The sequence below is a fragment of the Symphalangus syndactylus genome, chromosome 6 (assembly GCF_028878055.3).
Source record: "Symphalangus syndactylus isolate Jambi chromosome 6, NHGRI_mSymSyn1-v2.1_pri, whole genome shotgun sequence".
Lineage (NCBI taxonomy): Eukaryota > Metazoa > Chordata > Mammalia > Primates > Hylobatidae > Symphalangus > Symphalangus syndactylus.
Window position 1 is genome coordinate 73,530,009 of NC_072428.2, and position 72,089 is coordinate 73,602,097.

The 72,089-nt window shown below is 39.9% G+C and overlaps 1 protein-coding gene and 2 pseudogenes across 2 annotated transcripts; 2 read left to right on the top strand and 1 right to left on the bottom strand.

Moving 5' to 3' along the window:
* Positions 1–2,160: 2,160 nt before the first annotated feature.
* On the top strand, positions 2,161–8,237 carry LOC129483973 (tripartite motif-containing protein 49D-like). 2 transcript variants are annotated; one of them, XM_055281383.1, is made up of 6 exons: positions 2,167–2,577; positions 2,863–2,958; positions 4,689–4,919; positions 5,626–5,648; positions 6,526–6,623; positions 7,738–8,237. In XM_055281383.1, exons 1-6 carry the CDS (start codon positions 2,167–2,169, stop codon positions 8,235–8,237), a joined length of 1,359 nt encoding a protein of 452 aa, XP_055137358.1. The 2 variants fall into 2 exon arrangements, with proteins under 2 accessions (XP_055137359.1, XP_055137358.1); XM_055281384.1 differs by lacking the exon at positions 4,689–4,919 and having other exon boundaries at positions 2,161–2,577.
* A 10,772-nt stretch (positions 8,238–19,009) lies between these two features.
* On the top strand, positions 19,010–22,879 carry LOC129485346 (cell adhesion molecule-related/down-regulated by oncogenes-like; annotated as a pseudogene).
* Positions 22,880–30,010: 7,131 nt separating this feature from the next.
* LOC129485347 (tripartite motif-containing protein 43-like) lies at positions 30,011–38,060 on the bottom strand (annotated as a pseudogene).
* Positions 38,061–72,089: the final 34,029 nt, after the last annotated feature.

Consider the following 72,089-nt stretch of genomic DNA (forward strand, 5'->3'; position numbering starts at 1 on the left):
AACTGTAAAAAATGAGAAAGCTCCCCAAAATATCCTAGTTTGGAAATCAAAACACAATTTTTTGACCAAATAAATATATAAGATATAATTTGATATGTGATGGTGGTTGCCATCTCGCTTGAGTCTTAGTATTATTAAACTATGAAAAATTCCTTAAAATGACTTAGATGACCTCTGGAGAATATTCACAATTCTAAGATTTTTCATTCCTTTCACTAAAATTCAGCAGTGTTATCAAAGAAAGGAGAGTAAAGTAAAGGACTTAAAATTGCCAAAGACCATAGTTTATGTATTAGTCACGGCTCTCCAGACAGGCAGAATCATAGGATGTATATGTTTACATGTAGAGATACATTCATGAGCCATTTCATCCAACCACAAACCACACATGGTGGTCACATAAGATTATAATACCAGTATGTTTACTGTACCTTTTCTGTATTTAAATATGTTTGCATACTAATTAATTACCACTGTGTTACAATTGCCTACAGTATACAGTACAGAACATGCTGTACAGTTTTGTAGTCTAGGAGCAGTAGGCTGTACTGTATAACCCAAGTGTGTAGCAGGCTATACCACCTAGGTTTGTATAAGTATATTCTATCATATCAAAACAATAAAACCTCCTGGCTAGGGGCAGTGGCTCATGCCTGTAATCCCAGCACTTTTGGAGGCCGTGGCAGGCAGATCACTTGAAGCCAGGATTTCAATTGCAGCCTGGCCAACGGGGAGAAATCTCATCTCTACTGGAAAAAAAAAAAATAAAGAAAAAATTTGCCGGGTGTACTGGCATGTTCCTGTAATCCCAGGTACTCAGGAGGCTAAGGCAGGAGACTCGCTTGACCCAGGAGGCGGAGGTTGCAGTGAGCCAAGATTGCACCACTGCACTCCAGCCTTGGTGACAGAGTGAGTCTCCATCTCAAAAAGTAAATAAATAAAACCTCCTTACACATTTCTCAGAACATGTATCTGTCCTCAAGCTACACATGATTCTACACCAGAGGGAATTCATCAGGATAATTCGTTTGCTTGATTATGGAGTCTGAGCAGTTCCAAATATAGGCTGTCTTTAAGCTGATGTCCTGAGGATACCGGTATCTTGACTGAGCTCAAGGCTGAAAGCCTCAGAACCAGCTTCAGGAGAAAGAAAGAGGAAATTGCCTTTTCTCTGGCCTTTTCCTTTTGTCTGAGCTACCAGCTGATTGAATGGTGCCCACTCACATTGAGGGATGATGGTCCCACTCGGCTCACCAACTCACGTGTCTCTCTCCTCTGGAAACAGCTTCACAGACTCACCCAGAAACAATGCTGCGCCAGTTCCCTAGATGTTGGTTAATCCAGTCAGACTGATACCTAAAATTCACCATCACACCATAGAAATATAATTAAACCTCTTTAAGTTTAACAAAAATCCTACTGTATGTTAGTTCAGAGTTTGGGTATCCCTAGGAGAAGTTAATTTAATCCACGAGAAAATAAAAAGGCCCAATATCTTTAATTATTTTTTCTCTTCTATTCAACCTAAATTGGTTTAATTGCTGTTTTTTATTTGTTTATTTGGTTGGTTGATTGGTTTTTCTATTTTCTTTTGGTTTTGGTTTTTTATTTTACTTTAATTTTATATTATTTTAAGTCCTGAGATAAATGTGCAGGACGTGCAGGCTTGTTACACAGGTAAACATGTGCCATGGTGGTTTGCTGCCCCACTGTTGTGTCTCTCTGTAAAAATATGTCATAGGATCCTCTAGCCATGTTCTCATATTTCCTTGGCCAAGGCAGTTTTTCCCACTGTTTCATACTCATTCAGCAGTTATATGAAAGAAGAGTAGGAACAACTACAATTTATTCTAGGCCACTTAGAATCAAACCCAATTTCCAGATCCATATTCAGAAAATGGGAAATTGAATAGATTAGTATTATGTTACAGACAGGAACTAGGAGTAGAAGGGGTTGTGGGTCATCTAGTCAGTAATATCTAGTATAAAGCCGGGAGACTCTCTCTGTGTGAGATTTTTATTTTTGTTACAGAAGAACTAGTTTGCTGTGCTTTAATGAACACTGTCAAGAGAAGAAACTAGAGCTATCACTTATCTCCACATGTTCAGAAGCTTTTCATCAACCCAGACCCCAAAATGACATGTTGCTCTTTCTTCTTCAGAAACATGAATTCAGGAATCTGGCAAGTCTTCCAGAGGGAAGTCACCTGCCCCATCTGCATGAACTACTTCATAGACCCGGTCACCATGGGCTGTGGGCACAGCTTTTGCAGGCCCTGTTTCTACCTCCACTGGGAAGACATCCCAATTCTTACTCAGTGCTTTGAATGCATAAAGTCAACACAGCAGAGAAACCTCAAAACTAACATTCGTTTGAAGAAGATGGCTTCCTTTGCTAGAAAAGCCAGTCTCTGGCTATTCCTGAGCTCTGAGGAGCAAATGTGTGGCACTCACAGGGAGACAAAGAAGATGTTCTGTGAAGTGGACAAGAGCCTGCTCTGTTCACTGTGCTCCAGCTCTCAGGAGCACCGGGATCACAGACACTGTCCCGTTGAGTGGGCTGCTGAGGAACACCGGGTAAGTGATGCCTCTGAAGATCTATTTCTATTAAGGACACATGAAATTCCTGTGGGCCTATTTTCTTGGAGATTGGGTAAAGCCAACTCTGAGTCCCTTTAAGCAACTCTCTTTTGGGCTTTCTTAGCTTCAAACCTCTGAGATTTGACGAAGAAGTAGGGAAATAGAAGAAATGCCATTTCCTAGGGACTTTCTTGTCTCTCATTCTGGGCCCCCTCCCTATGAAACGGTCTGCATGTTACTTTACTGTCTTCACAGGTGCTTCAATTTGTGGCTCTTTTGCAGGTGAAACTTTTACAGAAAATGCAGTCTTTATGGGGAAAAGCTCGTGAAAATCAGAGAAACCAGAACGTGGAAACCACCAGAATCAGCCACTGGAAGGTTAGTCCTGTACTACGCTACCTTCTCCAGGAACTTACGGTGGGCAAATGGGTGACTCTTAAAATAGGAACTTGATATCAAACCATAATGATTCTGAGAGTCCATTAAAAAAAAAAGAAAACATTGAGGAAAACTGCACTCATTTCTTATGTAGAATAGTATGACTGTTAGATGGGATTTCTAACAAAACCATTGATGTTACACAAAGCATGCTGGTTTGTTTTCATACAAACCTGTAGCTATACACCGACAGATACAAGAAACTGGGCCATCTCACAGCATTCTATATGGGCTGGTTGGATATGCTGGGCATAAGAGTTATTTGACAGTCATGGAAAGCTCAAGTGAACCTTCTGAGCCTGGGTCAGCATTAATCTGAATGCTGGTGGACAAGTAGTATTTGGAATTGCATGGAAAATTTGAGGCAGAAAGAGTGACAGGGGAAATCTAGGGCAACCATGAAATTAAGAATCTAAACTAGTCAATATTGAATAATCCACAACATATGATGAGAAAAGTGGTGAGAAATACAGATTTGTGTCTTGAGGGAGACATGCAAACATGCCCGAAATATGGGAACTAGTATCTAAATATAAGGAGAATTCTGAGGACTTCAGGCAGAGAAATATTAAAAATGATTTTCTCTTTGTGGATGTATACTCGGAGGGTATGATAGCTAATATTAGTGTGTTGAAAAGTATTTCATAAGAACCTAGTCTATGTTGAATATTAAATTAGAAAACCTGCTAGTATGGAAGAAAGAAAGCATCTTTGTCCTCACAAATCGTACAATCCAAATGAGAGAGGCAAAAATGGTCAACAAGCAAGTATGTGCAATACATGATGTGGTCGAATGTGGTAGACTCTTTGTTGGAGAATAATCAAGCAGGGAAGTAGAAAAGGACAATAGAGGCCAGAAACTGGAGATTAGTGTCTGAGTTTTAAATAGGGTGGTCAGAAAAGAGACTCACTGAAAAATTGAAATTGAACAAAGTTTTGAAGCAGAAGGGGAGCATGAACATGTGTATGGATATATATATGGACCATGAGTGTGTATATATGTATACGTATATGTATATGTGTGTGTGTGTGTGTGTGTGTAAAATTCTAGTTGGAGAGAACAGCATATGCAGTAATTTTGAGTTTGTGTATATTTGGAAGCCCGGGGAACCACAAAGAAGTCTATGTTTCAGATTGGGATGACTTAGAAAAAGAATGGAAGGAAATGAACTCAGGGAGACAAATATGGCCAAATCATAAATGCAGCCTTATTAGGATAGGTTTTGCTGGGCAAAATGCATTTAGCTGGACATGTTAGTCCAAGGTCATTTCACATATAATGAGTTTAAGCAACTTGTTGTGTATCTCAGAAATAGAAATAATTATTTCCTTTCTAGTAACTATAGCTCTATACTCCAACTCTTCAGCATGAACTGTTCTTACTTTTCCGTAAATATGGGTTGGAATAGAGAAATTCAAATTGTGTTTTGTTTTTATTTCCAACTATCTTAGAACACACATTATCTTGAATAAATGTAATGTAATTGGTCAGATACATCTGTTTTGATCTTTATGCAGAAAGAAAGGAAAGGAAAAAAATTTGTGGATTCTAAGAACTGGCAAGACTGATGTTTAAACTGTTGGGATTTCGAAAGACAAAGGGAACCAGTGAGATTTAATAGGAGATGGATAAATACAATTCTCTTTTGACTAACCCATTATCACTGCAGGAGTATGTGAAATTAAGGCTAGAAGCTATTAGAGCTGAGTATCAGAAGATGCCTGCATTTCATCATGAAGAAGAAAAACAGAATTTGGAGATGCTGAAAAAGAAGGGGAGAGATATTTTTCATCAACTTCATTTAAGTAAAGCCAAAATGGCTCATAGGAGGGAGATTTTAAGGGAAATGTATGAGGAGCTGAAGGAAATGTGCCATAAACCAGATGTGGAGCTACTTCAGGTACAAACTCACAATGTGGTTTCAGGTTTTTGACTATTCACATGTATAAGTATTTTCCTCGTGGCTGAAATCCATCTCCCTACCTTTATTTCCATGATGTGTTTCCAAAAACACATTCACATAACTAACGCTACTTTATTGGGAGAGTATAGCCCCGCCAAGGGATTCTACCAGGCCAAAGGTCAATCCTATTTATCCACCAGCCACAAAACTTTGTGGAATGGTCAAGGTAACAGCCCCAATAACTATTCCACAACTAGGTCAATAATACATTTTGGGTTGTCAAACATGCATAAAATTGTGAGTGATTCATTTCCATTTAGGTTAATTTGAGGACATGGCAAGATCAGAAGTTTTGGGAATCTAGGCTAATATTATTTTGGGATCCAATCATTTGGGTAATAGGTTCTGGGAAAGATGACTGATTAGGTTATTCGAGGTTACCATGGAGCACAGACTCTCTGGGCCTCTTCTCCCTTCGCTTCTTTAGAGAGTATCTTCAAGACTCAGACCTTCCCAGGACATTAATTAGTGGCAATATGACTGACTGGGTTTTTCATTACAGAAGAAATAGAAAATGCTTTGCAGAAGAGAAGATGGTAGGGAAATAATATCTTGAGGAACTGACTCCACATTTTACACTGAACTTAATGAAAGACGCATCTTGTGAACTGCACTAAATCTTTCTTTTTTTTTTTTTTTACAGGCTTTTGGAGACATATTATACAGGTGAGTGTGTACCTGGATTTTAGAGTATGTTCTTTCAGTTTCCACAAATATCAAAGCAGGCTCTACCAAAGTCATGGCATAAATGATTAAGATATTGATTGATACTACTTTATTCTTTTTTCGCGTCTACTTTCATTCCCACACCAGAAAAGACAAGACCACCAAGTAAATAAATACATACATAAATAAATAGTGAAAGAAAATTTAAAAAGAACATGTTTATTCCTGATTTTGTTTTATTGCTTAAAAGCCTGCATAGGTGAAAGATGAAGTTTTGTTTTGTGGATGGTGAGAAAGTCACCACAGGAAGCAGGAGAGAAGTGGGGGAAGTATTTTAGCAGTGACAAAGTTGATGATTTGTTGTTCATACCTATATACATATCAGTTAACAGTTCTGAAAAATAGATTGAAAAAACTGTGGAGTGTTAGAACTGTATGAGTCTCTAGGAAAGCTGGTTTCTAAAAGGCAGGTCTAGCTGCCTAGAACAAGTTTCACATTCTTTATCTTAAAAAGGAAGCAGCAGATGCAGCAGTCTCCCCAGAACCCCGCTATTTCAGACAAAGATGTCAGGGGAGTCTTCCAAGAAGTGGAACTCAGGATTTTGTTTCTGAATATTCTCAAGGCCATAAGGCTAAGGAACCTTACACATTTGGGGCAAAAAATGAGAAAGATCAGACTGAATTCTGACTCAGACTCTCCCACTATGCTTTAAAATATGGAAACTGTAAATAGGAATTAATTTCCAAAAGGAAGTAATTTTTGAATTATCAGATTTGTGGGTTCAAAGGATTCTCATGAAATGTCTTTTAAATGCAAATAGTGACTTTTATTTATTTTATGGCTGTAGATGTTGTAACTGCAGGTTTTTCTTTGCAGGAGTGAGTGCGTGCTGCTGCACATGCCCCAGCCTCTGAATCTAGAGCTCAGGGCGGGGCCCATCACTGGACTGAGGAACAGGCTCAACCAAATCCGAGGTAAGTCTCCACCCACAGGCAGCACTCCCACTATCTAAATATTATTATTGTTAGGATCACACAGGTAATATTTCACCCTTTATCAAATATTTTACTTCTTTATAGACGTAAGTGAACAATATAATCATGCAACCCTTTTGTATCTATGTCTGTATAGTCAGATTTATAGCATTAAGTTTGAAAGATAGTCAAAAACAAATATGTTATGGCCTCATATGTACTGAGTAATGTAATGGGAGAAAGGAGCAGTGTAGCAAATTTAAAAAAGGAGTAGATGGAACAATGCTCAGAATGAAGGTGAGTTATTTAATGCTAAATACAAAATTTTACATTTCTTTAGTGTATTCATTTGAACAGCTAAGAACTGTTCTTTTGGGGAATATAGTATACTGGAGATTCTTGGGGTTTTAAATTTTTAAAATGGATATATATTATGTATTTCCAAGAAAATTAGTTAATGGGTAAAAATAAAAAGAAGAAATCATTTTGTGAATACAAGTAAAATTACATACAAAAAGAAGTTCAGTTTAATTGCAATATGAAAAGCTACATGTTAAGTCTAAAATCCAGCTTCAGCCCCAAGCTAGCATGGAGGGCCACAGAGAGACTGGTAAAAGATTTTGCAGAAATCTCCTTTAAATTATCACTTTTGACATGTACTTATGGATTTTTATCCAGTTATCTAGAGCAGTTCTTGAGTAACTGAAAATCTTCACTTTCTTTCCAAAATGATAGCACTAGTTTTTAAGAATAAGAGACATTTCTAAATAATGATCTTGATAACAGCATAGCACTTAGGGCATATAATGTGCAGATTTTGCTTTGAAAATTGGATTGAAAGAAGTTGGTCTTACATTTGGCTCTCAGTGTGTAAGTTTTCAAAACTCTTTTAATATCTGTGGTTAGCGTTTTGTTTGTCTTGTAGATAATATTAATCATCTCTACACTTTATTAGAAGTTACAAGCAAAAGTGTCCTTGTGACTTTACATTTCCTGGTAAATTAACTTCTTGATAGAACGCTTTTTGCGTATTTACACCTGTCTATGCATGTTTTCTTTCTTTCTTTCTTCGTACTTATTTATTTATTTATTTATTTATTTATTTATTTTGCAGTGGATATTACTCTGCATCATAATGAAGCCAACAGTCATATCTTTCGATGTGGACACTTGAGAAGCATTTGTATTGGATGTGACCATCAAAATGCCCCACATATCACTGCAACACCTACAAGTTTTCTTGCATGGGGTGCTCAGAGTTTCACCTCCGGCAAATACTACTGGGAGGCCCATGTGGGGGACTCTTGGAATTGGGCTTTTGGTGTCTGTAATAAGTATGGGCAAGGGAAGAATCAGAATGGCAATATATATGGAGAGGAGGGACTCTTTAGTCTTGGGTGTGTTAAGAACGACATTCAGTGCAGTCTCTTTACCACCTCCACAATTACACTGCAATATGTCTCAAGACCTACCAGCCACATAGGATTATTCCTGGATTGTGAAGCTAGAACTGTGAGCTTTGTTGATGTTAATCAAAGCTCCCCCATATACACCATCCCTAATTGCTCCTTCTCACCTCCTCTCAGGCCTGTCTTTTGCTGTATTCACCTCTGACCAGAGACAAATCAGAAATGTGTTCATCTGCTGTGGGAAACCCTTTATCCCAGAAAGCTTTCTTCCTTGTGCCTTATCAAACAGGACAAATAGGTTCTGTTCCATGTCTTGAATTGCATTCTAATGTTATTAAAACTCATTTATTGTGTTACTATTAAATGCGGTAAAAACACTAAAAGTATATGTATTGGTTGTTTATTAATTAATTTCTGAAAAATCATTATTCATGATCATGGCATAAAATATATTCTCTGTTTTCTCTTTTCTTCACTTCTGACTGCCACTGAGTGAAATAATAGATGACAGACATGTTTGAATGAAGTTACAATCTGCGGAAGACAGTGGGGATCTTTCGCTTCATGCAAAACTTGGAGTGAAGTCTCAATGATAACTGTGAAATGTTTCTCTTTCTCTTTATCTAACTATATCGCATTTATCCATCATGTTTCATTGTACTAATCTATCCCTTGAGTTAATATCACCTGACCTTCCATGCTGGGCTTCATTTTGGAATTCTCACCACATATATAAATAATCCCGCATTATTAGTGTGCTCTTCTACATTGAAATACACAAGGTGATCAGAACAATGCTGGATTAATTGAATTTTTTTAAAAAGTAACTAAATATTGACTCCTACCTCAAAACACACACAATCATTTCCAAATAGATTCAAGTCCTGAAGGTAAGGGGAACATGATACAATATTCTCATAAGCCTTTCTTAACCAGGACAAAAATTAACAATTAAAAAAATTATTTGCTTTATATTAATGATGACTTCTGTGTTTCAAAAAACATGATACCAGAATTGAAATGCAAACCATTAGTGGAGAAAGATATTCACTCGAACATATATAAAATAAAATACAACACATGTGCATGATGAATACTTAAAATGTATTTTAAGTATTTTTCCAGATTCTTCCAGATTGGCATAGAATAAACTTGGATGGCAGAGTCAATGATGATATTTGCTGTGGAAGTGGGAAACCATTTTTTGGAGGACAGTAGTAATGCTGTGAACTTATGCAAACAACCAAGTATTCAGTAGCAACTAAGATGTGTCTCCATAAGATTATTTTACAGATGCGTATCTGAAATCTGAAATTTGGGAGAACATTCTACTAGTGTTCTCTAGTGAGAAAATACAGCTGGAAGGAAGAAGGGAGGGAAGATGAAGGAGAGAAACAGAATGCATTTGAGAGAAAATGCTATTTAGACTAAAATAAAATACTTCAGATACCACGACAAAGTGGTTAAGGTGTGTCTTATGGAGCAGAAATGGCAGAAAATACCACAGTAAAGAGATCTACAGTTGGATTTTTAGTTCTGGCTTTTATTCTGTCAATGTTGTGGCTTCTAAACACATCAGTAATCTCCTTTGATCCATGTGCTAATTAACAACCCACACTCTGCCCCCTCTCCCAGATTCTTTCATTGTTTTAAACCCGATCTAATTCTAATCCAGCTAGTCACTGTAACAAACATAATCATCTAAGAATTTTAAAAATATTTTTGATGAACTAGTGAATATACCTCATTCTCAATAAAAATACTGTTTGAGAGGAAAAGTCGGTGGTATTTAAAACCATTTAAGTGCATCCACGCATGCAGAGATATACATATATATGTATTTATTTATGTATCTTAGTTAATTGCATCAATTAGAGTGGCTACCTGGATTAGGATTACATTGGGCTTTGCTGATGAAAGAATTCGGAATGTTGTTTGGTTACCCTGTAATGCCTATATGAATATATTAACCCTGTAATTTTATTACTGGAGAAATTCCCTTAGATGTAATCAAGGATGATTGTACAGGGATGTATATTGTTGCACTCTTTCCAATCATGAAAGAGAGAAAAACAAACACACTGTAATGTGGAAATTGTTTAGAAAACTAGAATGCATTTTACTAAACCCTGTAAAAACAAACACCATCTATATGTATCAATATGTTGATACTAACAGACTTTCTTTTGTCTCTTACGTGACTATCGTTCCTATTTTGCCCTAGTATTTCTATTAGGGACAGACATAGTATTTTATTATGGATGGATATAGAAACAAAAATAATTCCCTCTACAGAGGGTATAAAAATTATATATAATTATATATTATATATATAATGTAGTATATAATATAGGTAAATATTTATGTATTTATATTTTAAATAAAATATATTATATATTAAATATTATATTTTTATTTATATATTATATTATTATTTATATGATAAATATATACAAATATAATAATTATTAAATATAAACAATATTTATATTATATTTATCATATAAATAATATTTATATTATATTTATCACATAAATAATATTTTATATTTATATGTTATATAATATATTTTATATATAAGAAATTACATATATATAATATAGGGACTCGATTAGTTTCTGCTAGTGTGAAGACAAGTCATATCATATCTAGGGGCCATGATGATAGGAGCAGTCAGAGGATTTCTTGCATTGTGATGAGTGCATATATGTTAAACGAGCCACTTATCAGTAGAATTGATAGCAAGATAACGACTAGGGTTACTTCTTATGAAATTGTTTGGGCTACAACTTGTAATGCGCCAGTTAGTGCATAATTTGAATTTAATTGCTCATCCTGATCATAGAATGGAGTAGACGGCTAGGCTTGATATAGTTAGTAAAAATAGGAGGCCTATATTAAAATCAATTAGACCATCTGGTATAGGGAGGGGGGTTCACAATAGGAGAGCGATAGAAAGGGCCAGGGTTGGAGCAATAACATAAAGGGTAATAGTAGATGTTGAAGGCCATAGGGGTTCTTTGCTGAAAAATGTTATTGTGTCAGCGAATGGTTGAAGCAGTCCCTAAGGGCTTACAATGTTAGGCCCTTTGCGTAATTGTATGTAGCCTGAGTTTTCGTTAAGTGAGTGATTTAAAATCAATACCGATAATAATGATAATTATTAAATAGTTATATTAATGATAACAATAAAATTATTAACATTAATTATTTATAATGACTGATATTAACATTTAATAGTGATCTTATTAATTAGAAAACAATAATATTGGGTACCAATAATTAATATTAATAATATGAAAACTTTTTATTAGCAATTATTTCTCAATAATGATATTGGTAATTAATATTAATGTTAATAATAAAAAGTAATAATTAATAATAATATTACCCCTAATACCGCAGTGGGTGTACACCCACATATGATATTGTTCCTAATGTCCAGGGAGGGAGAGAGCATGGTATTACTTTCAATATGGCAGTAGGTGTACACCCATCCGGTGATATTGATCCGAATATCCAGGTGGTGGAGTATGACGTTACTCCCAATACAGCAGTGGGTGTACATCCACCCGGTGATATTGCTCCTAATATTCACGGAAGAAGAGAATGATATTACTCCCAGTATCGCAGGGAGTGTACACTCCTTCTGTGATATCTTTCCCAATATCCGGAGGGGGAGAGGGTGATATTACTCCCAATGTCGCAGGCTGTGCACACCCACACTGCGATATTGTTGCTAATAATATCCAGGAAGGGAGAGGATGATATGACTCCCCACACAGCAGCAGCTGAACACCCACCCTGGGATACTATTTCAAATATCCATGGAGGGTAGAGGGTGATATTACTCCCAATATCGCAGGGGGTGTACATCCATTCTGTGATGCTGTTTTTAATATTCAAAGGCAGAGAAGCTGATATTACTCCCAATATCACAGAAAGTGTACAAACCCGTGTGATATTGTTCCTACTTCTGGAAGAAGAGAAGATGGTATTACTCCCCATGTCGCAAGAGGTGTACACCCACTCTGTGATATTTTTCCTAATATGCAGGGCGGGAGAGGATAACATTATTGTTAATAGCGCAGGATGTGTACAGCCCCCTAGTGATATTGTCCTTAATATTCCGAGGCAGAGACGATATTACTCCCAATATCGCAGAAAGTGTACAACACCCCAGTGATATTGTTCCCATGGTCCAGGAGAGAAGAGGATGATATGACTTTCAGTATCACATGGGGTGGACACGCCCCCAGTGATACTGTTTTGAATTTCAACGTGGGAGAGGATGGTATTACTCCCAATATTGCAGGTGGTATAAATACTTCTTTGATATTGTTCCTAATATTCAGGAGTGGAGAGGATGTTATCACTCCCTACATTGCTGATGGTGTACACCCATCTGTGATATTGTTCATCATTTCTAGAGGGGAGGGGATGAGTGTACACCCACTCTGTGATATTTTTCCTAATGTGCAGGTTGGGGGGAGGATAACATTATTGCCAATATCACAGAGAGTGTACACCCGCCCTGTGACATTGCCCTTAATATTCAAAGCAGAGAGGATGCCATTACTCCCAATATTGCAGAAAGCCTACACCTCCCATTAATATTGGTCCCATGATCCAGGAGAAAAGAGGATGATATTACTTTCCATATCACAGGGAGTGTACACGCCCCCAGTGATATTGTTCCTAATTTCAACGTGGGAGAGGATGATACTACACCCAATGCCGCTGTGGGTAGAAACACTCCTGTGATACTGTTGTTAATATCCAGGGGGAAGAGGATGCTAATACTGCAAATCGTGCAGAGGATGCAGACCCGTCTATGATACAGTTGGTAGTCTCCAGAGGCGGAGAAGATATTACTCACAAAAACGTAAACACGCTGTGTGTCAACCGTGGATCGTAATATCCTGGGGGGGGAGAGGCGGGGTGACATTACTCCCTACACCACGGGAGCCGCCTGCCCCCCTGCGATGTGGATCCTAATATCCAGGCGGGGAGAGGGGAGTGACATTACTCCACTACTAGGAATTTACCTCTACTGCCACACTTGGTTAACACCCTGGGACGTTACTTTCCCTATTCTACGGGGATGGCGCTGCCAAAATGACAGGGGGTGTACACCCTGCTATAGTATTCGTAATATTGTAGGGGAATGTTCATCCTGATGTCACAGGACTGTACACACTGTGATATTATTCACAATATCCTAGCGGGACATTAATAATAATGTCACAGTGTGTGTACACCTTGTGGTATTATTCGTAATATCCTAAGGGGAGGTTACTTTTATTGTCACACGGCGTGTGTTCCCTTTGATATTCGTAATGTCCTAGAGGGATTTTACTCCTTATGTCACAGGGTTCGTCCACCTTATCAAATTACTCGTATTATCTTTATAAGATGTTACTCCCTATATCACAGGGGGTGTACACTCTGTTGATATTATCATAATATTCTAGGGAAATGTTACTTTTAATGTTTCAGAGGGTGTACACTGTGTGAAATTATTCGTTATAGTTTTGTGGGATGTTACTCCTAATGTCACACGGGGCGTACACACAGTGTAATATTCTATGGAAATGTTACTCGTAAATCACAGGTCCTGTACCCCCTTTAATATTCTTTGTAATATTCTAGGAAAACGTTAGTATGAATGTCACAGGGCATATACACCCTGTCATAAAATTCGTAATATACTAGCGGGAGTTCACTACTAATTTCACAATGCGTGTACACCCTTTGATATTATTCGTGTTATCTGAAAAAGATGTTATTACTGATGTCCCGATGCATGTACATTCTCTGACTTTATTCGCTTTATCCTCGGGGGATGTTATTTCTAATATCACAAGGGGTGTACTCCCTGTGTTATTTTTCATAATATCCTAGGGGAATTTTACTTTTAATGACACAGTGGGTGTACACATTGTAATATTCTTCATAGTATTCTAGAAAGATATTACTCCTCAGGTCACAGAGGATGTACACCCTGTGATATTATTCGTACTATCATAGGGGACGTTACTCCAAATGTCACAGAAGGTATAAACACTGTGATATTACCTGAAATGTGTCAGGGAAATGTATTCGGAATGTCAAAGGGCATGTACATCATGTGTGCACAGCCCCTGTGATATTCTTTGAAATATTCTCGAGGGATGTTAATCCTAATATTACATATGCTGTTAACTATGTGTGAACACCTTTGCGGCATTATTCCTAACATACTAGAAGGATGTAACTCCTAACATCACGTGGGGTATACGCCACGTGTGTACACATCCTGTGATATTATTCATAATACCTTAGGGAGATGCTCATAATTTTACAATTATTTACGTAATATTTTAGCGGGATGATACCCCTAAAGTCACAGGAGGTGTAAACACAGCGATGTTATTCAGAATATTCCAGGGGGATGTTACTCCTAATGTCACAGGTGTGTATACCCTGTGATATTATTCACACTATACTAGTGGGATATTACTACTAATGTCACCTTCTGTGTGTACACCTTCTGAATATTATTCGTAATATCCTGGGAGGACGTTACTCCTAACATCAAGGGTGTACACCCTGTGTTATTATTAGTAATATTCCTGGGGGATTTTACTTTTAAAATCACATGAGGTGTCAACCCTGTGATCTCATTCGTAATATCCAAGGAAGATGTTACTCCTAACGTCACATGGGGTCTACACCGTGGGATATTCTTTGGAATACCCTAAAGGGACGTTATCTTAATGTCATAGGGTGTGTACACCTATTGATACAATTTGTAATATCCTAAGGAGATATTGCATTAAAAATCACAGTGGGTGTACACACATGATGTACACCTTGTGATATTGTTCACAATATCCCAGGGAGGTATAACTTTTAATATCACAGCAGGTGTTCTCTATGTGTGTACACCCTGTGATACTATTCATAATATTTTAGGAAAAATGACGCTTCATATCGCAGTGGGTGTACACACTGTGATACTATTCGTCGTATCCTACAAGTATATTACTCCTATTGGCACAGGGGTTTAACATCCTGTGACATTATTCGTGGTAATCCAGGGGGATGATTTTCCTAAAGTCACAGGGTGTGTACACTCTGTGATATTATTCGTAATATTCTTGGGGGATGTTACTCCTAACGTCACAAATGTGTACACCCTGTGATATTATTCACAATATACTAGCTGGATATTGTTACTAATGTCACAATGCATGTAAAGCTTGTGATATTATTTGTAATATCCTAAGGGGATGTTACTCCTATTTTCACAGGGGGTGTGCTTTCTGTGCTATGATTCCTAATATCCTAAGGGGATGTTACTCCTATTTTCACAGGGGGTGTGCTTTCTGTGCTATGATTCCTAGTATCCCAGGGGGATGTTACTCCTACCATACAAATTGTGTGCACTTTGTTATATTATTCATCATATCCTAGAGTGATGTGACTCCTCATGTCAAGGGAGTGTACATCCTGTGATGTTATCCGTCACATTCTAGGAAGAGGTTAAGTCCTAATATCACAGAGGGTGTGCCATATGTGAAGTTATGCGTTATAGTTTCAGGGGATGTTACTCCTAATGTCACACGGGGTGTACAAACAGTGATATTATTTGTAAGGTTTTTTGGGTATGTCACTCCTAATATCACAGGGGCTGTACACTCTGTCATATTATTTGTAATATCCTAAAGAAATGTTACCACTGATGTCACAGGCGGTGTATACCTTGTGGTATTATTCCCAATATTGTGGGATGATGTTACTCCTAATGTCACAGAAGGTGTTCACACTCTGATAATATTCACAATATCCTAAAAGGATGTCACTACTGATGTCACCATGCATGTACAAAATCTGATATTATTTCTTATATCCTCAGGTGATGTTACTTCTTATGTCACTGGGGGTGTACTCCCTGTGATATTATTCATAATATCCTAGGTGGATGTTACTTCTAATGTCACAGTGGGTGTACCTTTTCGATATTATTCATAATATTTTAGAAAGATGGTACTCCCAATGTCACAGAGGATGTACACCCTGTGAAGTTATTCCTAATAGTTTTGGGAGCTGTTACTCCTAATGTCATCCATGGTGTATACACAGTGATATTATTCATAATATTTTATGGAAATGTTACACCTAATATCACAGGGGCTGTACATCTTGTAATATTATTCATAATATCCTAAAGAAATGTTACCTCTAATGTCACAGGGAATGTACACCGTGTGATATTGTTCCCAACACTGTAGGGGGATGTTACTCCTAATATCACAGGGGGTGTTCACAATGTGATACTTTTCATAATATCCTAAATGGATGTTACTGCTAATGTCACAATACATGTACATCCTCTGTATTTGTTCATTATATCCTTGGGGGAGGTTACTCCTACTGTCACACGGGGTATACTTCCTGTGATGTTATTCCTAATATCCTAGGTGGATGTTACTCCCAATTCCACAGGCGCTGTACATTTTGTGATATTATTTGCATTATCCAAGAAAGATGTTACTCCTCAGGTCACAGGGGATGTACACCCTGTGATATTATTTGTACTATCCAGGGGACATTACTCCAAATGTCACAGAAGGTGTACACTCTCTGATATTACTCGTAATGTGTCAGGGAACTGTACTCCTAATGTCACAGGGCATGTATGTTATGTGTGCACACCCCCTGTGATGTTATTTGCAATATTTTTGAGGCATGTTAATCCTAATATTACATACGCTGTTATCCATGTGTGAACACTTTTGTGGTATTACTCCTAACATACTAGAAGGATGTAACTCCTGACATCACATGGGGTATAAGCCATGTGTGTACACATTCTGTGATATTATTCATAATATCTTAGGGAGATGCTGCTCCTAATTTTACAAGCTATGTACATTATGGGTGTACACCCCCTCTGATATTATTTGTAATATTCTAGAAGAATGTTGCTGCTAATGTCCCTGGGGGAGTACACCATGTGTATTACATGTATATTACATTTTTACACTACTTTCCAGGAGTCAATCAATTTTGTCAATCAATTCACTATTCTTGTTGCCCAAAAGGGTAGAGATAATTACAGATCACAGATCTGTCTAGCATTAGCTAAGGACGTTTTATTACAGAGACGGATGCATGTGTGTGCCTGCACATGTGTGTGTGTGTAATTCAATCATAATTCAAAGGTTTAAGCATTGTGTGGGTGGAAGATAATTCATTCTGACTCCTGGCTTCAGAGTCCATGTTTATTGCGAGAAAAGAGGGTCACGCTGGGAAGAATAGTAGCCCTGTGCCCTCCAGAGCTGCAGCATGCTTGGGAATTGTGAGGCTTCCTGCCTTCCAGGAGATTTTGGAACTGGGAAGATGTCACCAGTGACTAGCACAGTACCACCTTCCTTACATCTGCCTGTCATCCCTCCTCAGGGCATCCAAATGTGGCCCTCTCCTTAACTTCTTCCTCTGCTTCTCTTCTCACAACCCTGCGATCTGAGCACTCTCTTTACCTCTGCACAGTATCGACTTAGGGAAGCCCCAGCACCTGCTGCAGTCAGGGCCGCAACCCTGAGCTGAGTCTAGTAGAAATTTTGTGAACTAAACATAGAGCAAGAAATGTAAATTAGTGCAGCCACTATGGAAAACAGTCTGGAGATCTCTCAAAGAACTTAACACAGAGCTACATTTTGATACAATTATCTCATTACTGAGTATATACTCAAAAGAAAATACATCATTCTACCAAAAAGACACATACCCTCCTATGTTGATGGCTGCACTATTCAAAATAGCACAGACCTAATCAACCCAGGAGTTCATCAATCGTAGACTGCATAAATAAAATATAGTACATATACACCATGGAATACTATACAGCCGTAAAAAGAATGAAATCACATCCTTTACAACAATGTGGATGGAGCTGGAGGCCTTAATTCTAAGCAAATTCACGCAGGATAGAAAGCCAAATGCTGTATATTCTCACTTACATGGGGGAGCTAAATATTGAACACACATAGACATCAATATGGGAAAAATAGACTCTGTGTACTACTTGAGGGTGGCGGGAGAAGGATGGGTTAAAAAAATACCGACGGGAGGCGGTCTCTGCAGCCTGCCTTGCCTGTCTCTCTCTGGGATCGCTCCTCCTCCTGCTCCTCTCCTGCTCCTGTTGGGCCTTGTGACCACCTGGTTACCTATAGGCAGGCCTCTATTTAGAGTAGCATTGCCTCAGGGATGGGTCCTGTCACTCCGCACCCCACCCCCAACCCAGTTACACTCCCCTGAGACCTGGTTCCCTGTTGAGGTCACTCAGTGCAAGGAGACCCGGGACGTCGCGGCCCGCTCTCCCCACCAGCGCTTCTGCCCTGGCGTGGGAGGCACCACACTCTCCTCTGCCCTGTGCCAGGCCTGAAGGGGCCCCTTCAGATCACAGCCGCCACCACAGCCGCTGCCTCACACCGGAGAGCATGACACAGGGATGGCTTTCCCAGCTGGCTGCCACACGGGAGCTCTAGATGCTCAGCCCGCCCCGTGGAGAGACCTAAAATCAAGGCATGACTTAACAGCTTATTTTGTAAGAGAAAAGCTCAACCCAAAGGCAGATTGTTAGTTTGGACTTTATTGCAAGCAGAACTGCTGTGATGTGCTTTTAGCACTGAAGTGAGTTCCAGGCTAAGAAGAGTAAGTGGCTTCTCTGCTTTCCCTCCCAAGCACAAGTGTATTCACCTTGCAGACTTGAATCACTGAAGATGTAAGTCAGCTGTTACTCTCATTTTGGGAGACACCCTGTGGACAGCATGAAGACTGTCCCTGATCAAAGTCTTTAGTAAGCAGGAAGGAGTCAAGGTTAAAGAATGTGTTTGCTTACCCTGGACTACAGTATTTTGGAAAATGAACCAAGGCTTGGGTTTTGCTCTGGAAGCCTGTCCTGCCTGCTTCTGTAATCTGGCGCTCTGCATCCAGATCTTGGCCCTTTATGGACACCACCGTCTGTTACTCTTACAATTCTCTGCTCTTTTGGGAGTTCAGACCTGGCACCTTATTTCACTTCTGAGCTACCCTCTGCCATCCAGAAACTTAGTGGACCAGTAGAACTATATTGTTCTGCTAAACCTGTGACCACTCACATCTCAAGGTCGCATAATGGAAAAAATAGAATAGAAACATGGAATACATTAAGATTCATCAGCGGACTTTGAAAATTTTTCTCTTAGCTCCTCCCTTTTGGGTTACTGCCAATGCATTTTCAACAATAGGTCAATGTTGTTGTAAGTGGCCCTGTAGCAGTATCCACAGCAGTTCTTGGTGATTTTGATTCATCCACAAAGCATTTTATTACAGCAAAATAATAAAGGTGCTGGTTTCATTGGCTGCAGGGTACCAGAGAGTAACCCCAAAGCTGAGGTGTGCACTAAAATCCGGGGGAAGAGGCTGAAGCATTCCACAAAGAATTACTTAAATCCTCCACAAGAACATCTGTAGATTTTGAATGTATCCTTGGAGGACAAGGGATCATACAAATGTGCAGCTTATAATCCGGCCACACATGAATTAAAAGTTGAACCCATTGGCCAAAAGCTCCTTGTGAGTGACCTTTCTTCAGATGATTTTGGCATTCTTCCCCTGCTCGTTCACAGGTATTAGCTGTTCATTCACATGTACCTTTGGAGTGTGTGTTTAGTGGGGTCCTGGCTCCTCAAGTGTGTTGGCTAAAGAACAGGCAGGATATTGCCCCGGGAAGCAACTGGAGAAGGTTGTGTTCTCATCTTGCCATAGATAGCATTGACCCAGTGGACTCTGGAAACGATTTCTGCATGGTGGGAAACAACTCTGGAGATGTAAAATATGTGGCATCCATGGTTAATGTACTTGAACACTCTCCTACTCTAAGGGACTACAGGATCAGATAGTGTCTCTACTTTCCACAGAACACTTTATCTCTGATGTTTGTAGGAACCCAGCTGCCAACCATAACTGGTTTCATAATGCACAGCCTAATCATCCTTCCTCAAGACATTGAACTGCAGGAAATTGACTGAAATTCAGTGGGGTTATTATGCAAGATACTAGGCTACACCAGTGTTTAGCAGATAATGAGACTGGATTTATGCAGTCTACTGGAAGACTTGAAATAGAAAAAGGCAATGGATTCAAGCAAGTTATAATTTTGGCACCAGCAAGAACAAAAGTGGTAGACGGAGACGTTGTTACTCTGTCCTTCAATGCCACCAGGCTGTTGGGTCTGGTCATTTGTTGGTATGACAGCCACGGATTGATAACCAGCCATCTCTCTTAAGTCCTTAGATCTAAATCTCAAAAGTCAAACTTTCCAAGACCTGGAATCTTGGACCTAGAGCCTGTCTACTTCATCATGTCCCAAGCTGGCTTGAGCTCTCTCCATACTCAGGCTGTGATGCAGGAGCATGTGGAGAAAAACATCTGTGAAGCCACAGATGAACATGGTACCATGCAGGCAGAACCACCTCTCATGGTTGTTCTTTTTGAAACAAACAAAAGGAGAAATAGTCGCACTTTTTGTTGCTACTCAGAATAATGAAGAAGAAAATAAGAGATGGTTCAGAAACTGGATTATTCAGCTCATTTCCAGAGAAAGTACATCACAGTGCAGTTTCTAGAAACATCAGAGAAAAATGCCAGTGGTATCTTTGTTCCTGAGGCCCCCACCAAATTGAAACCCTACAGACTCTCATACCAGATACATATAACCTGGTGTGGAGGGCAGGCAAGGAAAGTGGACTGCCCATCAATGCCTATTTTGTGAAGTATCAAAATCTGGACTATGACGTTGATGTGATGGGAAGTTGGCACAGGATTTGAATCCCAGGAAGTGAAAGTGAGCTTCATTTAGCTGAAATGGAGCCATCTGGTCTTTATGAACTCTTGCTGGTAGCAAGAAGTGATGCAAGTGAAAACCTGCCTGCCATGCTTACCATCTGAACCAGCAAAGAAAAACAGCATCATCAAAAAGCACCCAGACATCCTCTCAACCCGTAGGCACCCACAAGTATCCTGTTGTTTCAGAAGCTGCAAACAACAATTTTGGAGTGGTGCTTACAGATTCATCTAGGCACAGTGGTGCCTCAGAGGCGTCAGATAACGTGATTATCTCCACTGCATCAGAGACGTTGGTCTATGTCACTTGATTTCCTTGGGCAATTGGGAATTCTTCAATCGCTGCCTTCAAGGTCAAATATAAATGGATGAGGACCAGTGACTGGCTGGTGGCAGCTGAACATATCTTTCCTTCCAAAATTCCTGTGCAAGTTTGTAGTATAGAACAAGGTTCAACATAACAATTTTGGGTCATTTCTATCAACCATTATGAAGAGAGTTTTCAGAGATCAGCGTCTCATCCTTATCAGGTGACTGGGTTCCCCAGTGTTTTTTCCAACTGTGCAATAACGCACCTCACATTGTATACACAGAGGCTGTCAGCGTCACTCAGATTGTGCTAATGTGGACATACATTCCACGAAGTAACAATAACACTTCCATTCTTTTGTGTCTATAACTGACCCACAGATAATGACAACGACAATGTTTATAAGAGGGATGTTACAGAAGGTTCAAAGAAGTGGCACATGATTGGCCATCTGCTGTCAGAAACTTCCTATGGCATTAAAAAATGCAGTGCTTCTGTGAAGAAGTGAGTTTAGCAATGTGATGATCTACGAGACTAAAGTGAAATGTGCTCCTGGAGCTTCTGAGTATCTGAAAGGCTTGAGTACCCCTCTGAATTCCTCAGGAAGTGAAGGAAATGCGAGGCCAGTAACCAGCCCTCACAGAAGCAGTGACATGTTATATCTGATCCTTGGCTGTATGCTGGGTGTCTTGGGCCTCATTCTTATGGTTTTCATTGAATCGTGCCTGTGGAAGAATCGCCAGCAGAATATCATACAGAAATATGACGCTCCAGGGCCGGGCGCGGTGGCTCACGCTTGTAATCCCAGCACTTTGGGAGGCCGAGGCGGGCGGATCACGAGGTCAGGAGATCGAGACCACGGTGAAACCCCGTCTCTACTAAAAATACAAAAAAATTAGCCGGGCGTAGTGGCGGGCGCCTGTAGTCCCAGCTACTCGGAGAGGCTGAGGCAGGAGAATGGCGTGAACCCGGGAGGCGGAGCTTGCAGTGAGCCGAGAGGGCGCCACTGCACTCCAGCCTGGGCGACAGAGCGAGACTCCGTCTCAAAAAAAAAAAAAAAAAAAAAAAGAAATATGACGCTCCAGGATACCTCTATCAAGGATCAGATATTAATGGGCAGATGATGTAATAATATACCACTCTCTCAGGAGCAAATGAGATAAATGGAAGTGTTAATGGAGGGTTACTGAGCCATGGCGGTCTCAGCAGTGGCTGTTCCCACCTTCACCATAGGGTTCTCAATGGGGTCAGTGTAATTGTGAATGAGAGCTTAAATGGAGGATTTTACTCTGGGCACACCAACTCTCTTACAGCAATGGGAATGGAACTGGAGGTTGTAATCCTAAGCAAATTAATGTAGGATCAGAAAATTAAATGCTGTATGTTCTCACTTATAATTGGGAGCTAAGCATAGAATACAGAGAGACATCAGTATGGGCAAAATAGACTCTGTGGTCTACTTGTGAGTGGAGGGAGAGGGATGGGCTTAAAAAACTACTTATTGGAGGCGGACTCTACAACCGGACTCGCTTGTCTCTCACAGGATCCCTCCTCTTGCTCCTGGCATGCTCTGGGCAGCCCTGAACCTGCCGGGTTACATGTCCACTCCCCTCCGCCTGGAGGAGCGCTGCCGCTTGGGCGCGCCCCAGGTCCCCTACCCTGAACCCTGATGCCGGGCTCCAGAGTCAAGGTGCCAGAAGAACCAGGACCCAGCGCCGGCCTGACCTACCAATCGCCTGCATCCTGGCCTGCAAGACACCGCGCCCTCCTCTGCCCGGCGTGGTGCGTGGAGAGACCCCTTCAGATCACAGCCTCTGCCGCCATAGCCGCCACCATAGCAGCCGCCACCATAGCAGCCGCCACCATAGTAGCCGCCGCGGGCGGCAGAGGGAAGGACCTGAGGGTGGCTTTCCCAGCCGGCGGCCCCACAGGGACTCTGGATGCTTAGCCCGCCCGGCCGAGAGATCTAAAATCAAGACATGACTTAACAGCTTATCTTGTAGGGGAACAGCTCAACTCAAAGGCAGATTGCTAGTCTGGACTTTATTACAAGCAGGACTGCGGTGATGTTTATAGTACTGAAGTGAACTCCATTGTAAGTACAGAAAGTGGCTTATCTGCTTTCCCCCCCCCCCGAAGCACAATCATATACACCTTGCAGACTTGAGTCACTGAAGATGTAAGCCAACTGTTACTCTGAGTTTTGGAGACTCCCTGTGGACAGCATGAAGACTGATCAAAGTCTTCAGTAAGCAGAAAGGAGTCAAGGTAAAGAAATGCGTCTGATTACCCTGAATTGTAGTACCTTGGAAAGTGAATCAAGGCCTGGGTTTTGCTCTGGAAGCCTGCCTTGCCTGCTTCTGTAATCTGGCGCTCTGCATGTGAATCTTGGACCCATATGGACACTGCTGTGTGTTACTGTCATGATTCTCTGCTCTTCCATGAGTTCAGACTTGGCACCTTATTTTACTTCTGAGCCACTCTCTACCGTCCAGAAACGTGGTGGACCTGTAGAACTACATTGTTCTGCCAAACCTGTGACCACTCATAGCTCATGGTTGCATAACGGAAAATAGTAGGATAGAAACATGGAACATATAAAGATTCATCAGGGAACTTTGACAGTTCTTTCTCTTAACTCCTCTCTTTGAGTTTCTACCAATCCCTTGCCAAAAATAGCGTTGGTATTATTTTGAGTGGCCCTGTAACAGTATCCGTGGCAGTTTTTGGTGATTTTGGTTCATCTACAAAGTGTGTTGTTACAGAGGAGGAAAAAAGTGCTGTCAGGATAATAGAAACGATGTCATCTGCGTTCGCACAGAAAATCCAGAAGAGTTCAGCAGAGGAGACAGCTGTGAGTATTCAGAAACGGACAGCAACAATTTACGTTGGAATCCTTTTGTTTTGCCACCTATCTCAGAGGACGGTGCTGAAAAGACAACATGGCCTCCACCTGGTGTTCCTTTGGACAGCCTCTCAGGGGTCCTCCAGCGGCCCCAGGAAACCGGAGGATGTGCAAACAACCAGTCATCTTCTGACTTCAAGCCGGTAACCAACTGCACAAAACAGGCCTGGGAGTGAACTGTGTGAAGGATCTTAATTCAAATCGGAGAAAATCATTATTTTTTTTGCAGTATAATGTCATGTGAATGTGTCTTAAAATGTGTGCCCTTTTATATTATTTATGCCTTAAAACTTTTCTTACCCGTTGCTTCCTTGCTCTCAGTAAGAAACAACCTTGTTTTGCATAGCTTTCAATCACCTGGAGGGCAGAGGGATCATTCCAAATTTTCTAACAACTGTAGTGGCAGTAAGAACTCCTCATGCAACTGATTCCATCTCTTGGCTGCTTCAGCGCAGAGGAAATGCAGGGGCCAATCGAAGGTTGCCACCAGCCAGGTTTTCAGATGGAAAACCATCTTTCAATAGTGTATTATCAGACTTTCTGACAACACTTTGAAGTCAACCACGGTTTTGACCCGGTGTTTATAATAGCAGACCTGGCTGATGAATTTTAAAAGAGTGCCTTCCACTAAAGTGGTAATATGACCAGACAACATTCTCTCTATCTGCACGTGGGCACAAGTGATGTTCAGTCTTCTAGTCACTAGTCATAAGCAGTGTCGTGGACATGGTAGAGTGTAAGATGTAGTTGAATGATTGCAGTATGCGGAAAAGGAACCGAGGCCAGGGAGACAAATAATGCTTTACTATCCCTCTGCTTTAAAATTACATTGATTCATAAAATGGCCGGTGTGGGGCTCTTTTTAACTGTTTCTAAGAGTAGGAACAAAATAAGACTTGAAGTCGTGGCTTGAAAAGAAAGATAGACATTTTCAGAAGAAAAAAGGGGAGGGCTGCCGGGAGCCTCTCTTGGAGGGAGCTCTTCCGTCTGCTCCACTAGCGTAGGAGCATGCTCATGGTGTCACACTGCCAGAAACTAGTCATCCTCTCACTTCCAACAGGGGCAACAGCCTGAAAGTGTGAGTGTCAGAAAATACTTATTTTGGAAGAAAAGGTGTTTGTCGTCGTTGTTGTTTATTTTCTGAAGTTTCCTGACTTTTTTTTCCAGAATGTCTTCCTTTTAAACAGGCACCTAAAGCACTGGTCAGCAGAACTCCTGACCACTGCTTCCTCTGCGTGACAAGGACATTGGAGCTATCTTTGGAATGATCATCTCCACATTAATAAATGATTATGATATATTTTTTAAAAAGTACATACTGGGTACTATGCTGACTACCAAGGTGACAGGATCCATATTCCAATGACAAGGGTAATGCAGACACACAATTCTATAGTCCTTTAAATTTTAATAGCATTATACTCTTTTAACCATCTTAACCTTGTATACAATCTCATTGTATATTAGGATACAGCTATTAGAGCAATAAGGAAGGATGGATAAATACAGTCAGCTTTTTATTTTTGTTTTGTTTTGTTTTGTTTTTGAGACAGGTTCTCACTCTGTCGTCCAGGTTGGAGTGCAGTGGTAAGATCATGCCTCACTGCAGGGTCGACCTCTCCAGATCAAGCAGTCCTCCCACCTCAGCCTCCCAAATAGCTGGATACAGGCCGAAGTGTCATGGCTGAGTAATTTTGTTGTTGTCATTGTTGGAGAGACAGGGTCTCACCCTGTTGCCCAGGTTTGTCTCCAACCCCTGGCTCAAGTGATCCTCTCACCTCATACTCTAAAACAGATGGGACTATATATATATATATATATATATATATGTATATATACACATATAATTATATAATATATAATATATATTTTATATATATTATATATGTATATTTAATATATATGTATTATATATATTATATATACGTATATATAATATATATATTTTCTATATATTATATATACGTATATATAATATATAATATATATTATGTATGCGTATATATAGTATATATATGCGTATATATAGTATATATGCGTATATATAGTATATATATGCGTATATATAGTATATATACGTATATATATGAAAATAGTGCTTGGAAAATTAGCTTACTAATTGAAAAATATACATATGAATGACTGCTTTGAAATATATATATATATATAAAATATACATGCACACACATATAAATGTATATATATATATATATATATAAACCTTCATCTGAGAGTAGGTATGCTCTTGGCTTCTGAGATGAACATATTCACAATGATAAATATTTACTATGAATTCAGCTAAACATGAAACTCAGCAATATTCATATCTATTTACCTCTATTTCTACCTAAATCTGTATTTCAAAAGTTGTGGCTAAGCCTTCCTAGTTAGTTAGATTTTTATCCTTTACCATTCAATATGTGTGTGGCTTGGAGACTGTTTTCACAGATCAGGAAGTTAAAAATTATGTCCCACATTCAGTGGACTAACAGCTCAGAGATCCTCTCTCTGGTTACTGCTACGACAGTGCATGGTGAGTCTTCCAGATCACCGAAGACGATTGTGATTTTATTTTTAAGTCTAGCTTCTAGGAATCACTCCCTGGAACAGAATAATTTATTGTTCACCCAGTGTTCACTCAGAATTTGTGCTTTAGCTCTTCAGCCAGTAGGGCTAAAGGCTCTTTATTGATGAATCATTGGTTAGCTTGGGGAGTGCTTACAAATTTGTCCGCGTTCCACCTTGATTGCTCTTGAGCGGGTGCAGGCTGGCACAGATACACAGCCTTCCAGATCTCCAGAAATTAGTGATCCAAAGACACTTTTTCTTGGCTTTCTCTTTGCCTGGTTTTCTCTGGTGAACTTCTGGCTGGCTGCCAGAAGTTTATTTGTTGCTACAAAGCATGCTAAAGATTCCAAGTTCCTCTTTAATGTTCCTAACCGAGGTCTCCATTGTTTTTGACGCTTGGGAATGTACCTTTTCATGACCGATTCAAAATCAATCATTAATGTGAGACATTGAGCAAAGCTCTCAGTTTTTACGGCCTGTCAGTCCTCCTAGATGAATCTCTACATCACTGCAAAGGAGTTGACAGTGGCTTCTCTAGCACTCACACACGCTCTACAAGTCTGTGCTGGAGTAGGTAGGGGGTTGGTGTCTCCCAGTGTTTTGTCTTATCCCTTGAGGGATGGAAGATACAGCCAGTGGGAAACTTGGGCATAGCAACGCTAGACCTGCTGTTCGGGGTGGAGATTCTACCCTATCAGTGGAGGTTGTATGTGCATTATCTCATCCAGTCCTCACAAGTATAAGAGAAACATATTTCTCTCATAAACTTATAAGAACAGCCAATTCAACTGAAGTTTAAATTATTGGCCATATTTATGCCAGGCCTGGTGGCTCACGCCTATAATTCCTAGTACTTAGAGAGGCTGAGGTGGGGGGATCACTTTCTCTTACAATTGTAGGACAGAATAAGATAATTCACTTAAAATTTGATTATCCACTGCCTGTATCTAGTATTCCTTCTATTAATTCAAGTCATTGTTTATGAAGGAATTTTCATATTTTTGTGAATTATTCTTAAACATTAAGAACTATTCTTATGAAGGGGCAATCTTAAAGTAATTCATGTTCAAGAACACATTTTAAGACACACATTATTCTTATAATGAAAGAGAGTGAAACACAAATAATTTAAACTTCAGTTGAATTGGCTGCATTTAAGCCTGGCATAGTGGCTTATGCCTATAGTCCCAGCACTGTTAGAGGCTGAGGTGGGAGGATGACTTGAACTAGGAGCTTGAGAGAAGCCTGGGCAACAGGGTGAGACCCTCTCTTTCCAGCAACAGCAAGAACAGAATTACTCAGGCATGACAGTTCACCCTGTAGTCCAGTTATTTGGGAGGCTGAGGTTGGAGGATTGCTTGATCTGGGGAGGTCGAGGCGGCAGTGAGCCATGATCTCATCAGTACACTCCAACCTGGGCAACAGAGTGAGAGCCTGTCTCAAAAACAAAACAAAACAAAGGCAAAATGTTGACCGTATTTATCTATTCTTCTTTATTGCTCTTATAGTAGTATTCTAATATACAATGAGATTATATACAAGATGAGGATGGTTAAAACAGTATAATGCTATTAAAATATAAATGACTCCAGAATTGTATGTTTGCATTCCACCTATCATTGAAATAACCCATTATGCAACCCATCTGTCATTAAACTTTTGGATCAGAGTTACTCTTTATAAATGCAGTCGGCCTTTTTAGACTTTGTTCTCAGCAATCCTCATTAAAGGAGGCATTCCTAGATTGCTTTAAATAAATTCAAAAAACACATATCAGAAACTTTTGATATGTTTGTTGTGTGCCATATTGTCAGTAATTAGATTAAATACTAGAAAATACACCATTAAATATGTTATTTGATATACAGTTGGACCTCCATGTGCATGGGTTCTGCACTCATGGATTCAACTAATCATGGATTAAATAATTCAGGAAAAAAATGCAACGATTACATTTCACTGAAGATGTGCAGACATTTTTTGCTCATCATTATTCCCTAAATAATACAGTGTAACAACTACTTACATAGCATTTACATTGCATTAAGTATTTTAAGTAATCTAGAGATAATTAAAGTACATTGGAGGATGTGCTTAGGCTACATGCAAAGACTTCCCCATCTTATGTAAGGACAGCTGAGGATTATTAGCATCTAAGGAGTATGGTGTCTGTGGGGAGTCCTGGAACCAATTTCCAGTCGATACTTAAGGAAAGTCTTCATACAAAATTAACACAATCAAAATATAGGTATTTCTGATAATAAGGATATTTTACTGCACGTGTATTTTAAAAACTTCAAAGACCTAAATAAATTTGCAGTTTTCTTAAAATGTAATGAGGCTTCTGAGTATTCTGTATTTTCTGAAGCAAAAAGCGAGTCTTACTTTCTATTCTGGTAATGACATGTTCCCAGGTAATTGTCTGTAGGATGCCATCGGTGAAATTACTAAAATCTTACAGGTTTTCAGTCTTTTTATCTGTATCATTGTCACTCTCTTAAGATCTGTGTCCATCGATAGTTTGTTCCTGAGCTAAAGAAAATTGACTGAGCCTATCAATTTGATAAGCAGTCCAATTTATAACTTTATTAAATAATATTTCTCAGTATCCCTGTTGATTTTGGTTACATTCGGTAGCCAAAATCAAAAGGAATACAGGGGTAAATTTGGCAGCCTTTTAAACAGTTGTATAATATGTTTTTATCAATTATTTTTTGCATTTATTCTTTTATTCAAACAGACAATTAATGAATATCAGTTGTATTTTAAGCATTGTGTACTTTCTTGGAATATACCTGTGTGTAGTACAAACACAATCCTCTTCTTGTAATCTGAGAAGCAGAAAAGATGCCTACTATTACACTGTGAGTTTTACAAAGAAAAGTGTAAGGTTTTCTGAGTCTTTAAATCAAATAGCCTAATCTAGTCCAGGAGCTAAAGAAAGAATTCCCTGAAGAAATGTTGGAACTTACACTTGATGAAATGGGACTTGCAGATGTGGAACAGAGAAAAGAAAATTCCAGTTCAGGGGGAAGAAACCTGTGCTCTTGCATTAACCCATCAGTTTGGATAAACACACTCAGGTATTCATTTACCTGGGCTGGCTTGGAAATCAAGGGAAAGAAAAGATACAGCATAAAAGAAAAGACATGCCCAGTATTCTAAGAGAGAGTAGTTTAATGAAAATCAAAACAAATGCATACCTCCACACTTTTAAAAATGGTACAAAGTTTCATAGAAAAAGATAAAGAATGTCAAGTATTCAGTAGGTTAGCATTCTCAGAAGTTGGTGTTTCTGATACCTTCAGTCATGTTACTGACCTATCTCTGATTCTTTGAGTGTAAAGCAAACAAAGCAAAGCAAAGAAATCTTGTAAGAGGGTAAGGGAAAGAACCAGAGAGGCTACAGATGAGAAAACTGTTGGCCACATTAACAAAGCTTACTATGCCACATTCATCATCTAGAAACACCCCCATCTGTCCTAGAGGCCTTTCTGGATACTGAGGTAATAGTGGGGAAGTGGTCTTGATATGACACTGGTAGCCTTCTTGACACAAAAAAGTAGAAAAATTTTCTTGGAGTTAACCAGCATGTCATTTCTCATTGTCCAAGAATCATTGCAAAATCCAACAGCCCAGTTCCAACACTGCCCAACATCCACCTCTCAGTAATATCTTCGAAGGGTGAATGGCAGGTCTCGCCATCAAGAAAACACTTAGATTTTGTTGGAGTTGGGGCAATGTTGAGATCATCAGAAGCAAAGAGTAGCTGTCTCAGAACTTCAAACAAGGGGAATGTACCAAGTGGTTATTTTATTATCCCAGGAAATATGCACTGCAGGAATAAGAAAACAGTCACATGAAAACATAGTGTTATAAACTTCTAATGGATGTGGGCTTTACATAGTGTCTACATATGCCAGGTTATCCCTGGAAATATGGGTAAGGACAGCAGGCACATAAAGGAAGAAATATGTCCTTAGATTTAACGATTGTGCTATCCTTCCTTATCGAGGAGTCCGTACGGACTCCCAGAGCCCAGTCCCAAGAGTTGTCCACATCCAGTTCCCAGTAGTGTTTGCCAGAGGAGAAGACCCAGGCTCCTCATGCAGCAAAATTGTCAGATCTGTCAGAATGCAAAGATTCATGTCTAAACATCAAACTTCTGACATCCTCAAACAGCCTAATATTGTAATTGGTTACTTCCCAAGTGAAGGAAATTTCCACGGTGGAAAAAAGAGAATGTTCTAGTGAAAAGCAGTTTATAAATTCTTAGGTTCAGATAAGAAAGAGATTCTCACAAGAAAACACAGGTCAAGATTAGAAAGAAACTTCTGTCTGCAAAAATATTGGAATCAAAGGGTGTTAGGATATCTGCACAAGGAAACGCCTAAACTTCAATGATCGCAATTTCTATAAACTCAAAATGTATAAAGGGGACGAAGGTCATGTCTATGTCTAGTTAGCGACCTTTCATAACAACTGAAAAGTGGAAGCTCTTGCACTGCAGCCAAGTCCATAGCAATAAAATTAACCTTCATTGTCTCTTCTCTGTCAGGGCAGAGCAGGAGGCTTGGGACAGGAGATGAGGTGGGGAGCCATCCTTAGACCCAAATAAAAAAGTTATCACTTTGCCAAAAATATTATAATCTGCCACTTAAACTAGTCAATTCATATTTAAAGAGAAAATCTCAATCTGCCTTCTGAAAAGTGCAGCTTCCTTGCAAGAATTATCTGACTTTCATGCCAGATTCAGGCACAGACATCTTTTATCTGCTGGATTTATCATGATCTATCCTGGAGTTCTATCTAAGGCCTCATCAACCAACAAATCACGTTCCTATCGGTCACAGATTCTCAAGTTTTGCATTGTTATATAAGTTACTCGTGTATGCTTTAGATGATTAAAATGCACATGATTAAAATTATAAATGCTATGAAACTTCACCTGAAATGTATTTGAAAAAGCACTGTCACTCAAATCAGTCATTAACTGCACTGAATTTGAAATTGAAATGTCCTGAATTAATTCAGTTCTGTATACTTCTTGTAATAATTTTATGCAGGAAATTGTATCACGGTTGAAACATACATGAATGGTTCTACATCCTAAAGAGCCCTTCTGCATGTTTTACTTTCCTAAGAAATTTGTTATATGGCTGATTCCACCATCTTTTATTTAGTTTTGTCTGTTTGATGACAATGAAACTATAAATATAAATACCTATTCACAGGCTATTTTCTTCTAGATGAAAGATCATTACACTGGGAAAGCTGCCCATAGAAAACCAGAATTGAAGGCATTGCATGTGGATCCCACCAAGAGGGTGACACTCACCTAGAAAGCGGTTGAACCTATCCACCAGCCCAGTGATGGGCCCTGTAGTGAGCTCTGGATTCACAGGCTGGGGCACGTGCAGCAGCACGGACTCACTCCTGCAAGGAAGTAGGTTGAGTTGGTTAAGTTTCTGATGTCTGTGTTTAAGAAATAGATTCCAACAGAAAATGCTTCATTCAAACCCACTTCTGATATTGTAATGTACCTCCACAATCCTAGGATGGGTTTCTGGCTTTTAGGGAGTCTTTCTAACTCTTCACTCCATTTCTAACCTACTTCCACTGAAAAATAAATGCCTCTCTCCCTATCTGCCACCAAATAGTTGATCTCTAATTATGATTCTGAATCCTAAAAAGAGGCAATCTTATTCTAGCAACTTCTGCATTGAACTCTTCAAAACATAACCCCCTGAGTTACTTGGAAAAGTAAGAAAAGGTTAATGTCTGATAAAAGGCATAGGTAACATTCAACATACAACACAAACACATGAGTACAGACACACACCCACACAATCACACTGACACATTGTGGTGTTAGTAAATTATGTTTTCACTTTGTTGGAAACAGCTTGATGTTTTTCATAGCATGCCTTGTGCTCCAGCTTGCACTGATGGCAAATAACATACCTTGCCACCATGTCTTCCAAATCCTGTAGAGAGAGAGAGAAAAAAAAATGACTTCTTTAGAAAGTTGTTATTCCTGTTGGATGAGGTGGCTCACACCTGTAATCCCAGAACTTTGGGAGGCCAAGGTGGATGGATCACCTGAGGTCAGGAGTTCCAGACTAGCCCGGACAACATGGCAAAAACCCATCTCTACCAAAAATACAAAAAAATTAGCTGTGTCCGGTGGTGCATACCTTTATTCCCAGATACTAGAGAGGCTGAGGTAGGAGAATCGCTTGAACCAGGGAGGAAGAAGTTGCAGTGAGCTGAGATTGGGCCACTGGACTTCAGCCTGGATGACAGAAGACTCCCTCTCAAAACAAACAAACAAACAAGTTGCTATTCTGCGGATCTGCTCTTTAGGTTTCGAAAACTTTAGAATTACCACATACTATCACTGCAACAGTTTTAAAATGTATTCTCATCTCTAACACTTATTATACCTGTAAGACCTATTGACGTAACCTATTTCTGATAAATTCAGGACCCTAAATTTGAGTGAGAGGGAAAGGTGTGAGTAGTGACTGCACATTGCTGCAGCTGTCTACAATGTGGTCTTTTTCAGGGCTAGTCCCCGAAGGGTAATGTGGCTCAAATCAAGAGCATTTCAAACCTAGGACTTCGCAAAAGGAGGAAGAAGGAAATGTTAGTTTTTCCCTAATTTCTTTATACTATCCTATGGAAACAAAAATATAATTTTCACATGAATTTTTTTCTTCCAGAGTTTGAATGAAATGTGCTGGAGGAGGAAGCTTGTGGTAGAAAACGTTCTATGGAAGTCTAGTTGCACAATTCCATAAAGCTTTCTTTCGGTTCTTACCTGGAGCAGCTCCACATCTGGTTTATGACACATTTCCATTAGTTCCTGATACATTTCTTTCAAGTGTTTACTCTTGATCCATGTTGATCCAACTTCTCTGGAATTGCTGAAAAATCTCTTGGTATTCTTTGTTCAGTCTCTCTAAATGTTGTTTTTCTCCTCTATGGAGAACTGGATGCAGGTTCTTATACTAATTCCTGATCATCTGTGCCCATAAAACCACATCACTCTGTAGGGACATGGATTTTGTAGGCTAAATGCTTAGGTCTACTTCCACCTCACAGAACCCACAAATTCATCCTCCTCATTCTTTCTTTTATTTTCCACCCTTTACAAACAGGATGATGAGTTAATCAAGACCTTCCTTCAAAATTTATGTAATTCATCAATTCTCAAACACCTGCAAAAAAGCCCTTTAGATTTAAATGTTTAAATATATGTCCTCTTAAATCTGAAATACCATTAGAAAACAACTAAAATTAATGATTGATTGTTAAATTGTCATCAATAATATATATAATCTTTGTTATTCAATTAGTTTGTAGTCTCAAACCTTTGTACTTCACAGCCCAATCACTCTAAGTAGAGATGTTGTTAGTGTATTATAATCAGGATCAGAAGCCATCACACGGAAAGGACCTTAGTAAAAAATTTAACCCCCATCTCTCAAACCGACTACTTCTTTTCTGTCTCCCATCTTTCTTCCTTCAAAAGCCACAGGCTCTGAATTGCCCTGCCATTCTAAGAACATGAATCTCCATTCAATTGTGTTTCTCCTCTCAATATTGACATATTTATTCTCTCACTCCCCCGGTCATTTCTTGTCCCTTCTCCTCAGCTTTTCATCCTGTTACATTTTCTCCTACTTGAGCTGGAATCATCTGGGTCCTTTGCTGTCAGATTTCACCAGCACAGGCACATTTCTTAAATTACTGATCCCACCTGCTTTTTTGTCCCTGGACAACATCATATTCACCATTAAATGCCTTTATTCCTCAATTATATACTATTTAATCAATATTACATAATTCATTTATACAGAAATCTCTGCCTGAAATACTTACTAATTTTAAGCACCTACTTGTCCTTCAGAATTTATATCTATTTTTGTTTATCTGAAAAGCATTCACAGAAAACCTGAACAATTGTTACATTGAACAGTCTAGTTGTTTTAAAGCCTATGAATAAACACATGACAAAATCTGGTATACGAAAATTTCAACTCAAGTTGCTAATATAAATGCTCTCAGCATGCCTGTCTCAAGCTGGTCATGAGGACTCACGGTCTCATACTTACCCTCCAGAGGAAGGCTGTTCTTCTCTCCTCATTTAGATTTCTCTGATTTTCTTGAATCTTTTTCCATAAAATCCTCATTTGCTTTAAGAGCTTCTCCTGCAAAAGAATTACGAGTTTGAACAACAGAAAATGAAACACCATAAATTCCACACTCTGAGTGGTATATGCAAGCAAGGGATATAATACATAAATACATTAGAAAGGGGAAAGAAAAACAAATTTTTCACTGCTCATCCTCAATGGATATTTTTCAGTTTGAGGTTTCAGAAGGCGGAACAGTTTAGGGAACTGAAAAGTGAAGATTTCCTGTAACCTGGCTAATGTTCAGGGAAACATCCTGCTTCAGAACCCACTATGCTAGCCCCAGATTTTGTAGTGTGCTATTCCCATATTCGTTTGTCCAATAATATTAAATATATTTCCAAAATACGTTTCTTTGCGCTAGTAGTTTTGGTGGCTTTTCAATGCCTTTAGCATTGAACTGTAGACTCAATAATAACGACATTTACTTGTTCACGCTCTGTTTGGGTCCGAGCTCCATGAAGGAAGGTAGAGTTGCATATTTTATTCAAAATTCCATCATTGGTACCTAGAACAGCACCTGGCACTCAGTAAAGAATGGAGTAATCACCATGATGATTCTCATCGTCCTTCTAATCTCTTTAACTCTGCCAACTTCCAGCTTTCAGGTGATCGCAGAGCTATCTCTTACCTGGTGTTCCTCAGCTGCCCCTTCAGTGGGATAGTGTTTGTGAGCCCCGTGCTCCTGAGAGTTGGAGCACAGCAAACAGAGCAGACTCTTGTCCATGTCAGAGAACATCTTCTTTGTTTCCTTGTGGTCCCACATATTTGTTTCTCCGAGCTCAGGAATTGCCAGAGACTGGCTTTTCTCACAGTGGTCACTAAGTTCTTCAGAAGAATATTGGTTTTGAAGTCCTTGTTCTGTGATGGTTCCCTGCATGCAGGGCAGTTGGTAGGACTTCGGGCTTCTTCCCAGGAAAGGCAGAGACAGGGCCTACAGAAGCTGTGCCCACAGCAGACAGTGGCAGGGTCTACCAGGTAGTTCAGGCAGATGACACAGGTGAGTTCCTTCTGGAAGGCATGTGAGAAGTCTGAGTCCACTTTCCTAAGGAAAGAAAACCACAAGAATTTAATCTTCTACCCTGGAGAGACAAAGGTCCAAGCAAAGTTTGAATCAGGTTGTGATTGAATAATATCCTTTCTTTCTAGAGAAGAATAGGCTCTAATTTGCAACAACAGAGATAGGAAAAACAGAAAACCAAGGCACTAAGAGATATCGACCTCTGTAGGAAAACGTGACTGTTCTCCAATCAACACAGGGCCAGCTTTCCAAACTCTATTTTCTTGCATAGAAGAACGTCGGATTTTTTGAGGGGTTAGTGTCCACCAAATTGCTTGGGCTTCACAGGTTTCATCAACCTGTAAACTCAAGGGTTGAGTCTTGAATGGTCTCAGAATCAGTAACACTCTTAATTGCCAGTGATTGGTTTAGAGAAGGCGAGCTAACTAAGCTCTTCTACTCTCACTTTTTTATTTAACTGTAACAACCATCCATCGTGACTTTTCCAGAAGGACCCTGCTAGAAAATATTAGAGCAAAACTCATACTTAGACCCCAATCAGAAGAAGCTAGCCTTTACTCTCCAAGATAAAACAGACAAATCGAGGTAAAGGCAATTCTCCAAGGTAAAACAAACAATCATCGCTTTTCAAGGCTGCTATGTTAATTCAATAAACAAAAACTTTCTGGCGTGTTTACTGTTCCTGGACTGTCTGTTAATTTGGGGATATACTGGTTAATATTATGACATTTTTAAAAGACAGGTAATTAAAATTACAAAAAGATTGATAAACTGTAGGAGAGTACACAAAGGATAGAAATATTTTCTAAGCTCTTTGGAAGCATTATCATTACTCTTTCATGCAGTCAGAAAACGAGTTACTATTATGCAATAATAATAGGCACTAGAGAGTAAGTCAGAGTTTTAAATGTATGTTTTGAAAAAAAGAAAAGAGGAAAAAAAAAACCTAGGTCAAGCAAGGTGGCTCAAGCCTGTAAATCACGGTATTTTGGGAAGCAAAGTCAGGCAGGGTGTTTTGAGCTCAGGAGTTCTAGACTGGCGACATAGCAAAATGTCTAGGTCGGCCTATCTCTATAAATATATATGTATGTATAATAGCCGAACATGAGGGCCCATGCCTGTAGTCCCAGCTACTTTGGGAGATGAGGCTGAAGGATTGCTTGAAGTGAGAAGTAGAGGCAATAGTGAGTCTTATTTCCACCACTGCACTCCAGCCTGGGTGGCCCTGTCTAAAGCAAACAAAGAAACAAAGAAATGAAAAACCTAAATCCTGGTTTCTACACTGTATAAATATATGATCCCTCTATTTCTGACATTTCTGCATGATTGCCAGTGAGACTTTTCTGCAGAAATACTCATTTCTTGCTTTCTTTGACAGACTGAAGTTTGTGAAGAGACTTTTACCATTTTTTAGAAAAAAATGTTTGCCCGAATCATCCAATGCACTCTCTACGTATATATAGCCATACATTGTAACACAGGCACATTACCACTAGTACAGTAGAATGTAACACATTTATACACATAAATTACAACACCCATAAGCCATTTATAGAACCCACAGAGATTAAAAAACTACTAGATATTTGGAAACTATTGCAAAACGCTTACAATCTACACAAATAACTTAGAAATACATTAAGTAAAAAATTAATGATAACCTTAATTTGAGGAACATGTAGCAAGACAGATGACGAAAATGTTAATTTGTAAATAGGTTAAGTAAATGGAGCTTGTAAACCTACGGATTATGTTTAGAATAATTTTAAAAAAGAAATGGAGCCATTTTTAAAACTCAGAAAATGAGATCATTTCATCTAAAAAAAATCTAAGTTTGCAGATAAATTAAAGTCCCCAAATTTTGCTTGTTTTGGTTTGTAACCTAATAGTAGCTCCTACTCTGGAAATTGAGTACTTACCTCAGAAAAACATCTATGTTCTCACCAAAGCCTGCTGTCAAATAAGATGAATTCAGTTCAGGGATCAGAGCCTCACCGTGCAGTGCCGGTAGCTTTTGGAAGTCTCCAAGGCCAGTTGCAAAGCCACTCGGTGGGTTCTGGAGAAGAATGAGCTTGGCTCTTGAGGTGTCCTTATATAAATCTCTGAAGACCAACCCCTTTCTTTCCACTGACTGCATTTCAGGGGGCATAGGGGGGTGTTAAGATAGATGATGATTAAGTCTTTTCAAAACAGAAGTTTTTTGTTTTTTTTTTTGGATGGAGTCTTGCTCTATTGCCTTGCCTAGGCTGGAGTGCAGTGAAGTGATCTCGACTCACTGCAACCTCTGCCTCCCAGGTTCAAGCAATTCTCCTGCCTCAGCCTCCCAAGTAGCTGGGATTACAGGTGCCCACTGCCATGGCTGGCTAATTTTTTTTTTTTTTTTGGCATTTTTAGTAGAGTGGTTAGTAAAGTGCTAGGATTACAGGCATGAGCCACCGTGCCCAGGCGATTCACTTTTATTGTAATGTAAGAATTTAATCTAAGAACACTGTCGGCCTCCACTCCAGAAGGGACATTTCTCCTGCTCCTCATGCTCCAGATGAAGGCTTTCAAGGACCTCTCAGCAACCACAGGATGTAGGATTCCCTCCTATAATACCTGGCATTGCTCATCCCAGCTCAAGGGGTAAAGGAGGGAAAGTCTACAAAGCTCCATCTCAGGGATCTCCCTGGGCCACGGTAGTGTAGGACATGTTGCTCTGAGGTAAATTGAAATGCATTTCTACTTGACAAAGTAATGATGGCAGGGCTTCATCTGAATGCATTTATTCTACCGCTCATGGAGAGGAGTGACATGCCATGTCAGACACATGAGAACACTCTCTGCCTAGTTACCGGTGGCTCCAGATCTTCATGCAGTTATGGAAACCCGTGCTGCAGATTCTGGAGAAGCAGCTCAGACCTCGTGCAGACAAGAGTTCTTCAAGAACCACCTTGGCTATGCAAAGACTATCAGGCTCAACAACAGTCTGAGCTGGATGAGAGATAGAGCAAAGCTCCCAGGAGCAGCAGAAGCTGTAAGAGAGGGAAAAGGAAAGGAAGAAACTCTAGATTTCAGGATATCCCCTTTATCTCTATGAGAATCTCAGCACCCACAAGGCCACCATTCCTTTATCTGACTCCTCTTGGATCCAGGAATTTTCCTGGTTTAAGCCATCCAGGGATAGGACAGGAGATGCCATTTGGCTCTAGGAGCAGAGGAGAGAAACTCAGCGGGAAGAGTATCTCTATGGAAGGAATTCAGTTGAGCATGTTTGTAGGGTCACAGGGCTGGATATGGGTAGAGTCTAGCGTACATGTTCAGAAGCCACAGTTCCCCCCGACCTTCTGATTCTAACAAGTACACAGAGCCAATCAAATGAAGGAGGGGCGGGTCAAGGGAATTCAGGGACAAGGGGAATGAAGGATGATTAGTTGCAGGAGGAGGCTGTTGAGGTCAATAGGCAGACATTCTCTTCTCCTCTTATATTGAGAAACAAGTAATGAAGCTTTAAGATGTTGCTTGTGCTCTGGGCCAAAGGCAGCAGAGCACTGGTCTCTGGTCTCCATATACACTTGACATATTTACTTTCAGTATTCCCAGTAAGATTTTGATTCATTTCACAGGGAATAACACTCACCTACCATGCTTAAATTGCCATACATATTATGAGACTCTACTGATCATAAGTAAGTTTCTCTCAACCTTGAGATCTGGCTTCAGTTTTCTCTATTCTCATTCCTTCTCCTTTATATCAGAAGCTTCATAATAGAAAATGGGGGCAAATATGCTGTGGAGAAATAATCAGTTTACATTTAGATATTTTAATGTAGTTATCACTTCCTAAAAAGCTAGGAAAAAGCTGAAATACATGAAATAGCCACGCGCCTTCGTTTCTAGCCTCCCTTAGGTATCTGCCCAAATATATTCTATACTAGGTCTTTTCTGACCATGATATTATAAATTCAATTTTGGGCCGGGCGCAGTGGCTCATGCCTGTAATCTCAGCACTTTGGGAGGCCGAGACAGGCAGATCACGATTTCAGTAGATCGAGACCATCCTGGCTAACATGGTGAAGCCCCGTCTCTACTAATAATACAAAAAAAATTAACCTGGCCTGGTGGTGGTCCCCTGTAGTCCCAGCTACTCGGGAGGCTGAGGCAGGAGAATGGCGTGAACCCGGGAGGCGGAGCTTGCAGTGAGCTGAGATCACGCCACTGCACTCCAGCCTGGGCGACAGAGTGAGACTCTGTCTCAAAAACAAAAACAAAACACAACAAAAATCAATTTTGTCTATGATACTTTATTTATTTTCCTTTCCTGGTGTATTTTTCTCTAAAGCACTTATCACAATGCGTTTCTCTACCAATTTTTTTTTTTTTTCAAAACAGGATCTTGCTCTGTCATCCATTCTTAAGCATGGTGCCATACCAGCTCACTGCAGCCTTGACTTCCCAATTTCAAGCAATCCTCTCATCTAAGCCAGTGTCTGAGAATACAGGAACATGCCACATCCCCAGCTATTCTTGTTTATCTTTTCTTAGAGATGGGCTCTCACTTTGTTGCTGAGGCTGGTCTGGAACTGCTAAGCACAAGTGATCCTCCTGCTTCAGAATCCTGAAGTGCTGGTATTACAGGCCAGAGCCACTGTGCCAGCTTCACTTTTCAATGTTGTATTTTGACTTGTCGACTTGTGTTTCTCACCCTGCGACCTCATTAGCTCTTTAGGTGCAAGAAAATCTGTCTCATTTGTTCATTTCTGCATTGGCTTAGAATACTTATTAAGACACAGTAGGCACTTGATATTTTGAAGAAAAAAGTATTGTAAGTTATATCCTTAAGGATATCACCTTTAAAACATCAAGATGACCTATAATATAAATAATTAAGCTGATGATATCTCTCTCTTTCTCACAGAGCCAATTTCTTTCTTAGTGCTTGGGAGTGTCTTTAAATTATTTGTTTTTACTTTTCCATCAGGAAATCTTTACTTCTTTCAGAATGTATATGTAATTTCATTTCACCTCTTCTCTTCATAGTATTCATTTTATGTTTGAATTAGTAAATGATCCATACAAATTCTTCAGCCATGCATCTAAGCCCCATCTTGAACTACCCTATGCTACCTTTTCTGCTACATCTCTAAGCACTGCCTCTCTCATCATATGTGTGCTAATCACATATGTGAACTAAGTGGAAATCCAATAGTACAATGGTTTATCTAGTATATAGTTTCCAGCACCCCCCACCCCAATTTACCTGCCTGAAATTCCAAGAAATTTTCTATTTTTTTATGTAATGTAGTTTAATTTTTTTCAGAAAATTACAGAATATAGTTTTAAAACTTTTGACCTATATATACTGTTGACCCTTGAATAACACTGGTTGGAGCTATGTGAGTCACTTATAATTGGAGTTTCTTCCGCTTCTGCTACCCCTGAGACAGCAAGACCAACCCCTCCTTTTTCTCCTCCCTGTCTGATTACTCAACATGAAGATGATGAGGATGAAAACCCTTATAATGATCCATTTCCACTAATTAGATTTAGTATTCCATTAATGAATATTAAATATATTTTTCTTTTGATTTTCTTAATAACATTTTCTTTCCTTTAGATAACTTTAGTGTAAAAATACAGTATACATATAACATATAAAATATGCATTAATTAACTGTGAATATTATCATTAAGGCTTCTAGTCGACAGTAGGCTATTGATAGCTAAGTTTTGAGGAAGTCAAACGTTATACGCTGATTTCTGAGTACATGGGATCTCGGCACCCCAACCACCATGGTGTTCAGGGGTCAACTCTAAGTTTATTAAATATCATTCAAATAATCTGAGAATCTCTTTGTGAAGAAAGACTTTATCTTTCTGTGAAACCCTGTTTATCTCATCCAGTAATTATTGCATTTCATAGTGATAGTGTATTTTATCATGCTTACTGATATTTTATATCATTTCCCAGGAAACAAAATTGTTTTAGCTGAATATTTTGATATTAGCAAGAAATCCTAATAAAAAGTTTGCTCCCATGTTGAAATGATTAGATAGAACCCTTTTGCTATTGTTCTGCTGCTCACAGTAGCATAACAATTGACACCTTGGTTGTGCCCATTGCTCTGGCTGCTACACTGAAGCATATGCTCTCCATGGATTTCTGATAATATTGTGAATTATATTGATATTTTTGAAAGTAATAGCTATATATTTCTAAAGTGTCCAAGAACTGTCACAAAGTTCTATATTTTGTCACAGTATTTTCATTTCTTGAATTATTTCTAAAGAAAAAGTCTCAAATTTGGAAATGAAAGACTGCTTTGAAAAAGACTTGAGTTCTAAAATGATAATAGCAAGTATTTCAAAATAACCTCTTGCCTAAGAGAAGAGAAATTACTAAAGAAGTCGATATTCCCCAATGAGAACATTTTATAATCATTAGAATCAATGATTAGAGTCAGGTGTGGTGACTCATACGTGTAATTCCAGCAATTTGGGTGGGTGAGACAAAACTCCTGAGGTCAGGAGTTTGAAACCAGTCTGGCTAACATGGTGAAATCCCATCTCTACTAAAAAACAAACAAAAAAAACCAGACACACAAACAAACAAAGAAACAAAACTAGCCAGGCGTTGTGGCAGGCATCTGTAATCCCAGCTACTCAGGAGACTGAGGCAGGAGAAGCTCTTGAGCCCAGGAGGTGGCCAGCCTGGACGACAAAGCAAGATTCCATCTCAAAAAAAAAAAGATTATTAGATATACAATATAAGAAGACATTTACAACAAAATAGGAAGTAAGCAGAAAGAATGTAAAGTTGTATATATAATTTGATTAATTTTATTCAACAAATATAGGTAAAACGTAAAGGGAGTTAATCAGTTAGTATAAGCACTGCATTATCTTCAGAGGAATATTGGGAGAATTGTTTCCTTATTGTTCACAATTCTTTCCAATTTTTTTTATGTGGGTAATAGGTCAACAATGAGAATGAAAATGCAAGCAGATTCCATGAAGCTGATTTTCTATCTTTAAAAGAAAAATGATGTTTTCTCTCCCTGACAAAATGCCTCATCATTTGAATTATGGTTTGTTAAGGACACACAGCTTTTTCTTCCTTGAGTATTTCTATATTTGTTTCATTTTCTCCAAATGATAGTAAAGATCCAGTCTGTGTCTCTATAAGATGTTTACAATTCCTGAAACACCTGAGCAGTGCATTGCACGTAATAATAGTAATTTCTCACTAAGTAAATTAAGTTGAATGTTGAATTTCTCAACAAAAACTTTGAAATCTAAGGAAGAGACATGTCTTCATCCTGCTTTTCTTGTACTACTTCTTTCCCCTGTATCAAAGGATACAGGGTGTTAACACAGGATACAGAGAAAGAGAAGTGTGTGTGTGTGTGTGTGTGTGTCTTTGTGCATTTACATGTGTGTAGCCACATCAATTTTTGTATTTGTAGCAATGGATTGTGAATTTGATTTAGAAACCCATAGCAATTTATTGCAATTATGTTTTATTTGATCATCTCATCTGTTTATGAGAGCTGCTAACAGATAGTCTGTGTTTCATTTACTATATACTATTTCAAAATCTGAGTTCATGATGCTAAATTCATAAATGTTGATTAGAGCTGATATCCAAATTATGGGGGTTGTAGTTATTCCTATTTTTCCTTTGTCAACAGGGTGCAGTTGAAAGAACAATATAGACCTCCCATTTCATTCTAAAACTATCTAGTGTGAGTTTAGGTAAGTTATTTAACTCCTGATCCTTTAGTATCTCATCTATGAAATGGGGCTACTAGCCTGCCCAACTTGCAGAATTGCTCTGAAGATTAAAAATCATGTATTGTATAAACATTCAAAACTGTAATTGGCTCATAGGAGGTGATCAGCCAGTTCTAAATGCCAACTGTTAGTAAAACTACATTATAAAAAGTAAGAGATAAATGAATGAATATAATAATTAATGCTTTCTTAATGTAATGAGGGTTTCTCATTAGTTAATTACATTGTGACAGAATGGTATATTGAATTCAGTGACTCATTGTTCATCTACTCAGAGCTTGTTGATACACTTTCAATTAGATTGAATCATTCTTATTGCAATAGCAACCCCATCACTCCTTTTGGACTGTAAGTTCTGTGAAAGCAGGGAGCTTTTGATTCATAGCAGGCGTCCAGATATTGTAGAACGACTGAAATAAGCACCATGTTTTGTGTTCCTAATAGGTTTAGCTTTAAAAATTAACATATTGTTAGTTATCACTTGGTAAATATTTATAATTTGTCAGGCATCTTACTAAACATTACTAGATTATTTTAATTTAATATTAATATTATTTCTGTGAGCAGATTACTAGGAGACCTAAGGTGAAGAAGACTTGCCTATATTTGTATACCTGGGTTTATCAGTTAGTTATTATCGATGTAAATAAAAATCACTATCTTTTTTCCCATTAGCACATGCAGCTGTTTATGTGCTTTCATAAGCTTTAGCAGAATAGTATTTTATAAGATTTAAAAATGAGGTAGCTATGTGTTTTATTGTTCTTAATTTGCATATTATAGGAATTTAAAATACACATTTCATACTTGAAGAACACTGATTTGAATTGCACAGGTCTACTTAAGCACAATGTTTTTAAAAAATACGGTCAGCCCTTTCGATCTGTAGATTTCACATCAGCAAGCAAAGATAGGTAGAAAATCCAGTGTTATTCACTGTAATCCCAAGTACTTAGGAAGCTGAGGAAGGAGAATTGCTTAAGCCCAGGAGTTTGAAGCTGCGGTGAGGTATGATCAAGCCACTGCACTCCACCCTCGCAAAAGAGCAAAATTCCGTGTCTTAAGAAAACATAATAAAATACAGTATTGAAGGAAAGAACCCCACGTATGCAGAGGGCCAACTTTTTATTTTTAAAGATGGTAAACTTTATTTTGCCAAATTATTTTTTTCAAACTTATCTTTTCAAATATTAGTATTGCATACAGAAAATGATTTTGTTAAAAATATCACAAAGTGCCTTCCTTCCTTCCTTCCTTCCTTCCTTCCTTCCTTCCTTCCTTCCTTCCTTCCTTTTCTTTCTTTCTTTCTTTCCCCGGCTCGCTGCAGACTCCCTGCGTCCAGCTCCCATGGTTCTCCTGCCTTGGCCTGCGGATTGCCTGGGATTGCCGTTGTGCGCCACCACCCCTCCCTCGTTTTTCTCCTTTGGCTGGAGGCGCGGTTTCGCCTTGTCGGCCAGGCTGGTCTCCAGCTCCTGACCTCCAGTGGTCTGCCCGCCTCGGCCTCCCGAGGTGCTGGAACTGCAGACGGAGTCTCGCTCACTCGTTGTTGCCCGGGCTGGAGTGCGGTGGCGTGGTCTTGGCTCGCTGCAGCCTCCACCTCCCAGCCGCCTGCCTTGGCCTCCCAGGGTGCTGGGATTGCAGCCTCTGCTGGGCCGCCGCCCCATCTGGGAGGTGGGGAGCGTCTCTGCCTGGCCACCCATCGTCTGGGTTATGAGGAGCTCCTCTGCCCAGCCGCCACCCCGTCTAGGAGAAACGTCTCTGCCTGTCCGCCCATCATCTGGGATGTGAGGAGCGCCTCTGCCCGGCCGCCCTGTCTGGTAAGTGAGGAGCACCTCTGCCAGGCCACCCATACTCTGGGATGTGAGGAGCGCCTCTGCCCAGCCGCCCCGCCTGGTATATAAGGAGCGCCTCTGCCCGGCCACCTATCCTCTGGGAAGTGAGGAGCACCGCTGCCCAGCCGCCCATCGTCTGGGAAGTGAGGAGCGCCTCTGCCCGCCACCCACCGTCTGGGATGTGAGGAGTGCTTCTGCTCGGCCGCCCCGTCTGGGAAGTGAGGAGCGCCTCTGCGCGGCCGCCCCATCTGGGAAGTGAGGAGCGCCTCTGCGTTGCTGCCCCATCTGGGAAGTGAGGAGCGCCTCCGCCCAGCCGCCTCTTCTGGGAAGTGAGGAGCGCCACTGCCCGGCCGCCCATCGTCTGGGATGTGAGGAGCACCTCTACCTGGCCACCCTGTCCGGGAAGTGAGGAGCCCCTCTGCCCAACGGCCACCCCATCTGGGAAGTGACGAGCGCCTCTGCCCGGCTGCCCATCGTCTGGGAAGTGACGAGCGCCTCTGCCCGGCTGCCCATCGTCTGGGAAGTGAGGAGCGCCTCTGCCCGGCCACGCTCTCTGGGAAGCAGTGAGGAGCGCCTCTGCCTGGGCGCCCCATCTGGGAAGACGTGAGGAGCGTCTCTGCCCGGACACCCCATCTGGGAAGTGAGGAGTGCCTCTGCCCGGCCGCCCCTTCTGGGATGTGAGGAGTGCCTCTGCACGGCCGCCCCGTCTGGGAAGTGAGGAACACCTCTGCCTGGCTGCCCCGTCTGAGATGTGGGGAGCGCCTCTGCCCGGCCACCCATCTGGGAGGTCTACCACAGAGACCAGAAGCAATGTTGGCACTGGACGTGGTGGCTTACACCTGTAGTCCCAGTACTCTGGGAGGCCGAGGCGGGTTGATCACTTGAGGCTAGGAGTTCGAGACCAGCCTGGCCAACATGGTGAAACATACGAAAAATACAACAGACAAAGCAACCAACCAACCAAGTGACAACAAAACAGGTCTAACCTGGAGTCATACTCTAATTTTTTCTATTTTCCTCCCTTTCTGATCCTTTATCCCACTTTCTTTTTCTTCCTTTTCCTTCTCCTTCTTCTTTGTCAAATAGAGGATTGAGTTATTATCATTGATCCATACAATGAATGTCCCTCTCTCATTTATTTTCTTTAATTCCCACCCCCTATTTCTATTCCCCATCTTCCCATGTGCAACCATCCTAATATGTTTGATATACATCTTTTTGTTTGTACTTTTAAAAAAATTAAAAAAAAAAAATATAATAAATAAATAAAAATGATTCATAAGAACAAGGATTGGCCAACCATGGTGGCTTATGCCTGTAATCCCAGCACTTTGGGAGGCCGAGGCGAGCGGATCACCTGAGGTCAGGAGTTCGAGACCAGCCTGGCCAACATGGAGAAACCCCGTCTCTACTAAAAATACAAAATTAACCGGGCATGGTGGCACATGCCTGTAATCCCAGCTATTCAGGAGGCTGAGGCAGGAGAATTGCTTGAACCTGGGAGGTGTAGGTTGTGGTGAGCCAAGATCACTCCATTGCACTCCAGCCTGGGCAACAAGAGCAAAACTGTCTCAAAAAAAAACAAAAAAAAAAACAAAACAAAGATTATTTACTCAATTTTTGGTGAATCAGGGAGGTTGTGGTCGTGGGTTAAATGAAGAAATAAATGTTTGCAAAACAAAAATTGTAAGGAGCACCTCCTACTACTTCACCTGCCTGAGTTCAAAAACAATCACGAATATGGAAGGCTTGCTGAGCACTTTCGTATGGCATTGTTTATCATTGTGCCTCATATGATTATTGGATATTTACAGATTTTTATTTGACAATTAAAAAAATATCACAATGTAGGAAGGACATAAATCCAGAAGAAAAGGCTTTTAAGTGAGTCAATTTATTTCTATGGAACAAACCTCAACAATTATTTTTCCTTTAGCTTTGATATGTCAGAACTTTTTTCACAGAATGATACTCATTACATGAGCTTGAATCTGAGAACCTCAGATGTGGCCAATAAAGAACTAATGAAAAATGTGTAAAGTAAGAAAATTATGAATGTTTTTCTAAAAAAACAAAATAAAGCAAAACTGTTACGTTCCATTGGGACTCTTAGCCATGTTTTTCAGAAATATTTTCTTTTTTATTATTGCCTACTTCATTGTCTTAACAATAAGAAGACCAGGATGTCAAAAGGCATTAGGCATGTGGTGAGAGATATATTATGGCCAGTTAACACAAGGGAGGTCAGATGTGGCTCCACATTCCACATCCGCAACTACCTTTCCTCACTGAGGCAGAGCAAGGTAATCCAGAAAGTCTTTTCAGACTCTGAGAATGCTGGACTTACATTATTCGGAAAATCACTTGAAAAGATGAAATATTAAATAATTTACACTAAAATTTGGATTATTATTCTGACAAATCAATTTGATTTGTTTAGTGTTTTTTTCACATTCAGCTTGTTAATTCCACAGAAGAGGGGGGCCTACTTTTCATGTATACGTGTCTTTTCTGCTGGACTTGAGTATGCACAAATTTTGATCTCTGTCAGTGTCCTGGAACCAATCCCCAGAGCTGACTGATTAAGTTCAGTTTTGTTCTGAAATTTTTATTTTGTCTATAGAAATGCATTTTCATGAAGTTATAACTATATTCATTTTATTTCTCATTCCAATATTATTGAGAATTATGAATAATCAACCAATGTTTCTGTAATGAGCATTTATTGATCCTTAGGGTTACCAGATAGACGTTTTTATAGGTAGGAAAAGAAAAAATGATTCCCTGTTATAATATCACTTTTTCTTTTTTTTTTGTACTGTGGAAAAATATCATAGATGATTTCTTGCAAGCCAATAGAAAATTTCAATATATATGTAGTAATGATAAATATAATATTCTCTCATACAATGTAATATAATTTTTGCATATCTTTATTTTCAGTATCTTTTTGTTTCTTATTTTAAAATAAGGTTTATTTTAGAAACTGTAAATATCAAGAAAGCCACAGCAGAAAGTAAATATCTGCCTAATTCCATCAGAAAAATATGAAATCATGGTTATATTCTTGTGTATATAATTCTAGCCCTTTTCCTATTTTAAATATATTTTTGTGTACGTATATGCAAAACCCAGTAAATCTCTCTATATGTAAGGTATATCGTCAACACATCTTTATTTGTTCTTTTTCGTATTTTTGACATTTAGAGGTGTTTTTCTTCCCAAATCTTGACTATTATAATTTTTTTCAGCCAAATATTGACTATCCCCAGGTTGATCTTATCTGTATTGAAAGGAGTTAGGTCATTGGACAGCCAGAAATGGCTCCATCTTTCTGTCCAGGGATTATCAAAGTGTCTGGCTTGGGAGTGAGAGCATGTTTTCAACAGTTCGATTGGTTGGCCAATGGCAGCATATTTTTAACTTACCCATCGCCCCAGCTTATTTTGTTGTTGTTCTTAAGAGACAGGTTCTCACACTGTCTCCCAAGCTGAAGTTCAGTGTGCAATCTTAGCTCAGTGCAGCCTCAAACTTCTGGGCTTGATCAATCTTTCCACCGCAGCCTCCAAAATCGCTAGGACTACAGTCACGTGCCGCAGTGCCCAGCTAATATTTGTACTTTTATTTGTCGAGACAGGGTGTCCCTATGTTGCCCAGGATGGTCTCAAACTCCTGGCCTCAAGCAATTCTCCCACTTAAGCCTCCCAAATTTATGGAATTACAGTAATGAGCCACCGCTCCTGGCCTTATTTTTCTCTTCAGAGTTTGTCCTTCCTTTCTAGGTCTATGATATGAAAATGTCTTTGCCCGTTCCATAAAACATTCGTCTGTCGTGGTCATATGAAACATTACAAAATTATTTTTGATGTTTCTTCATGTTTTATGTTAAGTATGCTAACATGGTAGTGTGGCTTTTTTAAAAAGGACAAAAAAAACCACAATAGATGGTTGACTAATCACAAACAGGACTTTAAGGATCACAGTTGTGCTATCATTTATTATGATATATTAAAAAATCAGCACTTATTTCTAATGTGCCTTGAGACAAACCATTTAGCAACTTGATTTCTCAGACCTCACTTTCCTCCTCTGGGAAATACTAATATCAACTGTGTGTAGTTTATCTTGAAGAATTAGAAAAATTGTAAGTAAATACTTTATTACCAAGCACGATTGCTGTGGTTATTTTATCGTTGTTGCTGTTGTAGCATTGAAGCACTTACCACTTTAGGTTATTTGTTCAACGTCAAATATTATTAATTAACACATATTTCATAAACCAGTCTTTTCCATTTTATTTATTTATTTAATTTTTAAAGGATGGAGCCTTGCTTTGTAGCCCAGCCTGGATTGCAGTGGCATGGCATGATCTCAGCTCACTGTGACCTCTGCCTGCCGGGTTCAAGCAATTCTCCTGCCTCAGACTCCTGAGTACCTGGGACAACAGACACGTGCCACCATGCCTGGCTAATTTTTTGTATTTTTAGTGGAGACGGGGTTTCACCATGCTTTCCAGGCTAGTCTCGAACTCCTAACCTCGTGATCCGACAACCTTGGCCTCTCAAAATGCTGAGGCTACAGGCTTGAGACACCGCACCTGACCATAATAGTCTTTGGAGTTGATTTAATGTGGAAGTTTGGTTGACAAGTGGCTGGTTCAAATTGTTAAATTAGAAATATTCAATGTTAGAATTGTAGAGTGCCCTTGTGTTTCTCTTCCATATCATTTGGGCAACTAGTAAACAGTGTACTGTTTTATCAACAGGTATGTCATCTATGCTCCAAGCAGCCACAACAAGTATTCAGGGAGTCATTTCCAGGAATTTCTAATACTCTGTTTGATATTGAAAGGAAAGTGGACCCATGCAAGGCTAAGGGAGAAGTGAAGAGAAAGCTTTGTTGCAGACTTCACAGGGCAGGCAGCTTCAGAGGCTTTGAAACAAGTAGCTTAAGAGGATTAGTTAGAGAACCCATAGTGAATTTGTGTGGTATGTCACTCAGAAAGAATCATGATGGGTATATTGATGTATCTTAAAATTAGTATTTTATAAACAAAGATGGGTAGTATATACAGTTATGTGAGTTTTCATATATTTGTCTGTGTATATATTTTTTCTTTTATTTTCTCGTTGTGGATTAAAAATAACAAATCAAAATTTATAATTATACAAGATTATTCTGAAGTAGAAGAATCAAAGTCAGTATTAAATCCAAGGGGAATGGACAAATATCGTAAAACTCTCATCTGGCATTTTCAGGGAATCAAGTCTAATGTGTCCATGTCGCTTCATACGTGGGAAAACATCACTTTGTCATAGAGCACACTGCGGAATATGCGCAACTGCTCCAAGCCAGAGGCCTCACGCCCTGCCTGGCCTCCCAAGGCTGAGAGGATCACTATCTCAGCGCACTAGTTGGGACACTGATTAAATTACACTTTTAGTATATGTAATCACTCTATAGCATAAGAAATCACTATTTTTTATTAAAATATTTTATTTATGTAAAAGACTATAATATAACACACAAGTATAGAGAAAAATAGTAATGAACATTTGTGAACCTACTAGCCATATTAAGAAAATAACATTTCCAATATCTTTGGGTTCCCCGTGCATTAATGACAGTTGTGCTTTTTCACTGTCTTGAATTTTGTGTTTATCTTTATTACCTCTCTTATTCTTTATAATTTTATCACACATGGCTATATTATTTACATGTTTTATGGTTTGGCTTTAGGTAGTTTTGAACTTTTTAAAATAAAATCATACCATGTGTAGTTTCGTGGTACTTGATTTTTTTACACTGGTCTTTAAGTGTTCAGATAGAAAGATAAGTAAATACATAGATAGATAGATAGATAGATAGATAGATAGATAGATAGATAGATAGGTAGATAGCATTTATTCAAATGAAAGGAAGATTCAGGGTCTGTCAAGACAGAGAAAACATATAATAATGTGAATAGGGAAAGTTAATATAAAGAATGATTAATTATAACAGCATTTGAACAAGGAAATATTGTGTAGTAGAACGTAAGAAGTCTAAATAAAACGTGATGAGCACATATATGGAATTGCCATTATTTCCAGGGTGAAGTTGGAGTAGCCAATGAAGACTCCCCTCACCCCTTGGCTTCACTGAATGTTAAGAAGTCGCTGTGTTGTTGCACTTGAAAAACTTGCTTTCAATCCACACTTCAGAGCTCCCCAGAAACTTGCCTTCTGGGCCACTTGTAAAGCTGTTTACAAAGAAATGTCATGCCAGACAGGCTCCACTTCAGATTTGGCAAAGGGCAGTATCAGGAGAAGCTCATGGCTGCTCAGTTCTCCTGGCCACCATGAACTTCAGGAAGTGGCTGCTATAGCAGCTGCCTGAACTACACAATCTGGGCATTGGTGTATCCCTGTATGCCCTCCGGGCCAGACACGGGAGGTGTCATTTCCAAAGCAGATTGGAAGCGCATTTTCGGAATTTCTCTCCAATGTTTTCTACTCACAAAGATTGACATCTTAAAACGTGGCAAAGGAAAAAATATTTAAAGGGTCCAGATCTATTTATGTAAACAATCAAGAGTGAGTTTTTAGTGGAAAACCCAAACTTGGATAAATGGTGCATAATAATATATACTTGTTCATTTTCCGCTGTTGTACATTTGGAATGATTTTTGTATTTTGATTTTGTGAACATGTCTCCTAATGTAAATAGCCAATAGATTCTCTTTCCGGACAGTATCTTCCGATAACTGGAATGTCTGGGTTATAAAATTGGTGGATCGTCAATTCTATTGGGCAATGCCACAGCGCTTCAAAGTAATTTTATTTATTTATATTTCCACTGACAAGGTAATCATGTTATACAAAATAATGGAAGTATAGATGATTGTGGCAAGTTAAAGAAATACAAGGAACTCACACTTACTAGAATCCAAGGCATTTGTGGGAAGAACAATTCATACACTGAGCACCAAATACATCAAGTATGTTTTGTTTGACATCGAGAGGAGTGTAACTACTTTCTTGTAGTTTATCAAAATCCCATAATAAGGTTAAGCAGGTAGGAATATAGGCACATTTCCATTTCAGAAAGCATTCTGGCCTAGATAGAAGAGAAGGATATCAACCCAGGAAGGGAACAGAACTAATATTTTGTGTGTGTGTGTGTGTGAGACAGGGCCTCACTCTGTCACCCAGGCTAGAGTCAGTGGCACAACCCTGCTCAATGCAACCTCAGCCTCCTGGGCTCAGGCAATCGTCCAGCCTAAGACTTAGCTGAGGTTACAGGCATGCACCCTCATGCCTGTCTAGTTTTTGTATTTTTTGTGGAGATGGAGTTTCACCATGTTGCCTAGCCTGGTCTCGAACTTCTCAGCTTGACTGGTCAAGCCACCTCGGCCTCCCAAAGTGCTGAGATTACAGGCATGAGCCACCATGCCAGGCCCCACAATCTTTTCTCATGACAACTGCTGTCACTTAGACTTTACTATCAGAAAAGATAAGACTATCCTCATCCTTTGGGTTTCAGCTTAGGTGTCATTTCTTTTAGGAAGACTTTTAGGATGACTGTCCCTTCCTTTGTATCAACTACTAGACCATGAGCTCCTTAAGGACTTAGTCTTGGTTTTTTTTACACTTTTTTTTACAAATTTTACTTTAATTTTTGGGATACATGTGCAGAACGTGCAGGTTTGTTACAATTTTGGCTCCAATCTCTACCAGTAAGGAGAGTCCATAGCAGACACTTATTTTGTGAGTAATGAGAGTAGCGCACATAAGAGACCCTCTGACACATTCTGTGCTTTGAAAAGAAGAGCTGCACTGCACACTAGGATTTCCACAATGCCTTTGCTATGGGGTTTGGCCGAGCATGCCCACAGGCTTTTTGTGATGTCATTGATAGAGGGTTGGACAGTATGGTAGATGTAGGACAGTGTGCATATTATTATTCAAAAAAGTGGACCAAAGCCTGCACAATACTTGAAAGCTTTGTCAACTTTCAATCAATTCTGTCAGCATGCAAGAAGCGTCCCCTCAAAATATTGTATGAAATTTGGTGGCTTAGGAAGACACTTTGGCAACATATTTAATGTCACTGAAAGGAAAACAGTTTTCAGAGACAGACTGCCTGGTTTCTAACCCTAGTTCTCCTACTTAATTAGGGTATGCCTATGGACAAATTATTAAAGTTTCCTGTTCTTATGTTTCTTAATCTTTAAATGAGTATAAAATATTATTTATCTTATGGGGTTGCTGTAACAATTAAGTAAGTTAGAAAATGTGAAGCACTTAGAACAGTTTTTAGCACAGAATTGGTGATCAATAAATGTCTGATATTTTCACTTGAATAACAGAGTATTTTTTAGTTAGGTAAGGAAATACTGCTTTTTCTCTCTTACTTACCCTGCATGATAACATTTGTAGTAAAATAGATAACTTTTTCAGCTTCTAGCACTAAAATTTGCAACTATTTTTTATTCTTTCATATGCATCTCATAAGTTGCTTATTGTTTATTTCTGTCTAATACAGGGCATTCTACAAAATGTAGAATCAAATTTTTACTGAGAAATGAGAATACCAGAAAGTCTTTCTTCTCTACACTTAGGTAGGTAATATGCAACATTTTAAGAAGTGTTTGAATCTGTTTCCAAAGAACAACATTTGTTGAAAAGTAGGCATACATATATCTATGATTACCTTTTCTTAACTTTATTGGATATATTTTTTGAAGCATAATGCTGATGAAATGAAACTTCAGAAAACATACTAATTTGCAATGCCATGGACTGATTAAAAAGACAGCCACTTCATCTTTTTCTAGGATATGCTGACTTTTATGAATTTTATAATTTTGTAAATGTCTCTTAATATGTAAATGGTGACTTTTATATAGATTTCTACTTTTTCAACTTCTAGCAAAGTTTGTTAATTTTAAGTTTATAGAAATGACCTAAATCCCCAAACATTAGTTAATTTATGAATACAACTACGTATAAACATTGGTGATTTATTAAATCATGGTAAATGACAACAAAATCTGTTAGTATGGCAACCGTGTTACAAATAACTTTCATGCATTATTAAAGATAATTATGGACATAATTATTGTGTAAATAACAGCCAGGTGCCATGGCTCATGCCTGCAATCCCAGCACTTTGGGAGACCAAGATGGGCGGATCACCTGAGGTCAGGAGTACCAGACCAGCCTGGCCAACTTGGTGACACCTTATCTCTACTAAAAATAGCAAAATTAGCCGGTCACGGTGGCAGACACCTGTAATCCCAGCTACTTGGGAGGCTGAGGCAGGAGAATCACTTGAACCTGGGAGGCAGAGGTTGCAGTAAGCTGAGATCATGCCATTGCACTCCAGCCTGGTTGACAGAGGGAGATAGCATGCCAAAAATAAAGTAATAATAATTATTATTATTGTGTAAATTAATTATTATATAATTTAAAAAATATGAATACATAACATTGTTATAGATAGTTATGTACATATATATGTAAAGTTTCAGTTTTAAAATTATTCCAAAAGGTGGATAAATAAAAGAGTTTTTATTTTACAAATCCATCATTGGGAAATAGTCATAAAATAGTAAAAATAAGAAAAACAGCTAATTATATCAACCATTATATATACGATTTTGTGAAAAACAATTAAGTTCCTTGTCATACTTTTTTAAACAAGAGAGTTACACAGCACAGATGTGTTGGTAATCTCAGTTAATGTTTTATCTTTGAACATATTCAGATAAATAACGGCAAGGCACTTAAGCAATTATAATTTTAAAACAGAGTGAGAAACAAAATTTTAAAGTTAGCATGTGGCCCGGTGCAGTGGCTCACACTTGTAATCCCAGCACTTTGGGAGGCCAAGGTGGGCAGATTATCTGAGATCAGGAGTTTGAGACCAGCATGAGCAACATGGTGAAACTTCGTCTCTACTGAAACTACAAAAATTAGTTGAGCGTAGTGGTGGGTGACTGTAATCCCAGCTACTTGGGAGGCTGAGGCAGGACAATCACTTGAACTCGAGAGGCAGAGGTTGCAGTAAGCTGAGACCCAGCCATTGCACTCTGGCCTTGGAGAGAGAGCGAGATACTATCTCAAACAAACAAAAACAAAAACAAAATAAAAGAAAAATTAGCATGTGATAATATTTAGTGAAATAATTGTTATACTTAAAATATTTCTTTGACTACCCTGTGTTAAGTCAACTTTCTTGCATCTCATTCCAAACTTGTCTGTTGAGCTTTGAGCCCCCAAGTGTGGTTTTCAATACTTTATAAACCTAATCAGCCAAGGTTGGTGTCAACCTTTTCAGACATTGTAGATGAGACAACATTTCCCTAAGATTGGGTATGAGGAAGGTGAAAGCAATAGAATAGTATATAGAGTATATAGAGTATATAGAGTAAAAATATGGTAGAAGTAAAATAACTGCATAATGCGGTGTATGGCTAAATGTTTTTTAACATGTAGGTGAATCAGACATGGAAAAATCCTAAAAGAGAGATAAATAGAGGAAATAATTGACTCAGTAACAAATGTGAAGAAGCGTCACAGTGACAGAAACCAGGAGTCTTTATAAATGTTTGATTTAAAAAGGGAGAGAGAATAGGAACATTGAAAAAGATGGACAGAAAAAGATAGCAAATATTCAAGACTCCTTGAAAGAGTGAGGCAGAAAGTTTATAAATTGCTTGATTACTCCCAGCATATAATTATTTGAAGTTTTCTATTGAGAGTGAGAACATGTAATTCTTTTAACCAAACATCTCTGCAGCACTATGTGTCATTAAGGAAGAGGATAATCAGTATTCAATATCAAAAGATGCATATATTTCTAGAAGAGGAGGAGCAACTGCATCTGCAGGCACTGGAAAGACAAGCAAAAGAGCTTTTCCAACAAATACAAGTGAAGTGAGAATGACCCAACATTTAGAAGGGACGAAAGACACATACAGAGAGCTGTGGGAGACATGCCGCATGCCTGACGGGGAGCTGCTCCAGGTGAGGAGGGAGGGTCCATCCTCAGAGACAGGAAGCCTTTGCTGGACAGTGCTGCCAGGACATGCAAATATCACCTGCATATGTCACTACTCTAAGCTAAGTGACACATGATGTCTGACTTCCACCATTACATTTCTCCATTCACTTATTACTGCATACTTTGGTAATCTTTGGGAAATTTTTGCCATTTTAGCTGATAGCATATAACAAAGTTCTCTTCAATATAATTTGGAGTACTATCCACACAGAGAGATCATCCAAAATCATTCGAACTCCAGGCCAGGGGAAGGTTAGTAATACTCCATTTACATGCCCTAGTTCCTCCTCAGTCTGATGTCCCAGACAGCAGTGATTTGCTGAAGACATTGAGGGGTTTCCCCTTGCCTGGGCAAGATTTCTCAAAGGTGCTCATCAATGTCCATGTACTGTTTCTCATATGTTTCTCTGTTTTGTTTTAATAGTTGTCACGTGTGGTCAGAGCTTTCCTTGGAAATAAGATTAGGAAATTAATGACACTGGAAACCTAGATATCCTTGCTTTACTCCACCATCTCTTGCTGAGCTCCTTTCTTCTTAATGCCCACTGATGAAGCTTTCTATTGTTTAGTTGAGGTTCTGTTATTAATGTAGCCTTGAATGATTCCTTAGCAGGAAATAAAAAGATATACATTATTAAAACACTAAAACAGAAAGAAACAAGAGTATGAGAAAAGATGCAGAAGGAAAAATCTCTCATAATTCACATTATCTTTTATATTTTTGCAGGATGTGGGAAATGTATGTTTCTAAAGGTTCTCTTATCTATGGTTTTCCTCCTTCCTCGTTCTCTTCCCCTCTGAGGCCTTTCTTTTGCTTTGGTTGTACATGAAAAGTTGGTTTCATGATGATTTATTGTGACCTCCCATATATGAGGCAAATAGTGTCCTAAGACCCTACGTGTGAGCGCCTGTGAGCTCATTGTAACTTCATGGAATGTAATTACTTTATGGTTATAAATGGGATAACAACCTTGAATGTGTACATTTGTTAATTAAGTTATTGTATTTAATAAATTATTGTGGAATCTTTACTAGAACATCAAGAATTTTTTTTGTACTAGTTTTGTTGAGATTCATTCACCGACCGTGAAAGTCATGTTCTAATGTATTTAATTCAGAGATTGTTAGTATATCACACTTGTGTAGGCATCAGAGCTCTCTACTGCCTGTGCACTTTTATCACTTCCAGAACAATCCCAATACACATTAACACTTATTCTCCGTTCACCCTCCCCCATTCCTTGACAGCACTTAATCTACTTTTTATGTTTTTGCATTCAGGTAAATAAAATCATAAAATGTAAGTTCTTTTTTTAATCTGATTCCTTTTTCAGAGAGTATGTTTTCAGTTTGTACACACTGTAAATCATTTGTCTTAGTGGTATATTTGAACCAGGCTGGGATAGAATAATGAAGTGGTGGATATCTTACCTTACAAAGAATAAAAAGTGTGCTTATTTTCTTTTTAAGTCTGAGCAAGTTAAGTTGACCTCACAGACTTTATTGTTTCTCAACATCCTCGTTATTAATCACATTTCAGCTCATACAACAGTTTTTCAGTGCCGAGTTGCTCTGCTATTACATCTTCTCTGAATATATTATATCAGATTATAATATTCAGAAAACCCTTATACTTATTACTTGCACATTGAAAATTCCAAGGGGGCAATGGCAGTATTTGCCTTCTTTGCTAATATATTACAATTATTCAATGCAACTTTTAGAATAGATCATACAATAAATAAGATGAGTAAATGGATAAGTAGAGGAGTTAATATGTATAAATACTATTCTAACATTAAGAAAGTTTTCCAAAATATAAGTAACAAAATAGGATAGAACATACTAATGAATATCTATCAAAAGATAGGAAATAAATTGATTTTCAGATTCATATCAAAGATAACACTATTATGTTAGGGTTTAAAATAATTGTAGCATAATTTTTACAGGGTTGATATCAATTGTCTTAGGTTTTTTAATATAAACAATCAAAAGAGGAAGCTTCCTATATAAGATGATGGGGAACAGGAACAAGACTTAGAATAAAGGAGGCTGTCCTTATTAAAACTGACATATAAATTTAATTACTTACTAAGCATAAAGTGGTATAAACCTTCTTATGCAGTAGAAAGAACAAACTTTTTTTACATTTTAAATAAGAATCCAGATGATAGAGAATGGAAAATTCTACAAAAGAATATAATAGCTACGTCTCCTAGCACACCGGCTTATGTGATCTAACAAAGACCACGATTTTGAAATGATTCAGAAGGTGCATTTCTCTCACATGTTTGTACCAATATAGGAGTTGGTCAAGAAGAAGACTGACATCTTCAACAAGTGAATTTTACCTCTTTGGGCGGGAAACTTCCATTTATTACCATGTCCCATGCAGCAGGAAAGCCAGAAGCAAAGTAGGAGGGACAAGAGTATTTGGCTGTAAGGAAATCACCTGGTGTTTCTCACAATGCTTTTATTCCTGTCCTATAGGTTCAAAATTAGGCAGAGGGGACACTAAGTGGTAATGTATCTGGGAATGCTGTTTACACTCTAAACCATATTTATTCTTATCATTTGATTCATAAAACAAATTAAATGACTGGCACAACTGAAAATAACCCAAGAGATTTGTTCAATGAAACAAAGTTGAACCTCAAAGAAATAGATAAGCTGCTGCCTAAGGTTAGCACCAGTTATTATTCAAGAGTGAGTAAACCCTGCTTTTTACCACTGTCGAGGTGTCCAGTGTCGTCCTTTTTAGAGCCTGGCGAGCTGAGGGTTATGTGGCAAGAAACATCTTATTTATATTTTAGTCCCTTAAGTGAATGATTTTGATAGGAATGATTCTCCAAATTTTGAAGATACTTTTCAGAAATATTCTCTTATTCCTTCACTCTATATCACATAGACTATAATAAACTGTCTCTCTTCTGCCTCCACATTTTTCATGCAGAACATTAGGAGTTAGCAGAGAGAAAGCCTATCACCAGCTTCTTTTGGACTCGCTGCCTTTTTCCAAGTGATCTGAGATGATAAAATTATTCACCTCAGGGCTCCAACCCAGCACTCCTTTTTGATTTTTACCTATGTTTTCTGAGCTTTTCTGTTGATGTTAAAACTCTATGCAACAGTCAAAACCTCATAATTTAATTACATTATTTGTTGCTAGATTTCAAGGGAAATATTTTCCTGACATTCTGCTAATTTAGCTCACATTCACTTTGTCAGGAACACAGAATTAGCTACTTTACGATCACTTAGTATTTGACTCTGATTTTGGAAGATGAAAAAGTTTTTGAGTCTATTTACCATATTTTCTTAGCCATTTAACCAAGATAATCTTATTCTGTTGATTCTCCTAGAGATACTTATTTATTCTCTTCACCTGTCAGAATTTATGTTAGAATATCACGAAGACTTACTAACAATTGAAATAAGTCTAAGAGAGACCACTAAGAACATTGTCAATCATTAATACAGAAATCTTGAACTTCCTGAGATTTTTATCCCTGAAAGAAGTTATTTATCAATAGCCTGGTTATAGTTTCTTTTAATACAAGAATTTTCACTCTTCTATAGTACAAAAAGTAAAAACTGATAAAGAGGATCACTTGGAAAAAATTAATCTAACAAAACCGAGACACATTCTTGATGCACTTTCTTTCTGTACTAAATTTAGGAGACATGTAAATGGCAGGTTTCCTAAGTGAAATAAGACAGACACACAGACAAAAATACTTCATGGTCCCACTCATATTTGAAATCGTTTTTTCAAAGTTCAATACATTAAAAACGGTGGTTACATTCGTGGGAAGAAAATAGGTAAATGAAGGGTAAAAGTGGTAAAGGTGCAGTAATGTAGAATAAATGAATCTGATGTACAACCTGTAGGTATATTAGATAATCTTGTATTGTTTATGGGAAATATTCTGAGAGACTAGATTTTTGGTATTCTCACATAAAAAAGAAACACAGCTAAGTGATATGATCGATTTGTTAATTTTCTTCATTATAGTAATCATTTCCTTAGGCACATGTATCTCAAAACGACATATTGTGTACCTTGAAAATATAAAATAAAACAAATTAAAACATAAAGATAATTTTGTTCTTGCATCTAAGCTGAAAATAAGTGAAGACTGGGTCAGTAATAACAATGCTTTGCTGAATTAAGAGAATTCTAATAAAATGTTTTTAGTTGGGAAGCTGTCTGTATTAAATAAAACTGATCTAAAGCTGGTTACAGGGGCCATACATATAATCCCAGTACTTTGGGAGGCCAAGGCAGAAAAATCACTGGAGGCCAGGAGATTGAGATCAGCCAACTCCTGGGCTCAAGTACTCCACCTGCCTTGGACTCCCAAAGTGGTGGGATTACAGTCACGAGCTACCGTGACTGGCCTTTGCTTTATTTCACTCACTGTAACATCCTGTGGAATCATTCATGTTGCAAATGATATGATTTCTTTCCTTTTTGAAGCTTCATAGTATTCTATAGGGTATATATAACAGTTTTAGTGTTGTTTTATTGCTTTGTTTTGAGACAGCGTTTCGCTCTTGTCGCCCAGGTTGGGGTGCAGTGACTTGATATCGGCTCACTAGATCCCCTGTCTCCCAGGTTCAAGTGAGTCTCCTGCCTCAGCTGAGATCAGAAAGGCAGAACCTGCCTCACAGGTTCAAGTGATTCTCCTACCTCAGCTGAGATGAAGAGGCAGAATTATCATGCCCAGCTAACTTTGTGTCTCTAGTACAGATGGGGTTCCACCACGTTTGCCAGGCTGGTCTTCAACTCCTGACCTCAAATGATCAGCCATGCTTGGCCTCCCAGTGTACTGGCTTTACAGGTGTGAGCCACTGCGCCCTGGGGCCCATTGAGGTTTTAATTTGCAACACTGGTCTGTAGTGAGAGACTGGACGAATTAGTTGGGTTGTAGGCCTTAATAGACAATTAGGTAAACATCAGGAAAACAGCAATGTACTCAGAAGAGAATACTTTTACAGCACCCAAGAGAAGTCAAACATCTGTAGTAGGCGTAGAAATGTAATTAAAATGTAAATGAGGCACTATATTAATCACTAGGCTTTTCAGAAACACTCTACCCTATTCTGACAAAAGTGTGGTATTTCGAGGCAGCATTGAATTGATAAACTACGTATTTGAAATAGGTATTGATATATGTCCATTGTCACGGAAACCTTCGTGTCCTTGGATTGAGGAATCTCAAGGTTGTATAATGTGTCTAAGTAAACTGCCCAAAAGAACCTGAATCAAATATACAAAAAAGTTATTTCCCCACTGGTATTTTTTATTATACCTTAAGCTGTAGGGTGCATGTGCCCTAAGAGCACGCTTGTTCCGTAGGTATCTATGTGCCATGCTGACCTGCTGCACCCATCATCACATCATTTAACTTAGGTATTTCTCCCAATGCTATCCCTGCCCCCGCCCTCCACCCCGTGACAGGCCCCTGTGTGTGACGTTCCTCACCCTGTGTCCGAGTGTTCTTATTGTTCAATTCCCACCTATGAGTGAGAACATGGGGTGTTTGGTTTTCTGTCCTTGTGACAGTTTGCTCAGAATGATGGTTTCCAGCTCCACCCATGTCCCTGCAAAGGACACGAACTTATCCTTTTTGATGGCTGTATAGTAATCCAGGGTGTTTATGTGCCACATTTTCTTAATGCAGTCTATGCTCGTCGATGGACAATTGGGTTGGGTTCCAAGTCTTTGCATTCTGAATAGTGCTGCCATAAATATACGTGTGCACGTGTCTTTACCCTAGCATGATTTATAAACCTTAGGGTGTATACCCGGTAATGGGGTCGCTGGGTCAAATGGTATGTCTAGTTCTAGATCCTTGAGGAATGGCCACACACTCTTCCACCAGGTTTGAACTAGTTGACTCTCCCACCAACCTAGGCAAACAGGGTCTGGAATAGACCTCCAACAAACTCCAACAGATCTGCAGCTGAGGGACCTGACTGTTAGAAGGAAAACTAACAAACAGAAAGGAATAGCATCAGCATCAGCTAAAAGGACATACACTCCATAACCCCATCGGCAGGTCACCAGCATCAAAGAGCAAAGGCAGGGAAAACCGCCAAGCCGGGGAGGAGCCAGAGCAGAAAAGCTGAACATTCTCCAAACCAGAGTGCCTCTTCTGCTCCAGAGTCTCGCTCTGTCGCCCAGGCTGGAGTGCAGTGGCGCCATCTCGGCTCACTGCAACCTCTGACTCCTGGGTTCATTTCCCCTACCTCAGCTTCCCCAGTTGCGGGGATTATCGGCACCCGCCATCATGCCCGGCTAATGTTCGCATTTTTCGTTTGCATTTTAGACAGGATCGTGATCCCTCCTGTTTAAAATTCCCACTGAAACTCTGCTCGTGAGGACAGCTGATCTGGGCACAATGGTTTGCACAGTATTTGGTTTTCGTAGACACTGCAGGATTCACCTTCCGTATCTTCTCATCTCCTCTTAAAACAAGCTATACATTGGTAAACGGCTGATTCCTTTGGGGCGTTGTCCTTATAAGCTTTTCATAAAACATCAGTGACTTCTTCGTTATTCCGCCCGAGATTCACCATACATTTGATGTTTGTTCGGGCTGCAGTTTTAGCGGAATTCATGATGCTCTGATAGGAGTCCTTTTCAACCGATGTCTCATCCTTCTTAGTGCCTCACACTAGATCTAGTTCAGAAAGTTTCTAACAAGTTAGTACAAGTTAATTTTAGTGCAAACAAACTAAAATCCATGCATAGATTTTCAGCATGTATATTTTCTATGAAGTTTTTGAAGACCCCGTGTGTTGAACGTTGCCCACGTCCTGGGAGAGAAGTGGTTGCGGTCCGCTTCCTGTCCTCAAACTTCCCACGGTGGAGGAGTGCACAGAGCAGGGAAAGGCAAGCCCAGACAGATCCTGCCCACTAGCAGGCAGTAGACGGCTGGCCCAGTCCCGGCTCCGTGGGGGTGCTGTGTGGGCCCGAGCAAGTTGAGCAACCTCCCTGAAACTCAATGTGCAGCTAAGTGGCTCAGTTCCACTAGCCATTATGGTACTGCTGCGCAGGGATCGTTAAGCCTCTCAGGAAAAGCAAGCTAGCTCCAAGGTTAGCAACCAGGAGTTCGGGTTGCTTCCATTAGCAGACCCTGAGCTCCCCCCAAAGCTGGAGTCTGGTGGAAGATGAGGTTCAGTGTGATTGGATGGAAGTAGCAACGTAATGAAGGAGAATTCCCACCCTCTCTCACAGAAGAGCCCTGTGCATCTATTAATTCGGTGCGCATCCGCGGCGGCACTCCTTGAAGGCGCCAGTTGGGAGAGGAGCAGAGCCGGGCAGGTGCTCCCGAAGGCAGCGAGATGTTGCGAGCCACAGCTCCCTGCTGGTTCCCACCTGGCTATCCAGAAGCGAAGAAGGCGACCGAGGAGGCGGCCCTCGAGGCTCCAGAATTCCCACTGCCCTCTCGTATGCCTGCCCAGAGCTACGGGCCCTGGGTGCCCCAGATGTACAAGCAGACCTCAGCATCTGTGGGGATCCAGACGGAGCCCGAGAATACGGGTCCGGCGGTGGCCCCAGGGTGGCCCGAGACGGTGAATGAGTCTTGGTACTTCCCTGCTCAGAGGGGATCGGCCTGCTGCCTGCCAGCCTCCCCAAAACTGGCAGAGAGAATCTCCCCAGTCCGCATCTCAGCCCCCAGGGAGAGGAAGAGGATCGCCCAATTTCACCGCCCTTGCTTGGCCACCAGTGCCACAGATACCAAGAGTACCCGGGTGGCCAGCGGAAGCCAACGCTCCAATGGCTCCAAAGTCGGCGGACAGCCACGGAAGACGCGCAACAGGTCGGGGATGGCAGACAAGACCTCCACCACCATCAGCTCTAAGCGGATCGTCCGTCGTCCATCCTTAGCGCGTTTGAAGAAACCCATTATCCTCCGAAGGTCGGCGTGCCAAGTCCCCACCGTCATCCGCCGAGGCTATCTCCAACTGTTCACCAAAGAGTGTCTCAAGTTCTGCGCCTCCAAGCAGGAGGCCGAGGAGAAGGCGCTGAACGAGGAGAAGGCGGTCTACGACTGCAGCCCCAACAAGAACGTGTACCTGAATGTGGTCCTGAACACCCTCAAGAGACTGTAGGGCCTGACCCCCAGCTCCATGCCCGGCCTCAGCAGGGCCGCCCTGTACAGCCGCCTCCAGGAGTTCCTGCTCACCCAGGACCATCTCAAGGAGAACGGCTACCCCTTCCCGCACCCCGAGCAGCCCGGAGGCGCCGTCCTCTTCACTGGCCAGGGGAAGGGGCCCGGCGACTCCTCCTGCAGGGTCTGCTGCCGTTGTGGCACCGAGTACCTGGTGTCCTCCTCGGGCCGCTGTGTACGCGACCAGTTGTGTTATTATCACTGGGGGCGGGTCCGCTGCAGCCAAGTGGCTAGAGGCCGGGTTAGCCAGTACACCTGCTGTGCAGCGGCTCCTGGCTCCGTGGGCTGCCAGGTGGCAAAGCAGCACGTGCGGGACGGCCGCAAGGACAGCTTCGAAGGCTTCGTGAAGACCTTCGAGAAAGAGTTTTCCAGAGACGCTTATCGAGGGATCTACGCCTTGGACTGTGAGATGTGCTACACCACGCACGGCCTGGAGCTGACCCGCGTCACCGTGGTGGACGCCGACATGCGAGTGGTGTACTACACCTTCGTCAAGCCCGACAACGCGATCGTGGACTACAACACCAGGTTTTCCGGAGTGACCGAGGCCGACGTCGCCAACACGAGCATCACGTTGCCCAAAGTCCATGCCATCCTGCTGAGCTTTTTCAGCGCCCAAACCATCCTCATCGGGCACAGCCTGGAGAGCGATCTGCTGGCCCTGAAGCTCATCCACAGCACCGTAGTGGACACGGCCGTGCTCTTCCCGCACTACCTGAGTTTCCCCTACAAGCGCTCCCTCAGGAATCTCGCGGCCGACTACCTGGGACAGATCATCCAGGACAGCCAGGACGGGCACAACTCCAGCGAGGACGCAAACGCCTGCCTGCAGCTGGTGATGTGGAAGGTCCGACAGCGCGCCCAGATCCAGCGATGCCAGCGGTCCGCCTCTCCCGCCGCCCTGGCCTGTCCTTAGCCCCTGGCCTCTTCCAAAACTGCCCTCAATCCCGAGAGCTAACCCTGTCCACCTCGCCGCAAAGCCAAAGAAACGGGAGCAGCCGGCGGCAGGACAGGGCCAAAAGCCAAGACCAACCCCGACCCCCGACTCCCAGTCCCCGGGAGTGCCTGCCGCGGGCCGTCGCCACTGTCCCCATCCCTCTGCCCCTCCCGGACCTCTGTCTTTCCACCAATGGGCTCCCCGTGGCCCGAGCCCCCACTCCCAGTCCCCCGAGTCCCTGCCGCTGCCCATCGCGCCTGTCCCCATTCCGCCGTCCCTCCCAGAGCTCTGGCCTTACACCACTCTTTTCCCCCAGCCCTCCTAGACCTCCATGGCCTCTGAGAACAAGGCGAGCCCCCTGACCTAACAGCCTCCTGAGAGTCTTCCACCCTGGGCCTCTTCCCCTTCTGTGGGGCTTTCTGAACCTCCCCTCCCACACCCGATTTTTCCCCCACCCCCGGGGAAGGCGCCCAATCAATCTTGGTATGAATTTAAACATTGAAAAGAATAATCATGTAAAAGCAAAGCTGAAAGTCCTCAGCTTCTCAATGCGCGCTTAGCTGTTTTTCGGTAGAGCCACCACAGTGAGGTGGGTGAAGCACTTAGGCTCTAGAATTACACATCTGGGTTCACATTCAAATTCCACCACTTAGTAGATTTGTAACACTGGACAAATAACTTCTGCGCGCTTCTGGTTTTTGATCTCCAAAGTGTGATCAGGAGGTCATGGTGAGGAATAAACGAAGCAACACATGGGCAGCCTTAAAACGATCGCACATAGTAGGTGTTCAATTAAGAGTCCTAGTGGATTCTTCCACCCAGATCAACCAACTACAATGTCTCAATCAGTCAGTCAACTTCCAACTGGACTCCAAGAGAGAACGAACCATCATGCCTCTCTAAATTCACGTTTCTCTTTTGAATCTGCAGTGAGACATGACACACTAAGTAGCTAGTTTTGGTGAAGTGGCTGATTTGATAAATGTGCGTGTGGGGTGCGGGGGGTGGTGTGTCTGTATACATAACTAAATTCAACTGAGAATCAGAATGCTTTCATTACCATTAATTTACTTTGTGTGTATAAGCCCACACACGCATATATACACACACACTAACTGTTCCAGAGCAAGGAGTTAGTGAACAACAGAATGCCCACTCTGTCAGACACATTTCGGAAAGCACTGAAGTGGGACGTTTCTGATGGATTTTACCACTCCTCAAATTTTATTTTCCTTTATGACTTAGACTCCTTCTGTGGAGATTTAACAAATAAAAGTCTTTTTTATTGTATGTTATTTCATTTAAATTTTATAATGTATTTAAATTTTCATTTTAAATAGACCAGTGAAAATTTTGTATATTTATGCTGTACAGCGTGAGGTTTCCTACCTGTATACATTGTGGAATGACCAAATCAAGCTAATTAACACACTCGTTTCCTCGCATCCTGATTTTATTGTGATGAGAATACGTTTAAAATCTACTCCCACAGCTATTTTCAAGTAGACAATACATAGTTATTCCCTGTAATCGCCATGCTACTCAGTAGATCTTTGGAAACATTCCTGTCTGAAATTTGGTATCATTTGACTCACATCACCCTAACCCCTCCCTGGCACCTGCCTCGGGTAACCACCCTTCTGCTCTCTACAGCTATGAGTTCAACGATGTTACATTCCTCATATCAGTCAGGTCACACATTATTCGACTTTCTGTGCTCGGTTTTTAAAACTTTATTATGTATTTATTTACTTTTTGAGACAGGGTCTCACTCTGTCAATCAGGCTGGAGTACAGTGACACCAACACGGCTCACCACGGCCTCCACCTCCCAGGTTCAAGAGATCCTCCCACTTCAGTCTCCTGAGTAGCTAGGACTACATGCGTCCAACACCACACCTGTCTAATGTTTGTATTTTTTTGTAGAGATGGGGTTTCACCATGTTGCCCAGTTTGATCTCCAACTCCAGGGCTGAAGTGCTCCACCTGCCTTGGACTCCCAAATTGGTGGCATTACAGTCACAAGCCACCGTGACTGGCCTTTGCTTTATTTCACTCACTGTAACATCCTGTAGAATCATTCATGTTGCAAATGATATGATTTCTTTCCTTTTTGAGGCTTCATTGTATTCTATAGGGTATATATAACAGTTTTAGTGTTGTTGTTTTGCTTTGTTTTGAGACAGCGTTTCGCTCTTGTCGCCCAGGTTGGGGTGGAGTGACTTGATATCTTCTCACTAGATCCCCTGTCTCCCAGGTTCAAGTGAGTCTCCTGCCTCAGCTGAGATCAGAAAGGCAGAACCTGCCTCCCGGGTTCAAGTGATTCTCCTACCTCGGCTGAGATAAATAGGCAGAATTACCATGCCCAGCTCACTTTGTGTCTCTAGGACAGATGGGGTTCCACCATGTTGGCCAGGCTGGTCTTCAACTCCTGACCTCAAATGATCAGCCATGCTTGGCCTCCCAGTGTACTGGCTTTACAGGTGTGAGCCACTGCGTGCTGGGCCTCATTGAGGTTTTAATTTGCAACACTGGTCTGTAGTGAGAGACTGGACGAATTAGTTGGGTTGTAGGCCTTAAAAGGCAATTAGGTAAACATCAGGAAAACAGCAATGTATTCAGAAGAGAATACTTTTACAGCACCCAAGAGAAGTCAAACCTCTGTAGTAGGCGTAGAAATGTAATTAAAATGTAAATGAGGCAGTATTTTAATCACTAGTTTTTTCAGAAACATTCTACCCAATTCTGACCAAAATGTGGTATTTTGAGGCAGCGTTGAATTGATAAACTACGTATTTGAAGTAGGTATTGATATATGTCAATTGTCACGGAAACCTTCGTGTCCTTTGATTGAGGCATCTCAAGGTTGTATAATGTGTCTAAGTAAACTGCCCAAAAGAACCTGAATCAAATATACAGAGAAGTTATTTCCCTACTAGTATTTTTTATTATACCTTAAGCTGTAGGGTGCATGTGCCCTAAGATCACACTTGTTCCATAGGTATCCATGTGCCATGCTGACCTGCTGCACCCATCGTCTCATTATTTACCTTAGGTATTTCTCCCAATGCTATCCCTGCCCCCGCCCTCCACCCCGTGACAGGCCCCAGTGTGTGACGTTCCTCACCCTGTGTCCGAGTGTTCTCATTGTTCAATTCCCACCTATGAGTGAGAACATGGGGTCTTTGGTTTTCTGTCCTTGTGACAGTTTGCTCAGCATGATGGTTTCCAGCTCCACCCATGTCCCTGCAAGGGACACGAACTTATCCTTTTTGATGGCTGCATAGTAATCCAGGGTGTTTATGTGCCACATTTTCTTAACGCAGTCTATCATCGTCGATGGACAATTGGGTTGGGTTCCAAGTCTTTGCATTCTGAATAGTGCTGCCATAAATATACGTGTGCATGTGTCTTTACACTAGCATGATTTATAAACCTTCAGGTGTATACCCGGTAATGGGGTCGCTGGGTCAAATGATATGTCTAGTTCTAGATCCTTGAGGAATGGCCACACTGTCTTCCACCATGGTTGAACTACAAATACATTTGCAAATTTACAAAACTTTAAAGCAAGCGTGTCAGCTTTGTGATAACTTCTTTTCAGTCGATGAGATAGATTCTTCTGTTGGCCCATTTAACTAGTGAGAAAAGTGAGACACAGGGGTTAACTTACCCATCTTTACCCAGCTAGTCAGGCAATGGCTACAAGAGAAGGTGGAGGGTCACAGTGAGACTCTGACTTCACTGGAATGGTCCAGATATCCATTAATATTAGAAATCCCTTTTTTGGAGTCTTGAAAATTTGTTCTCAGCTTTCTTCTTTCATTTTCCCTCTCATTTTTCTTAACTATTTTCTTTCTTTTAAAAATTAATTTATTGACAAGCCTGACCAACAGGGAGAAACCCCTTCCTATTAAAAACACAAAATTAGCCTGGCGTGGTGACACATGCCTGTAATGCCAGCTACTCCGGAGGCTGAGGCAGGAGAATCGCTTGAACCCAGGGGGTGGATGCTGCGGTGAGCCGAGATCACATCATTGCCCTACAGCCTGGGCAACAAAAGCAAAACTAAGTCTCAAAAAAAAAATATATATATATATATATTTAGTTCTCTGTTTATTTTCCTTCCTTTATAGCTAAGATCTTCTGGTATTTAATTTAAAACTTGATTTTATAATGTGTTTACTAAAATAGGCAGTCCCCATTCTTCTACTTGAGGAAATAACTTTCAACTCTGTTTTTTATTTATTTTGTTGTTTATCTCCATATGACTAAATAATTTGCTTATATTGCTACTTACTCTTTTTTCAGTTTTGGGATTTTCTATTGGCCTCCCACTAGGAAGATAAGGATATACTTTTCTTTTATGCCTTCACCCTGTTCCACCTCTTTTGTGATAAAATGTTTGTCTTAATTTAATTAGATCAATATTAGTATTTAAATTATTACAAGTATTTTGTTACAAACACGCAAATGCTACTCACAATTGAGCCATCTACCATCTAGAATAATTTTTCTTTCCTCCACAAGTTTTAATTTTCACTGGAATTGTGTAGTTTATTCATTGCTTGGCATTTTGTGTAATTATCACAAATTTAACCACAACCCTGCGAGGGTCTAAATCACCTCTCAAAATGACGGGAGGTGTCTGTTATAGTATCAGAAATATGACAGTTCCTACTCTTCTACATTACTGTCAACACTTGATATCGCCATTTAAAATTTGTAATCATTCTGGAAGGCATTTCTATGGATATATCCTACAGTTGTTTTAATCTGCATTTTTGGATGACTAATGAAATTGTGCACTTTTCTATTTCTTTATTAGACATGTAGCTATCTTCTTTTATAATATAATTGTTTCATCCTTTTCCCCATTTTTAATTGGATTGTACTTTTTCTTAATGATTTGTAAAAACTCTATTCTGGATACTAGTCTTGAGGTTAGATGTATTATAAATTTATTATCCCACTTTCTGTGTCTTTTTACTCTCTTAATAAGGTTGTTTGATGAACGTAAGTTCCTAATTTTAATGTAGGAAAATTATCTATTCTTTACAGGACCAGCTACGTAATTTACTGGGCTTAGAACAAAATCAAAACGAAGGATCCTATATTCAAAAATTAGTAAATATTTCAAGATGAGGACACAGAATATTAAACCAAGCATGAAGCCCTTTTACTCTCAGGGCCCTGTGCAGCCATATGAGTCACAGAGCAATGAAACTGGCCCTGATTTCATTTTATGTGTAGTGTTTTTTGAGGCCTCATTTAGAGAATTTTTGGCTACTCTAAGGTCATTGAGACATTCTCTTACATTATTTCCCAGAAGCTTTTATGCCTTACCTTTTACTTTTTTTTCTTTTTTGAGATCAAGTGAATTTCTATACATTTTAGAGCCCACATGTCAATTACTACTAAAAAGGACATGCTGAGATTTGTTAATGAGTTTGCATTGAGTTTACAGATTAATTTGAGAGGAATCAAACCTTCATAATATTGAGTCTTCTAATCCATGAATGTGGTATGTTTCTTTCTTTATTCTGAGTTCTTTAACTTCTTAATCATGTTTTATATTTTTTTTGTAGAAGCTTCACACATCTTTAATGCACAGGTATTTATGGGATTTTATTTTTGCATTTGTAATTTTTAAATTTTTAATGTCTAATTGCTGTTATTTAAAAATACAGTTGCTTTTATAGAAAGAGCTTATATCCAGCAAACTTGCTGTATTCACTTCATCACTTTGTCTGCAGAAGAACAGAAGATCGACCAGGCAGAAATTGTGCACGTCAGACTCCTGACGTGACATTATGTAGATTTTGGGGCAGGAAAGTGTCTGCCTCATGCAATTACTAAGAATTCCCCTTAAACGTGTAGAAAAGACAATGTAAAGCTTTTCATGACTTGTTATCTGGGTGAGCAAACAACTTAATCCCACTGAGTTTGTTGTTTTCCATCGTTTAAGAAGAAGTTAATACATAATTTCCCTATCTTCCTAATCTTGTTGTAAAGCCGAAACTTTGTGTGTGTATAATATAGCACACATAAATATAATATAGCACATATATAATATATATTATATATAAATGTGTTTTGGAAAAGGAGGAAGTATTATAAAAGTTTTGTTAATTTTAGATACAAAAGCAGAGTTTTAAAGTTTATACTATTATATGAAGAGGGAGGCAAGAGTTGTAAATTGTTCCTCAAACTTTCATTATGTGTTTATTTAGAAAAATTATTTTGTTTTTCTTTACATGAAAAAATAATAATGACAGCTCCCATTTAATAGAGCCCCGGCAGTGCAAAGTATTCCACATGCATTACCTCATTTAATTCCCTCAATAACTGTTACTGATAAGCAACTCCAAGCTAGGACTAGGGTGAGGCAAAGGAGGCATT

What these genes read in the sequence shown, in the direction of transcription:
- LOC129483973 (XM_055281383.1), top strand. Translation starts at nt 2,167, where the DNA reads ATGAATTCAGGAATCTGGCAAGTCTTCCAGAGGGAAGTCACCTGCCCC. An exon ending in CCAGAATCAGCCACTGGAAG is followed by an intron (nt 2,959 to 4,688) that starts GTTAGTCCTGTA and finishes TTATCACTGCAG; the next exon opens with GAGTATGTGAAATTAAGGCT. An exon ending in CAGGCTCAACCAAATCCGAG is followed by an intron (nt 6,624 to 7,737) that starts GTAAGTCTCCAC and finishes TTTATTTTGCAG; the next exon opens with TGGATATTACTCTGCATCAT.